We start from the raw sequence: 72,089 nt of genomic DNA, 5'->3' as shown, positions 1-72,089 counted from the left end.
TCTGCTTCCTCCTCTCGGGCTGGACTTTGCACTTGGGTTTCTTCCAGTCTTTCCTCCGGCCGCTTCTCTGTCTGCCGGAGCTTAAATTCCAGCCTCACAAATGTTCCAGCTGGGAAGGGCGTGTCCAGGGCGCTGTCCACACTGGTCTCCCGGAAGGCCCGCTGCACGGGCGGGTGCTTGAAGATTCCTCCAGGGCCACCTGCAGGCCCCGGCGCTGGCCCGGTGAGCTCGGCCCCTCCCGCGTCCCCCGCGCCCACCCACTGGGCCAGCGAGATCCGCAGCCATCTCAGGCTTCCCCTGTCACCCCGGCCCTGAGAAGCGGGTGTGCGCCCCTTAGTTCTCCGAGCCTGCCGGGAGCCACCTCCTCCCCTGCCCCTGGGGGGGTGGGCCATGCCCGCAGAACCCTGGGCAGAGGCGAAGGAACCGGGAAATGTCCCTTTCTCCACACTGACCTTGGGGTGTGCTGGGTCCTCTCTACTCCCTCCCACCCTGCCCGCGCTGTTCCCTGGGGCCCGCAGTTTCAGCAAAGTTCCCTGCCGCGCCGGGAAGCCGTCCTGTTGCCCACTCTCACCCTTCCTCCTTTTCTAGCCCATTCTCTCTCCCCACCTCCGACACGACCCTCTCTCCTCCCGGCTGTCCCCGGAGCCCCTCTCTGCTTCCCCAGCTCAGCCCCCTCTCTGACGGCTTCTCCCTCCCACCCCCAAGCGAATCTCCGGGTTCCCACGGGGTGCTCCGGATCCCTGGGGCTAGGTCAACCAGACAAAATTATTTTAAATGGGAAGATTTGAATTCCATTGAATTCATGAAAGCAGGAATCCATCTGGTCATATTTTAAATAATTTTGAAATGATAATAGCAACTATCAATTTAAAGTTTAACCAGAATTCAGAATACCCACCATTTTACCAGAAAAAAAAAACCTGTTATAACTAACCAACTAAGTCAGTAAATTTTCAGGATACAATATTAACATATGAACATCAGTTGCATTTTTTTACGGTAACAACAAAATATCTGAAACAGGAATAAAGATAGTTCCATTTACAATATTATCAAATAGAATGAAATACTTAGGAATGAGTTAACAAAGAATATGAAAGATCTGCATACTGAAAACTATAAAATGTTGAGGAAAGAAAATGAAAAATACAAAATGGGAAATATGTGTTCATGGATTCTAAAAATTAATATTATTAAAATATCCATACTACACAAAGTGATCTACAGAGTTAAATTTCTTTCAAAATTTTAATGCCATTTTATTAAAAATGTAGAACAACAATTTTAAAATTAGTAGGGAATCACAAAAGACCTCAAATAGCCAAATACTGAGAAGAACAAAAAGGCTGAAAGCCTTACACTTCCTGATTTCAAACTATATTTCAAAGCTGTAGTCATTAATATAGTATAGTACCTACATAAAAACCAATAAAACAGAATAGAGGACCCAGAAATAAACTCACAGATATACAGTCAACCAATCCCACAGAATGGAGAAAGGATAAACACATCAAGGAGTGGTGTAGGAAAAACTAGATATGCGCAGAAAAAAGTGAACCTTTCTCTCATGTCATCACAAAATGAATTTGAAATGAAATAAAGACTTAAACATAAGAACTGAAATCATGAATCCTCTAAAAAAAAAGGGGGGGAACCTCCTTGACACTGGTCATGGCAATGATGTTTTGGATTTGACACCAAGAACACAGTCAACAAAAGCAAAAATGAACAAGTGGAACTATGTCAAAGTAAAAAGTTTCTGCACAATAAAGGAAACAATCAGCAAAATATAAAGGCATTATATGGAATGGGAGAAAATATTTGTAAACCATATGTAGGATAATATGTTACTATCCAAAATATATATCATACTAATCAATACAAAAAACCCACAGCAGAATTAAAAGCAATTTCTTGATTAATAATTGGGCAAAATATATAAATAGCAATTTTTCCAAAGATATACAAATGGCCAGCAGGTATATAAAAAATGCTCAACATCACTAATTATCAGAGTAATTAAAGTCAAAATCACAATGAGGTATCACCTTATCGTGGTGTTTGGATGCCTATTATCAAACAGTCAAAAGATAAAAAGTGTTAGGGTGTAGAAAAAGAGAACACTTGTACACTGTTGCTGAGGATGTCAATTGGTGCAGCTATTATGAAAAACAGTATGGAGGTTCCTTAAAATTTTTAAACTAGAGCTACCATTAATCCCAATTCGGAGTATATAGCCAAAGGACATAAAATCAGGATCATCAAGGTTATCTGCACTCCTCTGATACAGATAAATAAACTGAGGGATACCTAATTTCGGCTTTAATAAAAATGAAACTCTTTCATCTACAACAATATTGATAAATCTTGAAGACATTATGCTGAGTGAAATAAGCCGAATACAGAAGGACAACTACTGCATGATCTCGTTTGTATGTAAAATCTAAAAAAGTAAATAAAAATAAAAAATAAAAAGCCATGGAAACAGTAGAACAGTGGTTCCCATGGGCTAGGAAGTGGGGAAAGTGGGGAGATTTCCATGGAAGGGGCGCACCTTCAGTTACAAGGTGAGTAACCGCTGGGACCTAATGTACAGAATAGTGACTATAGTTAACAATACTGTGTACTTGAAATTTGCTACAAGACTAGATCTCAGGTGCTCTCACCACACACAGAAACGTATTCACTATGTGAGGGGATAGATATGCTAACTAGCGTAACTGAGGTAATTTAAAGACTACTGACATCTCAAAACACTCTATTGTACACCCTAAAAATACACACTTTTCAATTTGTCAATCATAGCTCAACGAATGGAGAAAAAAAATAAGAGTAACCAGCAGATAATATCTAGCCACACGGAAACTCGATTTAAAACACGCTTGGCCACTGTTTCCAGCTCAACTAGGGAACAGCGGGAGCGCTTCTGGCCCCTGGACTTCGACGCTCCTCTCGCGGCCCCCGTGGCTGGGGAAGGTACAGTCGTTCCCAGGATTCCAGGCCGCACAGATCAGGCAGGGCCATCGCTGTCCCCTTGCTCTTGCGGCAGCCCCGTTAGGCTCCGCGTTTCGGGGCCTCCTGGCCGGGGAGGCTGCCTGTGGCTGCCCGCGCGCCCCCGTGGCTGTGGCTCCGCCGGCCCCCGCTTCGGCCCCGCGCAGCCCCTCCGAGGCCGCAGCCCTCTGGCCCCGAACTCACGGCCTCGGGCCCGTACCCGCCACCAGCGCCTTCTCTGTGGCCCCTCCTCCCCCTCCCCCAGCCCGAGCTGGCCCAGCAGAGAAGGAGGGCGGAGAAGCTGGAACCCGAACGCGGAGCTGCAGGCGGCAGGTGCGGGAACGGGAGAAGCTATGGCCTCGCACAGGACGGCTGCTCAGAGCGACAGGAGCAACCGCCAGGAGCTCCGCACGCAGCTGGAAGAACTCAGTAATGTACTCCGCTGTGGGAAAAATGGAGATAATAAAAGTCTGATGTAGAAGTACTCGCAGAGAACCATGCTCCTTGGTCAATCTCAGATTATTATCAGATCTACTGTAATGATGTTAGTCTTCCAAATACAGTGAGTGACTGAACTGTCAAATCAGCAAGATCAGGATATTGAAACTCCTGCTTTCAATTCTAACGACCAGTTATAAATAGAAAATGATGTTCACCCTGGTACTGATAGGACACCAAATGTTAAATGTAGACAAGAGGGTCATTTGCCTCAGATTCACAGGAGCCAGCATCTGCATTAGCAGCAAGATACGTCCTTAGAAGGTTCGTCATTAGCTGGAAGTTTGAGAGCTGCAACAGAAGCGGCTTTATCACAGACTGGATTTAGTTATGATGAAAATACTGGACTGTATTTTGACCACAGCACTGGTTTCTATTAAGATTCTGAGAATCGAATATATTATGATTTCATTTATTACTAATGTGATGTGGAAAGTGGTCGCTATCGGTTTCATTCTCGAGTAGATTTGCAACCTTATCAGACTTATAGCACAAAACAAAAATAAAAAATTCAGAAAAGAAAGGATCCAGATTCTTCTACAAAAAAAAAAAAAAATGAGGAAAAGGATTTGAATTCAGAGGATCAAGAAGCCTTCAGTGTTGAACATACAAGCGGCAATGGGAAAGACAATTTCACAAATGTGAAAAAAAAAAAGCCAAAATAGGTATTCAACACAAAAATAATCCCCCAAAATTCACTGTTCCAGTTAGTGGAAATACTATGGAATCTCCTCTTAATGAAAACATCTCAATTCATTTTTAAGGATGAGAAAATCACAGAGACTGATAGTGAACCAGAAGAAGGTGAAATTACAGACTCTCAGACCGAGGGTAGTTATGATGAAGGCATTACCAGTAAAGGCAATGCAACTGCAAAAGATACTGAGGAGGCAGATGAGGAAAAAGTGTGGCCCTCATATATGAGAGTAATTGTCATTAGATCACCTGTGTTACAGACAGGATCATTCTTCATCATTACTGCTGTAAAATCTGCTACAATTGGAAGAGAAAATGACATGGAGCATACTCTTCGAATCCCTGAAGTTAGTATAAGTTTCATGAAGAAATTTATTTTGACCATGACTTACAAAGTTATGTCCTTTTGGATCAGGCAGTCAAAATGGAACAATTGTTAATGTAAAATGGATTGTTCAGCTGAAAACTAAATGTGACCCTTATGAACCTGAGCATGGAGATAAAGTGAAAATTGGAGACACTGTGTTATCTTATTACATTCACCCTGGCAGTAATAGCTGTGTTGGATGTGAACCAGGGCATGTTAGAGCTCACCTTTTCCTTGATAAAAAAGATGAATCATTGGTTGGTCCATCACTAACTAAGAAGGAAACTAGTTGGAAAGAAGAAAAGGATTTTAAAAATATATGAGTAAAATATGGTTTACAGAATACAGACTACAAAGATGATAAGATACTGGAGAATCCAAAATGTAAAGATAGAGCTGGAAAACATAGGGAGCAGATTGGAAATGAAGGAAATTTCCAAAGAGATGATGCTCCTGCATCTGTTCATTCTGAAATTACTGATGGCGACAAAGGTCAGAAGATGTTGAAAAAGATGTGTTGAAAACAGGAGAAGGTCTGGGGAAGGATGGTGGGAGAATAAAAACTCCAATACAGCTTCAGCTCCGGCAAACACATGCAGGATTGGAGACAGACAAACCGTCTTCAATTAAAGAGACTCACCTTCTCCAAAACAAGAACAACAACAACAAGAACAACAACTGGGACAAAGCACAGGAGAGGTTTGCTGAAAACTTTCAACAACAACAACAACAACAACAACTGGGACAAAGCACAGGAGAGGTTTGCTGAAAACTTTCCAGAAACTAAACTTCAAAAAGATGACCTAGGAACCATTCCTTGGGTAAAAGGGACTGAGGAGTGAAGGTTAATCACAAAAGAAAACTCAAGCTTTTTTATAAATAGAGTTTGGAAACTCTTATTGCAGAATGTCTCTCCCCAAAAAAGTCAGTGGCACAAGAAAGCTGTGTCACAGTTTACCCCTTCCTGATTCAGAAATGTGTAATAAAGTGTGGTTTGCAGCTTTTAAAAAACACTTCTTAAACTAATTATTAGTGACTGAATTAAGTTATACAGTAAGTGAACTAAAGTTCACAGGGCACAGATAAGTTTATCAAACTTTACTATTTTATCTTGTCATTTACAACATCCATATAAGCAATTAGCCATATAAGCAAAATTCATGTAACCACTTAAATGCTCATTTGTCCTTGTCTCCATATATTCATAGTAGTATGCACAGAAAATACAGCAAAAGAAACATCTAAAGTCTATAAAAATAAATCTGACAATATACATTCTTGTTTATGCCCTTCAGGACCTAGATAAAAAATATTGAGACAACATGAATAGTGATGCATACATTTTCTTATATTTGGAATAGTCTAAATCATATTAAAGAACTAATGAACAGGTGACATGTCACAGAAAATTTGTCTTTTATTGTTTTCTTCGGTGAAGAATCTGAATTTGTTGATATATACTATACATTCAGCATTTGTATTTGGTTTGTTTCATAGCTAATCAAATGTTTATACATGAACAAATGAGTACAGTATTGAAATAGTCCATGTGCTGGCATTCATACTTTTTATAAATACCATTGCAGGCAATGAAGTTGTGCCAGAAAAATCTGATTTCGAGTACAAAAGGAATACTTAGCCAGGGCCTCAAGCTCAATATATTTATTGAAAATGTCCTAAATTGCCATAAAACTTTATAATGTTAAATTATTCATTTCAATAAATTATGAATTAAACAAAAAATACAAATGATGTCTTTTATGGATCAGAGAAGTGCTAATGAGGCAGAATGGCCGTTGAAGCCAAAAGATCTGAATCCAGGTAAATAATTTTACTCATATTAGTTTTATGTTAGAGAAAACAATACTTCTGACCATATACTATTTATTGCAGTGGAGTATTTCAAAAATATGTACATAATATATAATTAATTTTCTAATGATATAAAAGTAATCACATTCTACAAATTATTACAATATGGTCTATTGATGAGAGGGGTGTTTCAAATGAAAAAACTTGGAATTTCTCATGGTGATAGATGCCATAGAAAATCTATGCAAAATATTTCACTCATATATGCAACTATGGATATTTCTGCTTTTCAGAAAAATCATATACTTTAAACACTTAATGCAGACAATTAAAATCACCAAGAAGTTACAAGAATTCACAGAATGCATAATATAGTTGAAAGGAAATTACGAAAACTTCCCAGGACTGGAAGTAAATAAAGGTAATGATCCAGAGAAGTAATCAACCTAAGAGGCCAGGGCTCCACTCAGATGCATCTGATTACAAGAATGTCAGGTCCATGTGGGTTGTTCCCTTCTGACAAGGCAAATGGAATAAACAAAGAGAAACTGCCTGCAGGCATTGGAATGCGGTGTCTCCCATATGTGAGGATTAAATTATAAATTATGTTGCACACAAGGAGATGAGCTACTGGGGTGAAGCATCAGAAGAAATTATATGGCACATAAATCTCAGATATTGAATTTATATTTAAATGTTTAAGTCAATATAATGGAAAAACAAGAAACCAAAATAATGTGGAAAGAAACTAAGAGCTTGTCAAGCTATCTTTGGAAAAGAGGCAAATGCAAAGTAAAGTATTGAAAGTGTTGTAAAACAATTTAATGTACAACATACAAATAACATATTAAAATAGGCTGAGCCAAAAAGAGGGCTAGTAAAGTGAAATGCTGATCACAATTAATGTAGTCGTATATATTATAGAAGGCAAATTAATAGAAAATATAAATGTATTTTTATATGAAGATTAGATTGAGAAGAAATAAAAAGCATTTAATTGTTTTACCAGACTCTCTAAATAGGAAGGCGACAAAGAATCAGTGACTCATAAGTTTCAGAAATTGGAAACCAGACATGAATCCTTTAAAAGTTTAGGGTGTAATATATGAAAAAAAGGTAAATTAAGAAATACTTAGAAGAAATAATGGTTTGGGTTATGGTGAATACTGCTTAATAAACATGAGAATGCAGTTATCTTTTTTGACATGCTTATTTTGTTTCCCTTTGATATAAACCCAGCAATGAGATTGCTGGATCATATGGTAGTTCTATTTATAATTTATTGAAAAACCTCCATACTGTTCTCCCTATAGAAATGGGAAATGATTGTACTAATTTACATTCCTACCAACAGTGTATAAGTGCCCATCTACAGAATGAACAAAGAAAATGTTATACACACACACACACACACACACACACACAGACAGAATAATGTTCAGTCATAAAACAGAATGAAGTTCTGTCATTTGTGTCAACATGGATGAGCCTAGAGGACATTATGTTAAGTGGAATAAGCCAGGCACAGAAAGAAAAAGACCACTTGCTCTCTCATGTGAAATCTGAAGAAGTCCGTCTCATAGAAGTAGACAGTAGGATGGTGGTTACCAGAGGTTAGTGATGGCAGAAGGATGAAGGAGTGGGGAGAGCTTTGTCACTGGGTTACAAAGTTACAGTTAGGAAGAATAAATCCTGGTGTTCTATTACACAGCACGATGACTATAGCTAATAATAATGTACCGTTTATTCTATAATAGCTTGAAGCGAGGATTTTGAACTTTATTAGCACAAGGAAATAAATGTTTAAAGTGTTAAATATGCTAATTACTCTGGTTGGATCACTGTACAGTGTATATGGTACAATGTGATGCAGTGACACATCATATAATTAACATAATTTTACATGTTTGTGGAGTACAGTGTGATGTTTCACTGCATCACACTGTACCGTGTAGTATGATGCAGTGAAACATCACACCGTACGCCAGAAATATTACTGGTTCAGCAGGGAACTGTGGGACACAGAGCAGCTCCACGTTAGCCATGACCAGCAGCTTCACCTGTGTAGGGTAGCGAGAGGGGAAGGGGCCTGTGCTTGGCTGAGAGTTGACCCCTGACCCCATCCACTTTGACTGCTGGGTGCCAGCAGAGGTCAGGGATGCCTAACTTCAGGCAGAGGCAGGAAGCAAGGTCGTTGCCTGTTTTTTTTTTTTTTTTTCTTTTTTGAGAGAGTCTCACTCTGTCGCCCAGGCTGGAGTGCGGTGGTGCGATCTCGGCTCACTGCAACATACATAGAGGTGTACGTCTGAATCACACCTGCAGGAAGGTCCCCGGGTGAGATTAACAATCCCATATAAGTGCCGGTTCTGGGTATGAGAGTCAACCCCTCCTGTATGTTGTGTCTATGTACATAAGTCACATTCTCAATGGTGGAATGGATTTTTCCATGAGAGCCTTAATACCTTTTGAAAATTGAGTTATCTTAGTGGAGTCACAGCCTCACAAGTGTTTTGGATCTTGGTCAGGGAGTCATAAACCCACTTGTGGACAACATCCACTTATGAGAGCCAACTTTCCAACTTTTGACTGCCTCTGGGTGTGAGATTCAGAACCTCAATTATGGGCTGTGTCCATGTGGGAGAATGACAATTTTTACTGATGGCTGGGCTCAGGCAGGAGCCTTTCATCCTGCAGGTTTTGAGATAAATGATACATCACAATACCCAAAATATGCTGGGTGCAGGCAAAAGAGGAGAGCCATATTAGCTGGTTGCTAGGTCCAGTTATATGTCACCACCTCCGTTTTTGGCAGGGCTAAGGCAGAAGAGGAGAGTCAGAGCTAAAGAAATGTCACCGTGTCCCTGTGGGTAGGGCCTATGCATAAGAATTGCATCACCTAGTCATTGAACCCAGCCATATATTACAATACACAACATATACAGGGCCCAGGCAAGAAAGGAGAGTATATCACATAGGTACTGGGTCCAGCAATGTGTCACAATACCCCCTGAGGGGAGGCTCCAGGCAACAGGGTAACATTACCTAAGTGAAGTGCCCAGAGAGATGTTTCAATGCCCCTGGTGAGTAGGATTTTGAAAAAGAAGTTACATAACCTAGGGGCCAGGCCTAGCTGTGTGTCACATTCATCTCCAAGACGGAGCCCAGACATGAGAGAAAAGTCACATCATGTAGGTACTGGGCAGAGTAATATGTCACAATCCTTATGTGAGCAGGCCCTAGGAAGAAGTAGAGAGTCACATAGTCTAGATGATGGGCCCAGAGGTATTTGACAATGACTCCTGTAGGTATGGACCAGGCAGAAGAATCACTTCACCTGTGTGCTGTGCCCAGTTATAAGTCACACTTCCCTCTGTGGGCATGACCGAGGCAGGGAGAAGAGTCACATCATCCTGGTGCTTGGCCCAAAGATATGTCACAATCTCTCTTATGGGCAATGTTCAGGTAAGAGAGGAGAGTCACATCAAATAGGTAATGGACACAGAGGTATGTCACAAGGCCTTCTGTGAACTTGATCCAGGCAGAAGATTCACATCAACTTGGTGCTAAGCCCAACAACATGTCACAATCCCTTCTGTGTAAAGGGACCAGACAGGAAAAGAGAATCACATTACCTGGCCAATGAGCACAGAGATCTGTCACAATGCCCCTTGTAGGCAGGGCCCAGGCAGAGGAGTTACATCACCTGGGTAGTGGACCCAGCAATATACCACAGTGTCCCATATGGGCACAAGCCGGAGAGTCACAAAACCTGGGTGCCAGTCCAAGCTATATAGAACAACGCTTCCTGTGGGCAGCATCGAGGCAGAAGAGGAGACTCACATCGCCTGGGTGCAAAGTCTAGCGATATGTCAAAATGCTCACTGTGGGCAGTGCCAAGGAAGGAGAATAGAGTTACACCCTCAAGGTGCTGGATCCAGCAATATGTTAATATCCCATCTGTGGGCTGGGTCCATGGAAGATCTTCAAGTCACTCAGGTGCTAGGCACTGGGAAATTTCATCATGAAACCTGCAGAATGGTCCAGGAATGAGATTAACAACCCCACAACTGTCACAGTTGTAGGCATGACATTCAACACCTCCTGTATGTTGGGTCTAAGCCCACGAGTAACCATCTCAACACCAGACTGGATTTGTGCATGAGAGCCTCAATTCCTCTGCAGATCGTGTCACCTTAGTGAAGTCACAGCCTCACAGTTGTGCTGAATCTTGGTCTGAGAGTCACCAACCCATGAGTATCCATATATGTCAATTTTTCCCACCTTTGACTGACTACAGGTGTGAGATTCAGAACCTCAACAGTGACCTGTGTTCATGTGAGAGGATGAGAATATTTACTGTTGGCTGGGTGTGCATATGAGTGCCACAGTCTCACCTGTGTGCTCGGCGCAGTTAGCAATCTCTGTGTACTACCCAATGGCACTGTACAGTATGAATGACAGTTGCAATCAACTTTGAGACCTTCCTGCTGGTAGGGACCCATGATCATACCTGTGGCATTAAGCCCGGGTATGAGAGTCAACGTCATTACAGTTAACTAGGTCAGGATAGGAGAGTCCTCCCTTGCCTATCAGCTGGGTTTAGAAATGAGCCACCATTTCAACTCTGCTTGAATGTTTATATATGAACACGGGCCTAGCACCAAGAAGATGTGAGTCTTTGGCCTAGACGCTTCAAGCAGGAGGCAATGTGACATATCTCTGGGCCTAACAACTATTTGATGCGAACTGCTTTTTCACCTGAGCTTTTCCCATAAAAGAGATGTGACATATGTCTAGACCCAGCACCTAGGTGATGTGGTTCTCCTTTTTTGACTAAGCCCTGTGTATTTTGGGTATTCTGACATATCCCTGCACCTAACATCTGGAAGATAAGAAGATCCAGCATGGGCCCTGCCTAAAAAGTTTCTTGTGACATATTTCTACGTTAATACCTTGGAGATGTGACTCTCCTCTCTTACCTGGGCTTTGCCCATAAGAGAGATTGTTACGTACCTCTGCAGCAAGCACCTAAATGCAGTGACTCTTCTTTCTTGCCTGGGTCATGCCCACAGATGAAAGGGTGGCTTATCGCTGTGTCCAGCACACCGGTTATGTGATTATTCTGCTTGATCTCTGCTCACAGGAGCCATTGTGACATATCCCTGGGCCCAGAAACTGTTTAATATGACTCTCCTCTATTACCTTAACTTTGTGCACAGGATAAATTGTGACGTATCTCTGGGTCCAGCACTTAGGTGATGTGACTCCTTTTGTGCATGGACTATGCCCACAGGAAGGAGGCTGATTTATGGCTGTGTTGAGAGCTGATGTGATACCTTGGTCCTTGTCTTCTTAGTTTATAATAATTTAAACAAGAGACACACAGAAAAGAAGTACAGCATAATTTATTGGAAAAGGAAAAAAAAATTTTTGAAAGTTAAGTGCAGAATACAGTACACCGTGAGAGAGATATTCCAGGGCGGGCTGCTCATAAGAGTGAGACAGCGTGGATTGTCGCTGGAGAAACCCCCTTATGGGAGTTTTACATTATTATTAGTAAGGAGGGGGGAAGAGGAGCTGCTAGTAAGCCTGTTCTGAGTGGTCTTCTGGGTGCACATGTGCAGTAGCTGTACATGCTTATTCATATTTTGCATGTCTCATTAGCATCTTAGACCTCTAGCCAGGAGTGTATTTTTGTTTGTTTGCTTGAGACAGAGTCTCGCTCTGTTGCCCAGGCTGGAGTGTGGTGGTGCAATCTCTGCTCACTGCAACCTCTCCCTCCCAAGTTCAAGCCATTCTCGTGCTCAGCCTCCTGAGTAGCTGGGATTACAGGCATGCACCACCATACCTGGCTAATTTTTGTATTTTTAGTTGAAATGGGGTTTCACTATGTTGACCAGTCTAGTCTTGAGCTTCTGGTTTCAAGTGATCCATTCTTCTCAGCCTCCCAAAGTGCTGGGAGTACAGGTGTGAGCCACCGTGCCCAGCTGGGGGGTGTATCTTTTGCTATTAAAATAAGCAAAAGTTAAGTTTGAGGACAGGTAAAATCAAAATGCACATGCTCTCTGGAACAGAAAGTCCTTAATGAAGATAGCTTTGCTTGAATGAGCCGAATTACAATGTGAATGCTAAGGCTCATTGTCTTGGCTGTACAGTTACCACAGTTTCAATGAAGGGGTGGCCTGCCCCTCCACACCTGTGGGTGTTTCTCATCAGGTGGAATGAGAGACTGAGAAAAGAAAGAGACACAGAGACAAAGTATAGAGAAAGAAAAGTGAGCCCAGGGGACTGGCGCTCAGCATACAGAGGACCAACGCTGGCGCTGGTCTGAGTTCCCTCAGTATTTATTGATCACTATTTCTACCATCTTTGAGAGGGGGATGTGGCAGGACAATAGGGTAATAGTGGGGAGAGGGTCAGCAGGAAAACATGTGAACAAATGTCTCTGTGTCATAAACAAGGTTAGAAAAGTTGCTGTGCCTTGATGTGCATGTATACAAACATCTCCATCCATTAAAAACAGTATTGCCACCAGCATGTCTCAACTCCAGCCCTAAGGCAGTTTTCTCCTATCTCAGTAAATAGAACATACAATCGGGTTTTACAGCGAGATATTCCATTGCCCAAGGATGAGCAGGAGACAGATGCCTTCCTCTTATCTCAACTGCAAATAGGCCTTCCTCTTTTACTAATCCTCCTCAGCACATACCCTTTATGGGTGTCGGGCTGGGGGATGGTCAAGTCTTTACCTTCCCAGGAGGCCGTATTTCAGACTATCACATGGGGAGAAACCTTGGACAATACCTGGCTTTCCTAGGCACAGGTCCCTGTGGCCTTCCACAGTGTATTGTGTCCCTGGGTACTTGAGATTAGAGAGTGGTGATGAATTTTAACAAGCATACTGCCTTCAAGCACCTTTTTAACAAAGCACATTCTGCATAGCCCTAAATCCATTAAACCTTGAGTTGACACAGCACAAGTCTCTGTGAGCACAGGGTTGGGGCTAGGGTTACAGATTAACAGCATCTCAAGGCAGAAGAATTTTTCTTAGTACAGAGCAAAATGGAGTCTCTTATGTCTACTTCTTTCTACATAGACACAGTAACAGTCTGATCTCTCTTTCTTTTCCCCACATTTCTGTATCCCGAGATCATGGTCATTTTCTTGACTATCTATTCTGATCTATTCTGCCTCAGTTTCCCCCTAAGAGATCTTAGGGTCATAATCATATTGGAGGTTGAGGGGCTAGGTCACTTTTTCTGGAGCTGTTTCCTGCTGAGTGGGTGTTATTTCTGCCTAGTCTGGGCCCTAAAGTTTCTTCCTGTGTGATCTAACCGGGTGTAAACCATGTAATTCGTGGAACCAGTGGGCAAGATGTTGACAGCCAAATGTTGAAAGCCTTGCAAAACCTTCATGCAAACATGGAGTTGCCGTAAGCAAGAGAGCAAGAAATCAGTTAACATTTTAAACAAAATTGGAACAAAAGTAAAAGCTGAAAGTATAGTAATGGCTGTTACTATTAAAGAGAGTAAGGCAGGTAATAGACATTGCTTTCATGGTCCCATGGAAGTTCCTAGAGATTCAATTTTGTCTGCCTGGGTGATGATATTATTAATATTTTCTTGGACTAAACCGGGCTGATTGATCTCAAAAACAGCATTCTTCTTTTAGATATAAACATGTTCCTCTTTGCCCGGCTGGGAGAAGATCCCAGGCTCTTTGCTTTTGTCGGACTACAGTGTCCATGGAGTCCAGACATTGTTGAAGTCTATTGAGGCCCTCTGCTGCTTGTTGCGGACCCATTGAGGTTTTCTGAGATAGTTTATACTGGATTCCCAAGGCTCCACCTTATGGTGACATTTATGCTGCAAAAGTATTTTGCATTAAAATGGTGAAAGCAACAAACGTTTTAAGTATTTTCTATTTTTTGCTAATAAGCAAAATTTTGTGCAGCTAAGTTGGCAGCAGTCATTCGGTCCATTTGTGGATGGTACAGTTGAATGGTGGTCAAAGTTAGAGCCTGGAAGCCTTCAGTAAATACGCTGAAGTTGTCTGAGGGCCATCAGAGTTGTTGCTTATATTGGATTAGATCATTTATTGAGAGTAGAACAAGCACTCTGATGGTCCTCTCTCCATTTGGGACTTTCTGTAAGGGGAGCAATTTCTCTGGCCCTGGATGGTGTGAAGTCCCACTGTGAGTAACTGCAGCTGTGCTGGTCTCTATTGTACCTGGCAAAGGCCGATGGAAAGGAGCATAAGGAGGAGGTGAAACAAGCTTAGATTCTACAGAAGACTCTGATAGTGTGGGGATGCTGGGGATTCTAAAAGAGGTGTGGACCCTTGAGGGCCCCTGTCTGGAGCTGGTGTTGGGCTGTGGGGTCTGGGGTCCCTTCCCCTTAATAAGAGATGATCTTCCCATTGTTCTGAGGGGCTTTCTGGCTTACTAGGCTTTAGCCCACAGGTGCTGCATAGAGCTGGATTTTGTTGTCAGGCCAGAAAGGCTTGCACATAGGATACTTCAGACCATTTTCCCTGATTACTACAGAAAAGATCTAGCTGTAGGATGGAGTTAAAGTTCACAGTCTCATTCTCCAGCCATGTTTTGTCAGCTAATCTGTAGGCAGGCTAAATAGTGTTACAAAAGAAGATAAGGTTTTCTTTTTTCTAAGTTCATTTAGCCAAAAGCTGTTCTAATTTTTAGATATACATCCCAGGGGTGTTTCAGTGACAGTAGAGGAAGCGGCTCCCACGGTGCCGAGAGAATCCTGCAATGACAGAACATTTACTGAAGTCCAGGAGGTTGTGGGCATCCTCATGAGCCAAGTGAAAACATCAAGGGGTCCAGCGCATCCCCTCGAAACCCCATTAACTGAAGCTCTAGGAGGTCATAGGCATTTGCCATACACCGTCCTAGCTCCCCCCAGCGGTGGACATCTCCAGCCCTACCGAGATGACCCCCACTGCGGGCTGGGGGGCAGATGTCTGGCTGACAAGCCTTGCCCTAATTCACTGGTTTGCCATTTGTGACGCCCAATTACAACACCTGGAATGCTCAGATGCAATCCCTACGACTGGGCATCTATATGACTGTGCATCTTTTGTTCAGCAAAGAAAGCCTGCTGAAGAACAATTTCAAGGAGCTGGGAAATGCATAAAGCCTGAAGGGACAGGGTTCTCTTAATGTGCTGCTCAAAACAAAACAAAAATTTTGTAAACAGAAAACCTGACCAGAAAATAAATTACAATAGCCACTAGGTGGCGATCGAGTATTGCTGAACGGACAGCAAACGATAAGCTGAGTCCAAACTGTGGCCAGAAAGATGTGAAACTAAGCGGCAAATAGCCCAAATATGAAATGTTGAGGGCAACCCATGTGGTTAGCGTATTTATCGATGCTACAGAAGCAGCAGCGAAAAGGAGAGCGGACATATATTCTCTCTCTAAAGAATGCAGGTGACTTAACAACGTTTCCCCCAGAACTTTACTGAAACAGCGCTGGAACAAGCAGCGATAGTTAACCAGGTAGTCTGGAACTGCCATAGTATTCACTGCAAGTAAAGGGAAACTGAAATTAATGAAGCAGACAAACCTCTCCCCAGGTCATGGCACCAGAAATGTTGATGGCTGATGTAATACCTTGGTTCTTATCTTCTTAGTTTAAAAGAATTTAAACAAGAGACACACAGCAAAAGAAGTACAGCATAATTTATTGCAAAAAAAAAAGAGAATATTTTGAAAATTAAGTGCAGAATAGACGGTACAGTCTGAGAAAGAGATTCCAGGGCAGCCTGCTCATAAAAGTGAGACAGCATTAATTATTGCTGGAGAAACCCTCTTTATGGGAGTTTTGCATGATTATTTCATAAGAAGGTGGAAAGAAGTGTTATAGTAAGCATGTTCTGACTGGTCTTCTGGGTACACATGTGCAGTAGCTGTACATATTTGTGCATACATTGCATGCCTCACTAGCATCTTAAATCTCCACCCAGGAATGTGTTTTTTACTATTAAAATGAACAAAGGTCAGCTTGAGGACAGATAAAATCAAAATGCACATGCTCTGTAGAAGTAAAAGTCCCTACTGAAGATAGCGGGTTTCAAATGACCCCAAGTGCTCCACATCTTAAAAGTTGCTCCCGTAAAGCTGGAACACTATCTGTTCCTGAGGTATCAGGTCCCATTTGTGGCTCTGAGCCACTGGCAAGCCAGGCCTGACTTGAGATGAGACCAATGATTTCAAGTGTAAAATGCCTAAATAGTAGCTTCAGGTTGCATTTTGGAGCTGGTCCACTTAAATGGGTTGATGAAAATGGCTCACAAGACTCACGCCTCGGAAATGGGGTTTTTCCTTTGCTCTTAGCAGATTTTATGCAACCCAATAATTAACCTTTCTGATGCCTAGACTTTCACATTCGTGAAAAAGGCGCCATTGAAAGTGACCTTTCCAGGAAGCCACAGCCCTTGTCACCCCTGCAGAGCTCTGAAGCTGCTCACAAGCAGGCCAGGTGGAAGATTTCTCTCAAAAACGATTGAGTGCGTGCTCTGGCTAGAGAAAAAAGAGGGCTGCGGCACTATGGACAGTGTCTTGGACATCAGGAAATTTTTCACGCAGTTTGGGAAAGAAGGCAGCGCCCTGGGCTGCAAAAGATGTACTGCTCTGGAAAGAACCCTGGGTGCAACTGAAAGAGGAACCTGAGAAGGATAGGGCCAAGCAGGTGAGGACAACCCGCCCGATTTGGGAAAAGGTAAGGTATCTTCGTAGGGTAATACCCTCCTCAATGCTCAGCCCAGACCTGCCCTCCAGGTGCACCTCTGTACTCACTCTCCTTGCAAAGAGTCGGCAGAGCATCAGAACTCAGCAGCGCTTCGGACACCGGGAAGTCCACACCGCTCTGCCCCTCCCTCCAGGGCTATGGACCCCGGATCCTGGTACATGCTGGGATTATAGCTCTGAAGCTTACCGACAAACAGGCTGAGAGTAGTTAACGGACTACAGCTCCCAGCATATTAGGTGGGGCGGGTACCACTCTGCCCCTTCTTCCAGGGTTGCCCCTCGCCCTGGAGCCTGGTGCATGCTGGGATTGTAGTCCTGTAGCCCTTTGACCCAAGGGTTGGGAGTGTTTATGAGAGTGCATCTTCCAACAATCCTAGGGAGGCGCGCACAGCCCTGCCTCGTCCTCCAGTGACGCGCACTTTCCCGGAGCCCGGTGCATTCTAGGATTGTAGTGCTGCAGCCCTGTGACCAAAGGGCTGGGAGTGTTTATGAGACTGCATCTCCCAGCAAGACCAGCGAGATGCGCGGAACCTCGTCCCTTCCTCCAGTGATTAGCGCACTCTCCCTGAGCCTGGTGCATGCTGGGATTGCAGTGCTGCAGCCCTGTGACCAAAGAGGTTTGTTATAGTTATCTGTGAAGTATTCAACAAATTACTTTACTTCATTATTACTGGAAGCCAGAAGCTCAGTTGTGTTCACTTTTTGGATTTTATATAAGTGAGATTGTGTAATATGTATACTTTTACATCTACTTTCTTCTATGCAACATTATATTTATGATATTAATTCATGATATTGCAGATAGCTATAGTTTATTTAAAATTATTTTTTACATTGTGGTAAAGTATACATAAAATTAACCATTTTAGCTATTTTAAGTGTGCAGCTCAGAAAAATTAACTACTTTCACATTGTTTTGCAACTGTCATTACCACTCATAGGGACCTTCTTTCAACTTGCAGAAACAAAACTCTATACCCGTTAAATAAGCTCCTTGTTACTCTCCCTCTAGCTCCTAGGAACCACTCTTCTATTTGGGTTTCTAGAATTTAACTACTCTAAGTATCTCATAAGTGGAATGATTCAGTATTTGTCCTTTTATGACTGGCTCATGTCACTTTGCACAATGTCCTTAAGGTTCATGCATGACGTACCATGTGTCAGAATTTCCTTATTTTACATAGCTGAATAACATTCCACTGTATGTATAAATCACATTTTATCTATTTATTCATTGATGGTAATTCAAACAACACTTGAGTAATTCAAACACCTTTTTGGTGATGTGAGTAATGCTGCTATGAACCTAGGTGTATGTGTATTATTTTGTGTCTTTGCTTTCATATCTTTTGCTGCATACCCAGATATGAAATTGCTGGATCGTATGGTGATTTTATGTGTAAATTTTTTAGTTATTGTGTTGTTATTTTATAGCAGCTGCAGCATTTTACATTTCCACCAACAGTGTACAAGGATTCTAATTGCTCCACGTCCTCACCAACACTTCTGATTTTCTGTTTTGTTTTTTGTCTTTTGGTAGTAGCTATGCTGATGGGTATTAAGTGATATGTCATTTGGGGTTAGATTTGCATTTCACTCATGATGAGTTTTGTTGAGCGTCTTTTCATGTGCTTATTAGCCACTTTACATAATTTTTAGAGAAATGTCTGCTTAAGTTTTTGCCAATATTTTAAACAAGTAGTTTGTTTTATTGTTGCTGAATTGTTCTTTGCATATTCTGGATAGATTCCTATTCGTCAATTTTTCTTTTGTTTCTTGTGTTTTGGGTGTCCTGTTTAAAAAAAAAACTGCCAAATCCAGTGTTATGACGTGTTTCCCCTATATTTTATTCTAAGAATTTTGTAGTTTTAGCTCTTACATTTAGGTATTTGATCCAGTTAGTTAATTTTTTCTTACAGTATAAGTGAAGGGCCCAGGTTCATTCTTTTACATGTGGGTGCTTAATTTCCCCAGCACCAATTTTTGTGAAGACAGTTCTTGGCTGGGCGCGATGGCTCACACCTGTAATCCCAGCACTTTGGGAGGCCGAAGCGGGCGGATCACGATGTCAGGAGATCAAGACCATCCTGGCTAGCAAGGTGTCCGCTGTGCTCCTGATCCAGCGAAGCACCCATTGTCACTCCCAATAGGGCTAAAGGCTTGCCATTGTTCCTGCACAGCTAAGTGCCTGGGTTCATCCTAATCAAGCTGAACACTAGTCACTGGGTTCCACGGTTCTCTTCCGTGACCCACAGCTTCTAATAGAGCTATAACACTCACCGCATGGCTCAAGATTCCATTCCTTGGAATCCGTGAGGCCAAGAGCCCCAGGTCAGAGAACAGGAGGCTTGCCACCATCTTGGAAATGGTCTGCCAAAATTAAGGAAGTGGCCTGCCACCATCTTGGGAGCTCTGGGAGCAAGGACCGCCCCATGGTAACAGCACCTTAACTATGCGTCCCCAAGGACCTACAGATCACAGGGCAACAGGGGCTGTGAGGGAGTTGTCTGGATTTCCCAAGGTGGAGGAGGTAAAAAAGGAGATGGATCTCAAGCTCCTGCACCAGCACCAGCGAGAGACAAAGGCCCCACCAAACGCCGGAAGCCACACCCTCCTCTCTTCTCAAACTGTGTGCCTGATTGGGTGGTTCCCACACCAGCGCCACTGATTGAATAAAACACCAGGACCCACCCACCCGCGCCCCACCCCGGCCCCTACCCCACTCACCCTGAGCGTTAGTGCATTTTTGTTTGTTTCTTTGTTTTACTTTAAGTTTTGGGATACATGTGCAGAACGTGCAGGTTTGTTACATAGGTTTACATGTACCATGGTGGTTTTCTGCACCTATCAACCTGCCATCTAGGTTTTAAGCCCCACATGCATTAGATATTTGTCCTAATGCTCTCCCTCCCCTTGACCCCAACCCCCTAACAGGCCCCGGTGTGTGATGTTTCCTTCCGGTGTACATGTGTTCTCATTGTTCAACTCCCACATATGAGTGAGAACATATGGTGTTTGGTTTCCTGTTCCTGTGTTAGTTTGCTGAGGATAATGGTTTCCAGCTTCACTCAGGTCCCTGCAAAGGACATGAACTCATTCTTTTTTATGGCTGCATAGTATTCCATGGTGTATATGTGCCACATTTTCTTTTTCCAGTCTATCATTGATGGGCATTTGGGTTGGTTCCAAGTCTTTGCTATTGTAAACAGTGCTGCAATAAACGTAAATGTGCATGTGTCTTTATAGTAGAATGATTTATATTCCTTTGGATATATACCCAGTAATGGGATTGCTGGGTCAAATGGTATTTCTGCTTGTAGATCCTTGAGGAATCACCACACTGTCTTCCACAATGGTTGAACTAATTTACACTCCCTCCAGCAGTGTAAAAACGTTTCTGTTTCTCCACAGCCTCACCAGCATCTGTTGTTTCCTGACTTTTTAATAATTGCCATTCCAACTGGCGTGAGATGGTATCTCATTGTGGTTTTGATTTGCCTTTCTCTAATAACCAGTGATGATGAGATTTTTTTTAATATTTGTTGGCCACATAAATGTCTTCTTCTCCTTCTTCTTCTTCTTCTTCTTCTCCATTTTCTTGTTCTTTGAGACAAAGTCTTGCTCTGTCACCCAGGCTGGAATGCAGTGGCAGGATCTTGGCTCACTGCAACATCTGCTTCCCGGGTTCAAGTGATTCTCCTGCTTCAGCCTCCTGAGAAGCTGGGACTACAGGCACCTGCCAATATACCTGGCTAATTTTTTGTGTTTTCAGTAGAGACGGGATTTTACCATGTTGGCCAGGCTGGTCTCAAACTCCTGACCTCATGATCCACCTGCCTCCACGTTCCAAAGTGCTGGGATTACAGGCGTGAGCCACCACACTCAGTCAAATATCTTCTTTTGAGAAGAGTCTGTTCATATCCTCTGCCCACTTTTTAATGGATTTTTTTTCTTGTGAATTCATTTAAGTTCCTTGTAGATTCCGGATGTTAGACCTTTGTCAGATGGATAGATTGCAAAAATTTTCTCATTCTGTAGGTTGCCTTTCACTCTGATGATAGCTCCTTTTGCTGTGCAGAAGCTCTTTAATTAGATCTCATTTGTCAATTTTGGCTTTTGTTGCAATTGCTTTTGGTATTTTGGTCATGAAGTCTTTGCTCATGCCTATGTCCTGAATGGTATTGCCTAGGTTTTCTTCTAGGGTTTTTATGGTTTGGGGTTTTACATTTAAGACTTTAATCCATCTTGAGATAATGTTTGTGGAAGGTGTAAGGAAGGGGTGCAGTTTCTGTTTTCTGCATATGGCTAGCCAGTTTTTTCAGCACCATTTATTAAATAGAAGATCTTTCCCCATTGCTTGTTTTTGTCAGGTTTGTCAAAGATCAGATGGTTGTAGATGTGTGGTGTTATTTCTGAGGTCTTTGTTCTGTTCCATTGGTCTATATATCTGTTTTGGTACCAGTACCGTGGTGTTTTGGTTACTGTAGCCTTGAAGTATAGTTTGAAGTCTGGTAGCATGATGCCTCCAGCTTTGTTGTTTTTGCTTAGGATTGTCTTGGGTGGACAGGCAAACAGGCTCGAATAGTTGGGGTCACATGCCCAGAGTATCACAGCTAATTAAGAAGTGAGCTGAGACTTGAAATGCGCATGCTCTTTCCCTTACCAGGATCTGTTGTGTCATGCATCTTAGCAGCTATTTAAGGGTAGGAAGTAGAACATTTGGACATCTTTTTAACAACTTATTAGGCATTTTCATAATGCGGGAAAGACCCTCATCCCATCCCTGAGCCCCTCTCTCACCACGCTGCACCTCACTGCTGACCACATCGTGGGGTGGCCATTATCAGGCGGGCCAGAATCAGGCCAGAATCAGGCAGGCAGCGGGGGCTGGGAATAAATAAGCAAGAATAATGTTGCCCATATTTGCTCATCTTAGAAAGGCTCCACAACCATTCTGTGTGAAGTGATTATTCCAGGGTAATTGTGCCCTGACTGTGCTGCATCTCAGTCTGACTTGTCTTTTTGAAAATCACTGGATTACTCTCATTAATAGGGGTATTTCTGTTTCTATTTGAAAATGGCCAACTGTCCTCTGCAGGTGTCCTGATTTGGTTTGCTAGTTTAGACCCTGAAGGTAGCAGTGAGAAAATGTTTTGGCCACATCAGAATACCTATTCTCAGCTGGAGTAGATATAGAAATTTCTTAATAATATCTAACCGTTTTCTCTATAACCATTATATTTAACAGTGATAACTGGAGGGCAGAGAGGGACACAGATGACACAATCTTTGAAGTTTAATTTGGTTATAAGGTTTTTTGTTCTTGTTTTGTTTTGCTTTGTTTTTGGATACAAGGTCTTGCTCTGGTGCCCAGGCTGGAGGGCAGTGGCACAATCATAACTCATAATTTGGTTGTAACTGTTCTTTAAAAAATATTTTTGGCTGAGTTTGGTAGCTCACACCTGTAATGTAAACAATTTGGGAGGCCAAGGTGGGATGATCGCTGGATCCTATGAGTTCAAGACCAGTTTGGGCAATATAAGTAGGCTCAGCCTCTACAAAAAAAATTTTAAAATTGGCTGGGTGTAGCATTGCATGCCTGTAGTGTAGTCCTAGCTATTTGAGAAGCTGATGTGAAAGGATCACTCGAGCCTAAGAGTTTGAGGCTGCACTGACCCATGATTCAGCCACTTCACTGACAGATGTGTGTGTGTGTGCGTGTGTATGTATAATCAATATGGATGTGAAAAAAATTCAAGCCCGGGAGAAAAGTGAAAGCCCATAGTGGGGGATGTGGAGAAAGGTGAGTGCGGCTCCAGCAACTCAGTGAAACTTGGTTTTCCATCTTGAAGAATTGCCCATACACACTGAAACCATAGCCTAGAACATGCCAGTTATCACACTACACCTGCTGGGATACCACTATGTACCCTTTTTTAAAAAAATAAAATCTTTCACCTAAGAGAAGCAGAAGAGAAAAGGAGGGTTTCACATCTAAAGCCTTCATTTTCTTTATGAAACAACAGCCACTTGTCATTTGAGTTGTCCAAAGGCGACTGACAGCACTAATACACTTAATGAATCAACCAGGAAAAATGGGCCTCTCGGGTGAGGAGGAGGCACAATAGTAACTAAACCCAATCCATTCTCAGCTTTACATGGTGCCCGTATCTTAAGAAGTGGTGTTAGCCATGTGAACCGTTTTCACTGGACAAGGCCAGAAGAAAGAACATTTAGTACAACACAATCATGAGGCTGCAAATCAAACTGGTAGTGGGAGCATGCACAAGGCTTCAGTGGCTGAGACACTGGTGGCTACCCTTGGGTGTCACTTAAAACTTCGAGGTGAAGGACATTTTTTTTCCAATTGGCTCAGGGAAACTAATAAACATTAGAATTGAAATTTGTTTTTCTTTTCAAAATCTCTAAGACATAGAGGATTCTCTAAACACTCCAAAAGACATTCAGATATACATGCAGCTGAGGACCTGCCTGCTCTGCAGAGGGATGGCTGAGCAGCAGCCACCAGCTGTAATAGCTTTAAACTTCTCCTCTCACAGGGACAGGCCACTCCCACACACACCGGTTACTTCATAGGCTGTGGCCCTCAGATGCACCTGGGGGACTCCTTTCCTCCCATCTCATTAGCTCTCCAAGACAGTCCATCTCACTCTAAAAGCTACACTAGGATGGTGAGTTGTAGACTCTCCTCCATTCTCCCAGCGCAGTGTGACTTCCAGAGAGTGCTCCCCCATCCTCTTACCTCAACTGATGTGAAAAGGGCCAGTGCCTGGGCAGTTAGATGTTCAGTGACCTCACAGGTCCAGCATGCCCAGGGCCTGGCCCCACAGCCTGGCACCTCTCCCCTACCTGGCCTTCATGCCGGCCTTTTCTCTTCTGTCACCAATGTCAGGTGACATTCACCTGTGCCACACTCTCATGAGCGTGGTAAGTGATGGGTGGGTAAACCCCAGCTGAGTGCCTGTGACTCTACCCTCTTACCTTTCACTCAAGTGACATTATAAGCATAATTTTACATTTGATTTCATTTATGCATAATCTTTTCTTATAACATTTCTGACAACAGCCCTCACAACCAAAGGAGACTGGGTTACAGAACACACGGGCAAGGCTGGGGTAGCAGGTTTCACTTACTTTATTCCAATGTGAAATGAAGATGTGATGGTTTAAAACCAAGACAAAGTTGTTTATCAGCTGTGGGGTTGCTACACTTGCTAGCTCATGCTCACTTCCTTTGAAACAAGGAATCTGGAGAGACTATATTCATAAGTAGCTCTTTGCAAAACCCCAGGCAGAAGCCCCAGTCAGACACAGCTCCCTCAGGCTCTCAGGGCGGCAACTTCCTCCTCCATGTTGGGCTCTGCCAGCAGGCAAGGGAAGAGCTCCCTCAGGCTCCCAGGGCGGCAACCTCCTCCTCCACGTTGGGCTCTGCCAGCAGGCAAGGGAAGAGCTCCCTCAGGCTCCCAGGACGGCAACCTCCTCCTCCATGTTGGGCTCTGACAGCAGGCAAGGGAAGCAGCATAGGCAGCGGGGGACAGGAAGCCACCCGGGGCCATAGGGATCCCCAAACGCCCCAGAGCTATTCTCTGTAGAAAGGGCTGTGTGGCAAGGACCAGGTATGGAGCTGGGTTCCACAGAGAGGTGACAACCACTTTGCATCTCTAAATTTCCCCCGGGATCCATGATCCAGCCCTGCTTTTCCCCAGGCCCTTCACCCACCCTGCCCCCACTGTGTGTTAGGCAGCTCGGGTTAAAATGGGAGAAAAATATATTCAGATTGTAGCCTCCAAGTTTTCCCATCTGGGCTGCAGAGAGTAGGGAAGGAAGTCGGGGCCTGTGGCGGTGCCTTTTGCTGTGCCTGAGGGCAGGAAGGCCAGGGCTGGGCGGGTGGATGTCTCCGGGACCACCACTGCTGACTCCCTCCCCCTCACCTGGAGCTACAACCAGGCCAGGCTATCACGATTAATAAAACCACTGCAGCTCTCATCCTGTCACAAAACTAATGTGCACCCAACCCCAGCCCTACACAGATCCCTAGCTTCCTATCCCAGAACACAGAAAATCCTCTTATCTTTTTTACTTAAAACCTGGACTTTAAGCTAGATTGGGCCTGGGGATAGTGGCAGCAAAAGCAACAGCCAGATGTATACAATCCAGATGTATACACTCAAGGGCACAGGCATATTCCACACTTGCTGAAGAATGAGAGGCCTGAGAGGCACCTGTTTCCCAGCTGCTAACTGATGTCCCCATTCATGTGTCTTCATTTAGGCCTCTGTATCATGTACTTGTTCAGCCAGTGCAAACACATCTTCTGGGGGGCATCATTAATTGCAGCACCAGCCCCACTTGTTTTGGGAGGGAGTCAGGAGGAATCTGGTCAGCTCCTAATCCCCCAGGACAAAGGTGCTGCCCCCTTTTCAGCACTCACATCCAGCAGCATCATGTTGGGATGGTTTTTCAAACACAAGTAGCATGAGGTAGCACGCATGCTGTTAAAGGCTCAGGGCCACAGGCAGCCAGCTGCTGGAGAAACAGCACAGGGCAGGCACATCTGTGGGTGGCACCATGATAAGCCAAGGCAGCCACAGCCCCTACCCACAACAGCCCCAGCCCAGATGGCATTCAAATCTTCCCGGATAGTATTGGGGTTCCCGATGCCCATCACTCCCCTGCTCATTAGCACTGCCTTGTGTTGGTTACTCAGGGACTAAGGAGAGAGGGTGGGGGTGTAGGTTCAGGGTGGGCACTGCCTCGCAGCCAGAGTCCACCTGACTGCAGGCCAGCAAGCAAGCCCAAGCAGCTCAGCTCTAGACACTTAGCCTCACCACCTCTGGCTACATTTTCTATGTATACTTTATGCAAAGGTAGAAAAAGAGGTCAGTATTAGCTGTTGTGACATAAAAGTCTATGCCCCATTAAGACCTTCTTAAAATGCTGTTGTCTTAAGCCCTCTTTCTTCTAATAAAATTTATACAAATACACACATACAAGCTGAAACTACTATAAATGAAATATTAGGATTTTTTAAACCCATAAGCAAACACTAAAACAGTCACTGTTTGAATGCAGAGAAAGTGGGAGTCTAAAGCAGCTGACCCCAAAACAGCCTTACCAAGCCCAAGGCCAGGCCAGGCAGTCTGAACACTACGAGGTCACGTGATGGTCACAGAGGATGACAGCTCCCATGAGTATTCTCAGGCACTGTGTTAGCTTCTCACTCACAGAGTCTCAGAATGCCTCCTCACCAATACCCTGTGAGGGAAGGCCCCACCTCACTAGAGCACAAGAGGTTCCTGAGCTCTTCCCAGAAAATGGTTATCAAAGGGTGGAGCTGGGGGAAGCCCAGACAGAACAAGTGAGTCCCCAGGGTCTCCTTAACCTCCCTCAGCTCCTCCACATGCGGCCCTGAGGGAAAGTGAGCGGCCTCCTAACCCCTTTGATAGGGTTCCAGTACTGCAGGTCTGGACTTCCTTATTTTCTGGAATCATAGGAGGTGACAATGCAAACCCAGGCCCCTTATTTGCCATCCCTCAATGCCAGGCCAGGCCCAGAGCCCTGTGCTGACACAGCCCAGGGGATGCTCGAAACCCACCTCAGCACAGTCACCAATAGCATAGTGAGATGAGCAAGGAGGTGCAAGTAGGCACAAATCCCCATGGACATGGCCTCAGGCATGTTCCACAGGCTCAGGGTCTCCCTGATGAGCTCCCAGCCCTCCTTCAGGGAGCCTGCAGAGCACACCCCCAGGGAGCAGTGCTCAGATGAGCAGGCAGACCCCAGATCCCCCACCCCAGGATGCTCTGTTCCACTTTGCAGGGCTGCTGCATTCGCCAGTCCCCACTGCTTTCTGGTGGGATGTTTGAGTTGAAGTGAATGTTGAAGGGCATACAGCTGACGGAGCTGACTGCCTTGCAGAAGTTGTAAATCACCTCCTGGCTCCACGGGTCAGCTGTGGAGACACAGCTTGATTGGAGGTAGCCCCCCTCTACCATCAGTGGTGCTGGGCTGCCCTGATCTGCACCTTCCAGCTCCTTGCTGAGATGTCTTCATGCTTCTCTAAGGGACTGGGTCACGAGACACCCCTGGGAAGGCCCAGCTGGCAGAATAGGCTGGACACTCTCCCTCAGCCTCCCCAGCAGCCCGGCCTGTGCTGTCACCTGTGCTGATGATCTCACTTCTCTATCTTAATAACAGCACTGATAACTTTTAAGCCCTAGCAAGCTGAAACTGCAAGACAAATGATCTTCTGCCTTAGAAGGGCTATGGTTGGGCAGTGTGTGCCCAGGTGAGAGCCCTGTGGTTGTTAGTAGAAATAGGGAGCTGGATGGGCCTGGCCCCATAGCCTAGTGGAAAGTAGGGCCCTCTCCTTCCAGAGCATCAAAGTCTTAGAGGCTAGAAAAAGGTGCTTGGGTGGGCTGCCAAGAAGCAGAAGGCTAGAAGGCTTTGCAAGGAACCCCAACAGACTTCAAGGTGCCTGAGAGGGCTGGGCTTATTCCAGCTTTCTTTGCTTTCATCCTGTTAGCAAGAAAACCTGCTCACAGATGGCAGGTGGGCCTGAGGCTGCCAGTCACTCACCAGGGGCTATAGGTGCCTTGATTGTGGCTGTTTCTTGAAGCAGCTGCTCAGGCCGGTTATTGCAGAGCAGTTCCCTCATTATCCACAGGTCCTTGTTCCAGCCCTGGCTCTGCAAAGGGACTAGGGAGGGACTAGGCAAGGGCTCAGCCTGTGCCCCACAACCTGCTCTGAGATATCTCTTTTGTTACTTCCTCATGGACAGCCTCAAACTTCCAAATGAACAGACCAGCATGGAGCCTCCAGGAAAGTGCATAGAATTCTGTCTGGTACCCAGAGGGAAGGGGGTTCCCAGTGAGGGCAGGACCAGGCTTCATGCACCTCTTCAGGAATGTTCTCCTCATAGTCCAGCCTCAAGGTGTGCATCCTCTGTGTGCATGGAGTCCATGGCAGGCTCTGCCTGGGGAGCCGTCCAGCTGCACACCTGCAATGTGGTGGTGACCCTCTTGAATGGGTGGTTCTGGGCCCCATGGCTGGCAGCAGAGAGGGAGATGTTCAGCCACCAAGCCCAGAGCCCTGCCACAGGCTTCTGTGAGGCCTCCATCTGCTCTGGGTTCTTGCCCTGAGAGGCTGCCCTGAAGTCAGACAGAAGCAGGTGGGCCTCTCTTCCAGGGCTGCTCTCTCCCCCACTGACAGCTCCCTAGAGGGCGACTCAGACAGTGGGGACAGATTCTTCAGGCAGAAGCACTGGAGTTTAGGCTGGCCGGTTCATTCCATACCCCCACATGACATGACACAAGGCAGAGGCTGTGGGACAAAGGCATTGCCTTTTCTTCTGGCATGAGGAACGGCTTAGGAAGCAGGGGATGGTGGGGCTGGGGTTGAGTGATGGGCTGTGGGCCACAAGGAGTGGGTGGGCACTGAGCAAGTGTCCTGGTTGTCTGTCCACAGACCCAGAACGAGTGGCATCCCAGGAGCCTGTGAGGGGCTGGCAGAGACTTACTGGTTCCAGTAAAAGCCCCATGTGGATGCAGTAATGCTGCCTGCTGGTCCTTGGCTGTAATTACAAACAGGTACAAGAGGTACCCATGCTTCTTGAAGCTCTCAGGGAGTGGGTTCCAGCTGCTCATGGTAGGCACTTTTAGTCACTGAACGTGCTTCAGGTATGTCCAAGTTTGATTAAGCCAGGCATCTTGCTGTGAGGCCCTCCACTTCACTAAGGACACTCTTCCTTTCTCCCCCTGGAAGTTGGACCTTCCAGTTCTGGTTCTGGAGACACGATGGCCCCCCCTGGACCTATATTATCCTGGCTCCTATATTTACTGTCCCAGTTCTAGTATCAGACATTTCTTCAAAGAGCCTGATTCCTTTCAGAATGGTAGGAAAACTTGCATCTGGCTGCTGAATGAGCACATTGTATCTTGTCCCTCATTGGCAATGCTAGGAAGTATATGTGTGTGTCTAACCTACCTATACACACCTAATTATAAAGTTTTCTATGTAGAACTGTGTGTATCTATATTAAACTAAACATAAGTTTACATTGATGTCTCCACCTCTGATCTACTATCACATGAATCATTCTAGCCTTCTCGCCTTGCTAATTTGTAACCTCCCACTTCAACAGTGAGAAACCTGGTTCCCACCATCTGTGACTTATGTAAGTCATTGTTTTATTCCAGATACAGACACCGTGGTTTTACAATTGTTCACAATTGCTTCTGTTGGAAAGAACTTTATAAAATGGAATCCAATGATGAAGTATAGTTCATTTGCCATCAGCCTACAGATTCTATTCATTTTCAAAGTTACTTAGGTCAACACCATTTTCCCTACACCTTCAGTGAGTTTTTACCTACATTTGTGTCTTAGTCCATTTTGTGCTTCTGTAACAGAATACCTGAGGCTGCATAATTTATAAGTAAAAAAGGTTCATTTGGCTCACAATACTGGTGGCTGGGATGTCTGAGATTGGGCAGTTGCATCTGGTGGGGCCTCAGTCTTTTTCACCTCATGGTGGAAAGTGGAAGGGGAGCAAGGGGTGCACCAGAGATCACATAGCAAAAGTGAAAGCAAGAGGGAAGCCAAGGAAGCCAGACTCTTTTTAATTACCTAGTCCTGCAGGAATTATCTATTCCTGTGAGAACAGAACTCACTCACCCCCATGGAGGACATTAATCTATTCATGAAGGATCCGTCCCCACGACCCAAACACTGTCCACTAGGCCCCACCACCCCACACTGACACAGTGGGGGTTAAATTTCAACATGAGCTTTTGCGGGGACAAACCACATCCAAACCATAGTAATTTGTAGCATAAATTCTTTTTCACATGATGTATTCTGTCCTGGGATACTCCACATCCTGAGTAATTTTATTTAATTTGAATAGAGTTTGCTTTAACCATTTGCCTGTAAAATTCTGCATATTTTGAAAAATGCATTGTGGCAGATATCCCACTATTAAAGTATCATATGGAATGCTTCAAACCCCCACCCCATGGAGCCAATGGCTTCCCATCTGTGTAGTTTGCCTTCTCCAGTGTCTCATTAAATGAGGTCACACTGTGTGTATCCTCCTCAGACTGTCTTCTTCCACTTAGCAATGTGCATGTAAGATTCACTCATGTCTTTGTGTGAGTTGATAGCTTGTTCCTTTGTATGGCTAAATAGTATTCCATTACATGAATGTACCACAATTTGGTTATGCATTTTGGGGAGCAGAACCTTCCTTTTCTAACTTTGTTCCAGGGTTGGAGACCTTAAAATTAACTGACAATAGATGCATTAGTAGGAGAGACAATACTTGGCTTCTTGTTCCCCAAGTATCATTGTGGGACAAAATTCATCAGATGGCAGGATCCAGTTCGCAAAGAGGTAAAAATAGTCAAGAAACAAGAAACAAGACTAGAATCTGATAACCCACAATGGCTATAGTTTTCCTTTAAAAAAATTTTTTTTGAGACAGGGTCTGGCTCTTTCACCCAGACTGGAGTGCAAAGGTGCAATCTCAGCTCACTGCAACCTCTACCTCCTGGGTGCAAATGATCCTCCCTCCTCAGCCTCCTGATTACCTGGGACTACAGGCACACGCCATCATGCCCATCTAATTTTTGTATTTTTGGTAGAGACAAGATTTCACCATGTTGCCCAGGCTGATGTTGAACTCCTGGCCTCCCAAAGTGCTGTAATTATAGGCATGTGCCACCATGCCCGGCCATGTTATACTTTTCCATTGAAACATTAAATTTCTCTCTGTAGTAACCATCATTTTTGATCACAATCAAAGTAAGACTATTCTTGTTTTAAAAATAAGTCTAGTTTTGTTAGATTTTGCTTGATTATTTACGTAAGTGCAGCAAGAACAGGAGATGACCACGTAGGTGCTTTCAGGTTTCTTTGCTGGAAGTTTTCATACAGAATCTCAGATTTGACTTTTAAAGCCCTTATTCAGGCTAAAAGCCAAGCCAAGAACATACTATCAAATTTCAGCTGTAGTCCTTATAGTTTTGTGTGAATTCCTCTCTTCTTGAGGCCCCAAAATATCCCTAAATTCCTGGGCCTACCATGAAATGACCTTCCTTACTAACCTATAAGGCTGTGAACCCTGTAATCTAGGTATCAGGCTGGCTTTTCTCAGAGTGCTGTTGGGAATGAAGTTTTTGATGTTCCAAAAAAAAAAAAAAGAATTAACATGGGAACAAATGATCTCTTAGCAAGGTGAACTTTACTTTTCTGCAGAAAGGGTGCTACTCAATAGCTGTCCAGCCACAAGAACACATCAAACAAAGGAGACAGAGTTACTTATAACCTGATGTATCTACCCTACTGCTGTGTCCAGTTTCCATTGGCTGGAATAGGACCTCACAATTTACACTTTACCCGATTGGCTGTTAGTTTAAAACTTTCTTAATTAGGTAAGGGGAATAGAAGAAAGAAAGAAAAGGAAGTTGCCCAAGGATAGTTAAGGAAGCATCTCCAAATAAGGAATTGCATGTACTATGGGCTGGGGCTTGTCTAGTTCTGTCCAGGCATGCTGGAGCAAGCTAGGACAAGTGATTTGGAATACATACACACACACACACACACACACACACATAAAAATAGTGGATAGTTGTGACTTTATAATCTTTGAGGAAGAACTTTCCTCAAAGTTTTCCACAGTGCTTTGTAAGCATTGTCTCCATAAAAGTCAACCTTACTTCCTTAAAATTGCTTGTCATAACTGATCTTAGGTACACTTCCTAAATATGATATTCCAGTAAAAATCTTGATAATATAACCAAAATTTCCAATTATGTCCTGTTATAAGGTGAATAGATTCTTATTGGACTTTTGCTAACAACTATATCATCATGGAAATGAGAGTATTCAGTAAGGATTTCAAAATTCTGGAAAAATCAGGCAGGGAAAAAAAGATAAATGCTTCATTTCTGTTTACAAAAGTATAATCTACTAAATTGTTGCAAGTTACAGTTAGAGTAAGAGAAAGAGATTTCTTAAATCCAGAAACTAGAATATTAAAGAACCAGCAATGCTCCAAAAAGCTATAAAATTATAATCAATTTTCATCAGTTCATTCAGTGCCATGTAATCAATTCCAGTCTTGTGGATCTTGGGTTAGCAGTGTCAGGAACCCATCAATTTCCCAACCAGACTTCTGGAGACCTTAACTGAGTCAAGCGTATGGTCTTAAAGTTATTTAAGCAATATCATCAGAAGCCTATAACCAGAGTACCTGTCATAGTCTTTTCTGTGAGTCTCAGAGGGAGTCCTGTCTTGGAGACGAATATTCTGACCTGTAGCTGATTGCAGGAGCTTTCAGGAAAGCATCAGGGGGAAATAATATCTAAATGACCAAAAGTATGAAATGGCTGTGATGAAAGATCTGAGGAGAGTTCATTATACCACAACTGACAAGGATATTCGATTTTTTCTGTGGCATACAACATATATTTATTTATTTATTTAGAGACAGAGTCTCACTCTGTCGCCCAGGCTGGAGTGCAGTGGTGCGATCTCGGCTTACTGCAAGCTCTGTCTCCCAGGTTCACGCCATTCTCCTGCCTCAGCCTCCCAAGTAGCTGGGACTACAGGTGCCTGCCATCACGCCCGGCTAATTTTTTGTATTTTTAATAGAGACAGAGATTCACCGGGTTAGCCAGGATGGTCTGGACCTCCTGACCTTGTGATCCACCTGCCTCAGCCTCCTAAAGTGCTGGGATTACAGGCATGAGCCACTGCGCCTGGCACAACATTTAAAATAATAATTGGAATTATGACTCATTACTCTATGGTGGCACATAGCATGGATAAGGAGGACATTGACAAATTTCCAGGAATTTTATATAATTTCTGAAAACATAACATTTTACCCATACAAATATAACACAGGGAAGGTTAGGTATCTCTTTTTATTTGTATCTTATGTATGGTTTTCCTTATAAAAAATACAACCTACTTTACTTGTGAAACATGCCCCACTTTTCTTGCATGCTTAGCATAGAGTTGTTTCTAGTTATTCTATTATTTCTAGTAGTTTTATTTACATATATTGATTATAATTTTAATACTTAGTAATCTTTTATTTTCCAGAGAAAACTGGGAAGTAGACAGTTATAAGCTGTAATATATTAGCATTCTATAGTAGGTTAGAAAATGTATGAATATACCATCTCCCAACATCTAGAGGGAAGTGTTTCCTCATAATACAATTCCTCAGTGTGGCAGAAAAAAACATGTTTATTAACGGGCCAAAATATCTTTAGTCTCTCTGTAAAAATAGGAAGCCAAAAGTATATAAACTTGAATTACTTGTGTTCAGTAATTAATGTTTTAGTATTGTATCTTATTTATAAATGGTCTAGATATTTAATGCAAATCTTTTACTTAGCTTAACTTTAAGGTTAAAAATTACCAAAAGTACTTTGGAGACTATTCTTAGGCAGATTTACTGTAAACAAATTATATTTGAAATAATGTTTTTTGCTTTTCACAAGATGGCACCAAAAGCGAAGGAAGCTCCTGCTCCTCCTAAAGCCAAAGCCAAAGCGAAGGCTTTAAAGGCCAATAAGGCAGTGTTGAAAGGTGTCCACAGCCACATGCAAAAAGAAGATCCACATGTCACCCACCTTCAGGTGGCCCAAGACACTGTGACTCCAGAGGCAGCCCAGATATCCTCGGAAGAACACCCCCAGGAGAAACAAGCTTGACCACTATGCTATCATCAAGTTTCCGCTGACCACTGAGTCGGCCGTGAAGAAGACAGAAGAAAACTACACACTTGTGTTCATTGTGGATGTTAAAGCCAACAAGCACCAGATCAAACTGGCTGTGAAGAAGCTCTATGACAGTGATGTGGCCAAGGTCACCACCCTGATTTGTCCTGATAAAGAGAAAAAGGCATATGTTCGACTCGCTCCTGATTATGATGCTTTGGATGTTGCAACAAAATTGGGATCATCTAAACTGAGTCCAGCTGGCTAACTCTAAATATATGTGTATCTTTTCACCATAAAAAAATGTTTTTCATAAGAGTGACAACTTAATTAGAATCAAATCTATAAGCTTTAAGATTTTATGTTTCTAGTAATTATAATATTAGCTTATTTGACTAGAACTCAAGCAGAATGGGAATTTATGCTTGTTTTATATTCAATAGTGATAACTTTGAAGATATAGTTGTTTTATTATACCAAAAATATTATATTAATCTTATTTAACTAAGTTTTATCCAAATCGTGTTAACTTAAAAAACATTTGATCAGTTCCTATATTTCTAGGAGTTTGCTGAATATTTATTTATAAATGCTTATTTTTTTCCAAGCCAAGTTAGAATAGAGCACTTTTAGAGGACTTTATAAATGAATTTTGCAATGCTCTCCGGAGTTAAGAATATATCACATATACATAACATACTTTAACAGATATACAAACACAAATAGAGATTTCATAGCTTTCATCCTGAAATTTCAGACATGAATCAGGCATAAATATTCTGATGGTTAATTTTAGGCATCTACTTGATCGGATTAAGAGACACACATAGCAGGGGGGTGAGGCGCCCCCCGCGATGCGGGGTGTAAGAGCCAGCCCCTCTTCCCCCCTGGCTCTTAGGACCCCCATCGCAGGGGGGTGAGGAACCCCCCATGATGCGGGGAGTAAGAGCCAACCCCTCTTCCCCCCCTGGCTCTTAGGACCCCCATCGCAGGGGGGTGAGGCACTCCCCGCGCTGCGGGGAGGGCTCTGAGACTGGGGTCTGGGCTGTTCCGGACTTCAACACTCACCCCTTGTCCCCCCGCAGGGCTATGGTGTGTGCTCGGTGGGGCTGGAGTGGCTGGCTTACCTCCTCGTGCCTTACAGCCTGGGCGCCTCAGCCACCTCACTCCTGGGCCTGCTGGGCCTGTGGCTGCCACGCCCTGTGCCCCTGGTGGCTGGAGCAGGGGTGCACCTGCTGCTCACCTTCATCCTCTTTTTCTGGGCCCCTGTGCCTCGGGTCCTGCAACACAGCTGGATCCTCTATGTGGCAGCCGCCCTTTGGGTTGTGGGCAGCTCCCTGAACAAGACTGGACTCAGCAGTGAGTATAGCTGTGTGCACTGGGGGGGGGGGGGAGCGGGGGGGGCGGGGCAGGGGGCTTTATGGCTATCTGTGGGTGGTTGGCTAGACATAGACATCCCAGGGACAGATATGGGGTCCCATGGTCACATAGGGTCCTGTGGACATGGCAGAGGCAGGTGGGGCTTCCTGTGGACACTCTGGGGGTGGAAGGGAAGTCTCATGGACACATTGGGGACAGATGGGTAAGGCATGGACACCCTGGAGAGAGGTATGGGGTTTCCACGCCATGGACATTCCATTAATACCCCAGGGCGGGCACAGGGCCCCATCAACACTGGAGTGTCAGTGTGAAATCTCGTGGCTACACGGGGCAGGTGTGGGGCTCTGTGGACACCCCTTAGGGACAGTTTGAAAAACACATCAGGGATTCTCCCTTTTCATACCAGGGGACAGGGCTTACCCTGGCATAATTGTCATGACACTTGGAGCAGATGTTTTGGTCTCTGCCTCATGGAGCATGTGGTAGGAGCAAGTGGCCCGTTGTACATCCATGGCATAGATACAGACATGGGCCTTTGTATAGAGAGGAGCAGGCCTGCAGCCCCAACCCATTCTGCTCAGTACCAGAGTCCAGGCCCCAGGTCTGGGCTGCTGGGGAACAGGGCCCTGTTTGCAGAAGGCAGCGGGTGGGCCCATGTTCAGCTCCAGGATGCTCCCTGCCCACAGATGGGCACATGCAGTGACACACAGCTAGCACACATGGGCACAGTCCTGCGAGGCACCCATGTCAGTGTCTGTTCTGATGGGCCAAAGCTGTGAACAGTTTTGAACATCATCCTTGGGGGTGTGGAGTGGCAGAGGTCATGCCTGCTGCTGGCAGGGCATAGGCTGGCTCGGTGTCTCTGTCTGTAGCAGGGGCTGGAGCCTCATACTGCACCAGAGTCTCTTGGCCGTTTTTCCCAAAGATAGCCAATTCTGGGCAGAGTCCAACCTGGGTATCTTGGACCCATGTTGTGCCCTGTCTGGTCCTGGCATCCCCTCTGCCCAGCTCCATATCCCATCTCCTCCGGTCAACCCCAGGGGATCCTTGTCTCTTCATAGCAGCACTGTGGGGGTAAAGTCACCCTGCAGGGCCCCAAGACAGGAGTGTTCATGTCCTGAGTGCCTGGTGAAGGTGTTAACAGTGGTCCCTATGATTTGGCAGGTGCCATGCCCACTTTCTCACTTTAGAACTTCAGAAGACAGCACAGAATAGGCATAAGCTCATCTCACCATTGGGAAAAACAGCTCTGGGGAGTTAAGTACCCAAATCACCCACAGAGCCAACATTACAGTCCTGAGAACGAGTGTGCATCTTCTGACTCCCAATCCATTACTCTTGTTGCCCACCCTGGGAGGACTCACTGGAAAGGAAGCCCCACTCTCCATGCTTAGCTTCAGGTTTGGTTTGCAGAGTTGGCAGCTGCAAACAGTTCGATCTCTCTAGTCCCGGCTGAAGAGGAGAAACAGTGCCTGCAAGCTTGGCATTGCACACCTGGGGTTGTGGACAGGATATGACTAAGCACAGAGCTTTCTTCTTTTGAGGCCACGCATGTGGTGCGGAGCGGGACCACCTGCATCCACAAAGCCCGACGCACCTGCTCCTACTTCTGCTTAGCGTGTGAGCAGTGTGGTGACCAGGGTTTCCACCAGGGAGCAGGCCAGGACCAGCTCACAGCACTTTCTAGGTGCTCTCTGGTCCGGGGCTGGGACCCATACAGGGCTTAGTAAAGTTCATAGATGGTAGCTCGGCAGCCCCAGGCCCCAGGTGACACCTCTCCCCTGCCTGCCTTGTACTGCCTGCCTGCAGCACTCCTGGGAATCTTGTATGAAGACAAGGAGAGACAGGACTTCATCTTCACCATCTACCACTGGTGGCAGGCTGTGGCCATCTTCACCGTGTACCTGGGCTCGAGCCTGCACATGAAGGTGAGACTGGGCAGGGTTGGGGGCCCCATGCCCAATGACAGGTACTTCCTTAGCCCCTGCCCTGGCTTCACAGCTTCCTAAACGCCACCCCTTCCCAAGCCAGTCTCTGGGCCAAGCCTCATTCCTGCAGCCCACTGGGTGGCCCTCAACTCAGCAACCCACTTACTGGCCCACCTCCAGCCAGTCTCAGTTTGCCCATCTCTGAGGGGATTTGTGGGTGCATCACAGCCATCCTGTGGGCTGTTTGGTACCCTGTTCTCCAGATGATGGGTCTGTCTCCCTTTATGGCCTGAAGGGGAGCAGGCTCCTCAGGCGCTGCTCCCAAAAGATGGTGGCTCAGTCTAGCAAGTCCCAGTTGCTAAACATTTTTGAAAAATAGAACTAAAGGCCGGGCGCGGTGGCTCCCGCCTGTAATCCCAGCACTTTGGGAGGCCGAGGCGAGTGGATTGTCTGAGGTAGGGAGTTTGAGACCAGCCTGACCTACATGGTGAAACCTCATCTCTACTAAAAATACAAAAATTAGCCGGGCGTGGTGGCAGGCGCCTGTAATCACAGCTACTCGGGAGGCTGAGGCAGGAGAATTGCTTGAACTGGGAGGCGGAGGTTGCAGTTAGCCGAGACGGGGCCTTGGCACTCCATCCAGCCTAAGCAACAAGAGTGAAACTCCGTCTCAAATAAAAATAAAAATAAAAATAAAAATAGAACTAAAAATAGCAGGGAGTGGGCCGGGAACAGTGGCTCATTCCTGTAATCCCAGCATTTTGAGACACTGAGGTGGGGGTATCACCTGAGGTCTGGAGTTCGAGACCAGCCTGGGTAACAGGCTGTGAAACCCTGTCTCTACTAAAAACACAAAAATTAGCTGGGCATGGTGGCGCGTCCCTGTGATCCCAGCTACTCTGGAGGCTGAGGCACGAGAATGGCTTGAACCTGAGAGATGGAGGTTGCAGTGAGCCAAGATCGCGCCACTGCACTTCAGCCTGGAGGACAGAGCGAGACCCTGTCTCCCAAAAAAAAGAAAAAAAGAAAAAAGAAAAGCAGTGAGTGGGCAGGGCATGGTGGCTCATGCCTGTAATCCCAACACTTTGGGAGGCTGACGCAGGAGGATTGCTTGAGGCCAGGAGTTCAAGACCAGCCTGGGCAACATAAGAGACCCTGCCTCTACAAAAAATTTAAAAATTAGCTGGGAGTGGTGGCGCGTGCCTGTAGTTCCAGCTACTTGGGAGACTGAGGTGGGAGGATGGCTTGAGCCTCAAAGATTGAGGCTGAAGTGAGCATGCCACTGCGCTCCAGCAGTGGGTGGGGGGAGGGAGGGAGGGGGAGCGGTGGGGAAACGGAGCGACCGTGTCTCGAAAAAAGAAAATAGCCGGAAGTATGCATACAGATATGTGTGTATGTACTGAGCTATGTTGTAAAATCATTCCTGACTGCGGGTTATAGTCAAAACCCCATGAAAAGCATCACTACAGCCCACGGGTGTGTCAGGGACTCAGTGTTGTGAGCCCTGGGAAGGCAGGGCCTGTGGCCAGCACTTTATCAACACTGGCACATGCACCCTATGAGGCAAAGGGATTTGCATTGTCTCCTTACAGCGTGGGACACTGAGGTCGCCAGGGGCATGGTGACTGTAAGGGACAGTGCTGGATGTGAGCCTCGCCTGCAGGAGGCGGTCCAGGAAGAGTGGGTGGAGGGGCTGGAGAAGTTGAGGGCCGCGTGGCCCGGGAGGCTCCCGGAGGAGGGAAGGGCCTATCTCAGCGAGGGGCATAGGCGGGAAAGGTGTGGGGCGAGGCGGCCGCGGGTCCCTGGCATCCCTCTCCTTACGCCCAGGCTAAGCTGGCGTTGCTGCTGGTGACGCTGGTGGCGGCCACGGTCTCCTACCTGCGGATGGAGCAGAAGCTGCGGCGGGGCGTGGCCCCGCGGCAGCCCCGCATCCCGCGGCCCCAGCACAAGGTGCGCGGTTACCGCTACTTGGAGGAGGACAACTCGGACGAGAGCGACGCGGAGGGCGATCTTGGGGACGGCGAGGAGGCGGAGGCGGAGGCTCCGCCCGCAGGGCCCAGGCCTGGCCCCGAGCCCGCTGGACTCGGCCGCCGGCCCTGCCCGTACGAACAGGCGCAGGGGGCGATGGGCCGGAGGAGCAGTGAGGGGCCGCCTGGTCCCCGGACTCAGCCTCCCTCCTCGCCGGCCTCAGTTTACCACGTCTTAGGTCGGGGGGACCCCCTCCGAGTCCCGCGCTGTCTTCAAAGGCCCCTGTCTCCCCTCCCCCACGTTGGGGACGCCCCTCCCAGAGCCTGGGTCACCTCTGGGCTTCCGCAGCCCCCTCCAAGGCGGAGTGGAGCCTTGGGAACCCCTCGGCCAAGCACAGGGGTTCGAAAATACAGCTGAAACCCCGCGGGCCCCTAGCACGCGCCCCAGCCCCAGAGCAGGGTCAGGGTCTTCTTGCTACCTGGCCCCGCTCCAGATCCCCCCAGCTCTCGGCCGCGGACCTGGGCTGCGTGTGAGCGCGCTTTGCACCTCCTATTCCCAGGGTCCGCCGAGAGCCACGATTTTTTACAGAAAATGAGCAATAAAGAGATTTTGTACTGTCCTGACTGGGGAGTCCCAGGCCGCGGGGGACGGAGCGCCCCTGGGGTGCACGCCTGGCTGGCCCGGCCTCTGGGCGCGGTGGTGGGAGGCCCTGACCTAGGGGGGCCGCGGGGTGTGGGGAGTGCGGAGCACCACTGGGGGCGGGGCGAGGTGTCCGTAGGCCCCGTCCACCAGCCTGTCCTCCCTCCTGAGGCCCCGCCCCCCATAGCTGCCTGCCTTTGCCAATCCCAGCCAGGAGAAGGAAGCGACGGAGCGGCTGGCAGAGACAGAGGAGGGTGTGACCGCGTTGCTGGTCCCCCATGGGTCCTGAGGGCGCGACAGACTCCGGAGGCACACCCTCCAGGGGCCTGTGTAGGCATCCTCGGCCCTCCAGCGACCACCCCCGCGTCGGACAGGGTCCACTTCCGAGCCACGGTGGGGTCACCCTGTGCCCAGTAGGGGCCTTGGAAGTGGTGGCTGGAGGCCAGTTATGCTCGGTTACTACCCTTTCCCGGCTACAGCCTCAGCTGCGATGCCCACGAGAAACAGGCTGGTGGAGGGGCAGACCCCCTACAAGGCCTGAAGGTGCCGTTCCTCCACCCGCTCCTCTTGTGGCCAGAGGAGAGGGACACCCCCGCCATGAAGAGCTCTGAACGATTGGGTGAGGACAAGTGGGGGCCGTGGGAGGGCCATGGAGCCCCCAGCTGCACCCCAGCACGCCCGGGGCTGGCCCACACCATTCCTCACTCCCCACAGCCTCTCTACCCCTGACTTTGGAGAGGCCCTCGTCTGTACCTCCAGGCTCCATGCCTGCCTCAGCATCGCTCTATGGATTCTCCCAGCCCTAAACTGACCCCATCTCTCCTCTCTGCCCTCATGTGAGTTTGGTTCTTGAAGCCTCTAGTGGGCCCTGGGGCCAGACTCTGTGGCCTTGGACAGGGAGTCTCCCATCTGAGCCACAGGTTCCTTCTCTGTTGAGTGTGTGAGGTAACATGTTGGAGCCCTTAGTGTGGCGGCTGCAAGCTCCCCAGGGCCTGTAAGAAACACAAAAGGGTGCGGCGGGAGACTTGACATTTTCTAAATCTGGGAGGGAACGCTGCCTGCCTCACGCTGACCTTCAATGACAAGCAGACTCAGAAGCGGTCCCGAGGTGCCACCATAAGCTGGGTGAAGGCCAGCGCTGTGTGCTTCCAGTTCCCCTTCCGCATCTGTAGACTGAGTGTTCTCTGGAGGTGGCTGGCGACATCCTCCAGGCAGGCTCCAGCAAAACCAGTCGGAGCTGGGCAACCTGACGCTCGGATGATTCACCTCTGAATGGAGGGCAAGGTGATATTTGGAAGGGTGTGGGCCCCTGGGATGCTGGGCGAACGGGGAGCGGGTGCCTGGATTGTGGGCCTACAGCTCTTCCCAGTTCCGAGTCAATTCTAATGTCCATGGTGCCAAGGAACAGAGGCTCTGGTGTTGAGCAGACTTGAAGGTGATCCAGGCACAGGGAGTGGCCACTCAGGGGCTTGGCTCCTGGCTGTGCTCTTCCTATCTGGGCATTTCCCATGAGAAGGCCTCACAGGCCACCTGGCTGCTCCTGGCACACGGAGGATGCCCAGATGCTGACACGTGCCAGACAACACATATGTACACCTGATAGGCCACACACATGTAACATGCAAACACACGTGATGGGTAACACCTGTGACAGACACTACATGACAACACTCGTGCACACATGATGGGAAACACATATCACAGGCTGTGCGACGGGAAACACACATCACAGGCTGTGCAACGGGAAACACAGAGCAGGCAGTGCGACGGGAAACAGCGCAGGCAGTGCGACGGGCCCTGGCAGCAAGCTCAGCAGGCTGGCTCTTTTCGAGCAGGAGAAGAGCTCATTGTAAGGGATGACAGTGGCGTATGTGGCACCTCCCCTGTCCCCATCACCCCCGGATAAGGTGACTGGGTGGAGGTTCTGGACCCCTGAGTGGACGAACAGGTTGTGTCATGGCCTCCGTGTCTGATTGCCACCCTCGCTCCCAAAGCAACTCTGTGATTTTGTCGATCCGCACTGTGGGGATTTTTCTTTTTCTTTTCTTTTTTCTTTTTTTTTGCAACGGAGTTTCACTCTTGTTGCCCAAGCTGGAGTGCAATGGCGTGATCTCAGCTCACTGCAACCTCCATCTCCTGGGTTCAAGTGATTCTCCTACCTCAGCCTCCCGAGTAGCGGGGAATACAGGCGCCCACCACCATGCCAGGCTAATTTTTTTGTATTTTTATTAGAGACAAAGTTTCACCATATTGGCCAAGCTGGTCTCAAACTCCTGACCTCAGGTGATCCCCCTGCCTTGGCCTCCCAAAGTGCTGGGATTACAGACGTGAGCCATCATGCCCAGCTGGGATTTTTCAATTATGTGATTACAAGAATCTCCAGTCCAAGATTTTCCCTATCTTTAAGTTCTCAGTAGCAGGTTAGATAACCTGAGAAATCTCCCTCTTCAAAACACCTAGAAATGCTGGGTAAGAAACAAATGTCATTTTAACTATAGAGCTGAGGCCGGGCAAGGTGGCTCACACCTATAATTCCAGCACTTTGGGAGGCTGAGGCGGGTGGATCACCTGAGGCCAGGAGTTTGAGACCAGCCTGGCCAATGGTGAAACCCCATCTCTACGAAAAATACAAAAATCAGCCAGGAGTGGTGGCAGGCGCTTGTAATCTCAGCTGCTTAGGAGGCTGAAGCAGGAGAATCGCTTGAACCCAGAAGGCAGAAGTTGCAGTGAGCCAAGATCACGCCATTGCACTCCAGCCTGGGCAAAAGAGTGAAACTCCATCTCAAAAAATATATAAATAAAATAAAATAAAATAAAATAAAATAAAATAAATATATAGCTGAGTTCTTCAGAAAATAAGTTAAGTCCCCTAAAGCCAGAAGTGAAGAGGGAAGTGAGAACCAAGGTGGGGACAGAGGAGCTGGTGCTGCAACTGCCTGAGGGCAGGGCTGGGTTGAGCCTTGGAAGCCCTTAGAAGGCAGGGGGTCAGGGTTACAGTCAAGCATGATGAAGTTGGGGCCACAGAAATGCAACACCTTTAGAGAAAGGGACAGAAAAATTTCCACCCAGGGGAACAGAGAAAGGTGAGAAAATTTGAGCTTTAGGTGTTGAACAAGTTTCCCATGAGATCGTTGCGTTTTCAGGCCTCTCTTATATAAATGTGGAACTCCTACAATGAAGTCATGCTACCTGTGTGGTCTAGGAATGCCAGAGTTGAGATATTAGCACTAAAAAGTTGCTTTGGGCCAGGGGTGGTGGCTCACGCCTGTAATCCCGGCACTTCGGGAGGCTGAGGCAGGTGAATCACCTGAGGTCAGGAGTTCGAGACCAGCCTGGCCAACATGGTGAAACCCCCCTCTCTACTAAAAATACAAAAAATTAGCCATACCTTGTGTGCCTGTAATCCCAGGTACTCAGGAGGCTGAGGCAGGAGAATAGCTTGAACCTGGGAGGCAGAGGTTGCAGTGAGCTGAGATTGTGCCACTGCACTCCAGCCTGGGCAACAAGAGTGAAACTCCGTCTCAAACAAAAAGTTGCCTTGGCTTAGTGGTACCCTGGGGCCCCTGGAAAAGCCAAAGAGAAAACCTCTCTAGGTGGCTCCCTCAAACCTGGCCACCCAGGATTCCCCACATAAAGCCCCTCTGAAGCTCAGCTCACGATCCAAAATTACAGAACACACAGGAAACACATCACCGCGAGAAAAGGCAACAGACATAAAAAAGAGCAGGATTCGACACCCGCTTCAAATACCCGCAGCTAGGAGAGAGAAGCTGTCCAACAGGTATGTGAGATAGGCAGCTTCTATAAGGGGCTGCCAGCGATCTCCCACCCTTGACTCTTCACAATTTTGTGTAATTTCCATACCTTGATTGTGGGCTGGACCTAGTGAGTTTCTTTTAACCAACTGAATTCTTATTTTACTTATTTTATTTTATTTTATTTTATTTTATTTTATTTTATTTTATTTTATTTTATTTTATTTTATTTTATTTTATTTTACTTAGAGATAGAGTTGCACTGTGTTGTCCATGCTAGGCTGAAACTCCTGGCCTTAAGCAGTCTTCCTGCCTCGGCCTCCTAAAATGACAGGATTATAAGCATGAGTCACTGCGCTCAGCAGCCTTTGCATTTATTTATTTTTGAGACTTGCTGTATGGCCCAGGCTGGAGTGCAATGGCACGATCTCGGTTCACTGCAACCTCCACCTCCCAGGTTCAAGCGATTCTCCTGCCTCAGGCTTCCAAGTAGCTGAGATTACAGGCACCTACCATCACGCCTGGCTAATTTTTGTATTTTTAGTAGAGACGGTTTCACCATGTTGGCCAGGCTGGTCTCGAACTCCTGGCCTCAGGTGATCTGCCCACCTTGGACTCCCAAAGTGCTGGGATTACAGGCGTGAGCCACCGATCCTGGCTGACCAACTTAATACTAAACTGGCCTGAGAGATTCTCACTGCCTGGTGTCCACACTCCGCTAATGCCCTCCTGTGAGTGAATGTGATGGGCTACAGTACTTTTGAGCTAATAACATGGGATGCTACCTAAGTGGACCTGAACCAGTCAGGCAAGTCTTTTAAAAGAAAGGGACATGGCAGAGAGGTGCTCTTCTGCAGGCTTGGAGTAGGGCAAGTGGACATGGGGCCACATACAAGGGGGCCTGTGGATGCCGAGAGTGGTCCCCGATGGCAGCTTAAAAGAAAACAGGGACCTCAGTGCCCCAACGTAGGGAACAGCCCCTCTCCCCCACTGGCTCTAAGGACCCCCATCACAGGGGCATGAGGCACCCCCCTCAATGAGGGGAGTAAGAGCCAGCCCCTCTCCCCCGCTGGTTTTTAGGATCCGAGGTGGACTCACAGCCTGTTTACCATATTGTGAGTAATATCATCTCCCCTCTGGAAATTATGAACTATTTCACAGATGGGTGTACACCCGTCTGTATTGGGAGTAATATCATCCTCTTCCTCCCTGAATATTAAGAACAGTACCACACGGGTGTTTCTACTCCCTGCGATATTGGGTGTCATATCCTCCTCTCCCACGTGGCAATTAGAGACAGTATCAGTGGGGGCGTGTCCACCTTCTGTGATATTTAAAGTAATATCATCCTCTTCCCTCCAGGATCATGGGAACAATATGCCTGGGGGGTGTACACTTTCTGCGATATATGTAGTCATATCACCCCCTCCGCCTTGGAATATTATGAAGGACCATCTCACAAGGGGGTGTACACTGCCTGCGATATTGGGAGTAATATCAACCTCTCGGCCTCTGAATATTAGGAAGAATATCACAGGGTGGGTGTACAACTCCTGCTCTATTATGGGGAGTAATATCATCCCCTCCCTTTCAGGATATTAATAACAATATCACAGGGTGGGTGAACACAGCCTGTGATGCTGGAATTATTATCATCCTCTCCCCGTAGGGTTATTAGGAACAATATCACAGAAGAGGTGTGCACTCCCTCCGATATTGGGAGTAATATCATATGCTTCTTCCGTGAATATTAGGAGCAATATCACCGAGTGGCTGTACATTCATTGCTATGTTGGCAGTCATGTCATACTCCACCCGCTGGATATTAGGATCAGTGTCACAGGGTGAGTGTGCACCTGCTGAGATATTAAAACTAATATCATGCTCTCCATCCCTGGATATTAGGAACAATATCACAGGTAGGTGTACACCCCCTGCGGTATTAGGAGTAATAACATTATGAATTATTAAACATCAGTCTCATTAATGATTATCAATGGTAATATTAATTAATAGTATAACGTTATTAGTCATTAATGATTATTTTAAATATATGGTTACGCATGATTAAAATTAATTCTTACTATTCATGTCATTTTTAATAATATTTGTTATTAATATTAATGTTAATCATTGTCTTATTACCAACATCACTTACAATGGATTAAATAACACTAATTACTGATATCGTTATTTTATTATTAATAGTGATATTGCTATTAATTATTAATTGTAATCATTAATATTTTTAATCCGCATTAAGTTTTACTGTCTCCACTGTAGTTATTAATATCGATGATTACTATTAATTGTTATTCTATTTATTAATATTAATAATTAATAAAACTGTTCCCGATATCCGTAGGGGAGAGGATATGACTCCCAATATCGCAGAAAATGTACACCCCTCTATGATGTTACTCCTAATAGCCAGGGGGTAGAGGATGACATTATGGAAAATATCGCAGTGGGTGTACATCCCTTCGGTCATCTTGTTCCTAATATCCTGGGTGGGAGCGGATGTTACGACTCCCAAAATCGCAGTGGGCGGAGACCTCCCCCGTGATACTGTCCCTAAAATCCAAAGGTGGAGAGGATGATATTTCTTCCAGTTTCGCCGGGGGTGCACAACACCCCTGTGATATTGATCCTCAAATCCAGGGGGTGTGAGGATGATGTTAGTCTGAATATTGAAGGAGATGTACACTCCCTAGGGATATAGTTCCTAATATCCAGGGACGGAGAGGATGATGTCACTCCCAATATAGCAGGGGGTGTACACCCTTCTGTGACATTGTTCTTAATAGGCAGCGGGGGAGAGGAAGATATCACCCCCAATATCGCAGGGGGTGTACACCCTCTTGTGACATTGTTCCTTCTATCCTGGGAGGGAGAGGAAGATACTAGCGGCAATGTCTCAGGGGCTGTACACACCCACTGTGATATTGTTCCGAAAATCCGGAGGGGGAGAAAATGATGTTACTTCCAACATCGCAGGGGGTGTACAAGCTCCTGTGATATTGTTTCTTATGTTCAGGGAGAGAGGATGATATTACTCCCAATATCGCAGGGGTTGTACACACCCCCCGCGATGCGGGGAGTGAGAGCCAGCCCCTCTACCCCCCACCCCGGCTCTTAGGACCCCCATCGCAGGGGGGTGAGGCACCCCCCGCGATGCAGGGAGTGAAAGCCAGCCCCCCTCCCCCCCCGTCTCTCATGATCCCCATCGCAGGGGGGTGAGGCTCACCCCGCTATGCGGGGAGTAAGAGCCAGCCCCTCTTCCCCCCCTGGTTTTTAGGATCCGCGGTGGACTCACAGCCTGTTTACCATATTGTGAGTAATATCATCTTCCCTCTGGAAATTATGAACTACTTCACAGACGGGTGTACACCCATCTGTATTGGGAGTAATATCATCCTCTTCCTCCCTGAATATTAAGAACAGTATCACACGGGTGTGTCTACTCCCTGCGATATTGCGTGTCATATCCTCCTCTACCATGTTGCAATTAGAGACAATATCAGTGGGGGCGTGTCCACCTTCTGTGATATTTAAAGTAATATCATCCTCTTCCCTCCAGGATCATGGGAACAATATCCCTGGGGGGTGTACACTTTCTGCGATACAAGTAGTCACATCACCACCTCCGCCTTGGAATATTATGAAGGGACCATCTCACAAGGGGGTGTACAATGCCTGCGATATTGGGAGTAATATCAACCTCTCAGCCTCTGAATATTAGGAAGAATATCACAGGGTGGGTGTACAACTCCTGCTCTATTATGAGGAGTAATATCTATCTATTATTGGGAGTAATATCCCCTCCCTTTCAGGGTATTAATAACAATATCACAGGGTGGGTAAACACAGCCTGCCATGCTGGAATTATTATCATCCTCTCCCCGTCGGGTTATTAGGAACAATATCACAGAAGAGGTGTACACTCCCTGCGATATTGGGAGTAATATCATACGCTTCTTCCGTGAATATTAGGAGCAATATCACCGGGTGGCTGTACATTCATTGCTGTGTTGGCAGTCATGTCATACTCCACCCGCTGGATATTGGGATCAGTGTCACAGGGTGAGTGTACACCTACTGTGATATTAAAACTAATATCATGCTCTCCATCCCTGGATATTAGGAACAATATCACAGGTAGGTGTACAACCCCTGCGGTATTAGGAGTAAGAACATTCTGAATTATTAAACATCAGTCTCATTAATGATTATCAATGGTAATATTAATTAATAGTGTAACGTTATTAGTCATTAATCATTATTTTAAAAACATGGTTATGCATGATTAAAATTAATTCTTACTATTAATGTCATTTCAAATAATATTAGTTATTAGTATTAATATTAATCATTGTTTTATTACCAACATCACTTATGATGGATTTAAGTAAGACTAATTACTGATATCATTATTTTGTTATTAATAGTGATATGGTTATTAATTATTAATCATAATCATTAATATTTTTAATCAGCATTAAATTTTACTGTCTCCACTGTAGTTATTAATATCGATGATTACTATTAATTATTATATTTATTAATATTAATAATTAATAAAACTGTTCCCGATATCCGTAGGTGAGAGGATATGACTCCCAATACCACAGAAAGTGTACACCCCTCTATGATGTTACTCCTAATAGCCAGGGGGTAGAGGATGACATTATGGAAGATATCGCAGTGGGTGTACATCCCTTCGGTCATCTTGTTCCTAATATCCTGGGTGGGAGCGGATGATATGACTCCCAATATCGCAGGGGGCGGAGACCTCCCCCGTGATACTGTCCCTAAAATCCAAAGGTGAAGAGGATGATATTTCTTCCAATTTCGGCGGGGGTGCAAACCACCCCTGTGATATTGATCCTAACATCCAGGCGGCAAGAGGATGATATTAGTCTGAATATTGCAGGAGGTGTCCACTCCCTAGGGATATTTTTCCTAATATCCAGGGACGGAGAGGATGATATCACTCCCAATATAGCAGGGGATGTACACCCCTTGTGTGACATTGCTCCTAAAGGGCAGCGGGGGAGAGGAAGATATTACAGCCAATATCGCACGGGGTATACAACCCCTTGTGACAGTCTTCCTTCTATCCTGGGAGGGAGAGGGAGATACTAGCGGCAATGTCGCAGGGGCTGTACACACCCACTGTGATATTGTTCCGAATATCCCTAGGGGGAGAAAATGATGTTACTTCCAATATCGCAGGGGGTGTACATGCTCCTGTGATATTGTTTCTTATATTCAGGGGGAGAGGATGATATTACTCCCAATATCGCAGGGGTTGTACACACCTCCTGCGATACCGGGAGTAAGAGCCAGCCCCTCCCCCTCCCTGGCTCTAAGGAGCCCCGTCGCAGGGCGGTGAGGCCCCCCCCCCCGGCGGTACGGGGAGTAAGAGCCAGCCCCTATCTCCCCCTGGCTCTTAGGACCCCCATCGCAATGGGGTGAGGCCCCCGCGATGCGGGGAGTCATATCACCCCCCTCTGGATATGACGATTCACGTCGCAGGGGGGCGGGCGCCCACCGCGATGAGGGGAGTCATATCACCCCCCTCTCCCCCCCTGGATATGATGATCCACATCGCAGGGGGGCGGGCGCCCCCCGCGATGCGGGGAGTCATATCACCCCCATCTCCCCCCCTGGATATGACGATCCACGGTGGTCACACAGCGTGTTCACCTTATTGTCAATAATATCTTCTCCGCCTCTGGAAATTACCAACTATGTCACAGACGGGTGCACATTCTCTGCATTCTTTGGAGTAATAGCATCGTCTTTCCCCTTGATATTAAGAACAATATCACAGGAGTGTTTTTACCCCCAGGGGCATTCCGTGTAGTATCATCCCTCCCACGTTGAAATTAGGAACAATATCACTGGGGGTGTGTCCACCTCGTGCGATATTGAAAGTAACATCATCCTCTTCTCTCTTGGATCATGGGAACCATATCACTGGGGTTGTGTACACTTTCTGCGGTATTGGGAGTAAGATCATCCTCTCCGCCTTGGAATATTAAGGACCATATCACAGTGGGGCTGTACACACCCTGTGCTATTAAGAAGAATATTATCCTCCCCTGCCCTGCACATTGGAAAAAATATCACAGAGTGAGTGTACACCTCCTGCGATGGGCGGGTGATATCATCTTCTCTTCTTCTGGATAATAGCAACAATAGTACACGGGTTTGTACACTTTCTGTGATATTGGGAGTAATAGCAACCTCTCCACCTTTGAATATTAAGAACAATATCACAGACTGGATGTACGACCCCTGCGATTTTGGGAGTCATATCAGCTTCTTCTCTCCATGGATATTAGGAATAATATCCCAGGATGGGTGTACACCTCCTGCTGTATGGGGAGTCATATCGTCCTCTCCCTTCCTGGCTGCTAGGAACAATATCAGAGGATGGGTGTACACAGCCTGCGATATTGCGAGTAATATCACCCTCTCCCCCTCCGGATATTAGGAACAATGTCACAGAAGGGGTGTATACTTCCTGAGATATTGGGAGTAATAGCATTCTCTTCTTCCGGGAATATTAGGAGGAATATCACCGGGTGGATGCACACCCACTGCTATCTTGGGAGTAACGTCATATGCCATCCCCTGGAGATGATATTCGGATCAATATCACCGGGTGGGTGTACACCTACTGCGATATTCAATGTCATATCATGCTCTCTCCCTCCCTGGACATTAGGAACAATATCACAGGTGGGGGTACACCCACTGAGGTATTAGAGATAATATTCATATTAATTCTTCCTCATTTATTATTTACATGAATATGTATTACCAATATAAATATTAATATAATAAATCATTGCTAATAGTGTTCTGATTATTAATATTAATATTAATTATTAGGAGCTAATATGACAGTTTTCTAATGAATAAGATCAATATCACTCTTTAATACCAGGCGTCATTAATCATTAATATTAATCATTTATTGTTATTGTGAGTATAACACTGTAATAGGAATTTTCATTATTATCGGTATTGATTTTAAGAATTATATGATCAGTTATTAATATTGATAATTATTAGTATCAATTAATAATTGAGATTATTAATTGCGGTAAGTCACATTGCGCCATTCCACCCCTCCCTCGGCAGCTCGTTTATGACCCAAAACGGGGATCCAAATGCCCCTGAGAGAGCAGCGGTATACTGTGATAGAGGAGGATGGTCACGTGGTGGAGAAGCATGTTTTTATGTACCAGCCCTTCACCTCGGCCGACCTTCTCAACTGGGAAAACAATACCCAGTCCTAGAGAGAAAAGCCGCAAGCCCTAATTGATTTGCTCCAAACTGTTTTCCAGACCCACAACCCCACCTGGGCTGATCGCCACCGGTTGCTCATATTCCTCTTTAAGAGAGATGAAAGGTGAAAGGCGGAGAGGGCTCCACGTAGCAACTAAGTGGTTAGAGGAACATGCACCAGCTGATTATCAAAACCCCCAAGAGTGTGGAAGGACCCAGTCACCAGGAACCCACTTCCAGTTGGACCCACATGAAAGAGAGGATATGCAAAGGCTAAACCGAGACAGGGAAGCTCTCTTGGAAGGATTCAAGAGGGGAGCTCGGAAGGCCACAAACGTTAACAAGGTCTCTGAGGTCATTCAGGGAAAAGAAGAAAGTCCAGCACAATTCTACCAGAGACTGTGTGAGGCTTATGGTATGTATACTCCCCATTGATCCCGATAACCCTGAAAATCAGCGCATGATTCACATGGCTTTAGTCCGTCAAAGCGCGGAAGAGGTTAGAAGAAAACTGCAGAAGCAGGCTGGACTTGCAGGGATGAATACATCACATTGATGAGAAATAGCTAAGCAGGTGTTTGTAAACAGGGATGCAGTAAGCCCTAAGGAAAATGGCAAAGAGAATGGAGGTCAGGCCCAGCGAAACACCGACCTGTTTGTTAGCTGCAGCAATCAGAGGGGCCCCCCCAAAGAGGCAAGGGAAGGGGGGCCCTGGGAAAGAAACTCAGCTTGGCTGTCAGAGTTTGCAGCATAACCAGTGTGCTCATGGTAAAGAAATAGGACAGTAGAAGAACAAATGCCCTGAGCTCAAAAGAAAACAAGGTGACTCAGAGCTGGAGGCTCCGGACAAGGAGGAAGGGGCCCTGCTCAACCTGGCAGAAGGGTTCTTGGACTGAGGGAGACCGGGCTCAAGCGTCCCCAAAGAGCCTCTGGTCAGAATGACAGTCGGAGGTAGAGACATTGACTTTCTTGTAGATAGCGGTGCTGAACATTTGCTAGTAACCGCCCCGGTCACCCCCTTATCCAAAAAGACTATTGACGTCATCGGAGGCACGGGGGGTTCAGCAAAGCAAGCTTTCTGCTTTCCTCGGACTTGTACTGTAGGAGGACTTAAAGTCATTCATCAGTTTTGGTACATGCCTGACTGTCCCTTGACCTTTTTGGGAAGGGACTTGCTCAGCAAGCTGAGAGCCACTATCTCTTTGACAGAGCATGGCTCTTTGCTGCTAAAGTTACCCAGAACGGCAGTCATTATGACACTTATGGTCCCCTGAGAGGAGGAATGAAGACTTTTCTTAACTGAGCCGGGCCAAGAGAGAAGACCAGCTCTGGCTGAGTGGTGGCCCAGAGTACAGGCAGAAGACAACCCTCTGGGATTGGCCAATTAAGACTGGGGCCCAGCCGCTTAGGCAAAAACAGGACCCGGTCCCCAGAGAAGCTCTTCAAGGTATCCAGGCCCCTCTCAAACACCTAAGAACTTTTGGAATTATTGTTCCTTGTCAGTCTCCATGGAACACTCCCCTCCTGCCTGTTCCCAAGCCACGGACCAAGGACTACAGTCCAGGACAGGATTTGCGCTTGCTTAATCAAGCTACACTGACTTTACTTCCAATAGTACCTAACCCGTCCACATTGTTGGGGTTGCTGCCAGCTGAGGACAGCTGGTTCACCTGCTTGGACCTGAAAGACGCTTTCTTTCCTATCAGATTAGCCCCTGAGAGGCAGAAGCTGTTTGCCTTTCAGTGGGAAGATCCAGAGTCAGGTGTCACTACTCAGTACACTTGGACCGGGCTTCCCCAAGGGTTCAAGAACTCTCCCACCATCTTTGGGGAGGCGTTGGCTCGAGACCTCCAGAAGTTTCCCACCAGAGACCTAGGCTGCATGTTGCTTCAGTAGGTTGATGACCTTCTGCTGGGACACCCCACGGCAGTCAGGTGTGCCAAGGGAACAGATGCCCTACACTGGCACCTGGAGGGCTGTGGGTAGAAGGTGTCCAAGAAGAAAGCTCAGATCTGCCGACAGCAGGTACGTTACTTGCGATTTACTATCCAACAGGGGTCGGAACGGAGCCCGGGATCAGAAAGAAAGCAGGTAATTTGCAATCTAGCGGAGCCTAAGAGTAGAAGGCAGGTTAGAGAATTCTTAGGAGCTGTGGGGTTTTGTAGACTGTGGATCCCAAACTTTGCAGTATTAGCCAAGCCTTTGTATGAGATCACAAAGGGGGCGGGGACTGGGAACCTTTTGAATTGGGATCCCAACAACAGCAAGCCTTTCATGAGTTAAAGGAAAAACGTCTGGCAGCCCCAGCCCTAGGGCTACCCGATCTGACAAAGCCTTTTACAACCTATGTGTCAGAGAGAGAGAAAAGATGGCAGCCGGACTTTGAACCCAAACTGTGGGGCCCTGGCAGAGGCCGGTGGCCTACCTCTCTAAACAACTAGACGGGGTCTCTAAAGGATGGCCCCTGTGTTTGAGGGCCTTGGCAGCAACTGCCCTGCTAGTACAAGAAGTAAATAAGCTGACTCTTGGGCAAAACCTGAACATAAAGGCCTCCCATGCTGTGGTGACTTTAATGAATACTAAAGGACATCATTGGCTAACGAATGCTAGACTCACCAAGTACCAAACTTTGCTCTGTGAAAATCCCCGTATAACCATTGAAGTTTGTAACACCCTACACCCCGCCACCTTGCTCCCGGTATCAGAGAGCCCTGTCCAGGCTGATTGTGTAGAAGTGTTGGACTCAATTGACTCTAGCAGACCTGACCTCCAGGACCAGCCTTGGGCATCAGTAGACTGGGAACTATACGTGGATGGGAGCAGCTTCTTCAACGCCCAAGGAAAGAGAGGTGCAGGGTATGCAGTGGTAACCTGGACACTGTTGTTGAAGCCAGATCATTGCCCCAGGCCACTTCAGCCCAGAAAGCTGAACTCATTGCTTTAATTCGGGCCTTAGAACTCAATAAGGGTGAGACTGTAAACATTTACACTGATTCTCCGTATGCCTTTTTAACCCTTCAAGTGCATGGAGCATGATAGAAAGAAAAGGGCCTATTGAACTCTGGGGGAAAAGACAGAAAATATCAACAAGTAATCTTGCAATGATTAGAAGCAGTATGGAAACCCCACAAGGTGGCAGTTATGCATTGCAGAGGACACCAGCAAGCTTCCACCTTGCTGGGTTTGGGGAATTCCTGCGCTGACTCAGAGGCTCCAAAAGCAGCATCTGCCCCCTTCTGGACATCAGTGTTCCCTCAAGCACCTGATCTTGGATGTACTTATTCTAAAGAAGAAAAGGACTTTCTCCAGGTAGAGGGAAGGACAAGTGATGGAGGAAGATGGATTCGGTTACCAGATGGGAGAGTAGCTGTGCCACAGCTGCCAGGAGCCGCAGTTGTACTGGCTGTGCAAGAAACCACCCATGTAGGTCAGGAGTCACTGGAAAAGTTGTTAGCCCGGTATTTCTACATCTTGCGTTTCCCAGCCCTTGCCAAAACGGTGAGGCAGCCGTGTGTTACCTGCCGACAGCATGATGCTAGGCAAGGTCCAGCCGTTCCGCCCGGCATACGAGCTTACGGAGAAGCCCCCTTTGAAGATCTCCAGGTAGACTTCACAGAGATGCCAAAGTGTGGAGGTAACAAGTATTTACTAGTTCTTGGGCGTACCTACTCTGGGTGGGTGGAGGCCTATCCAACATGAACTGAGAAAGCTAGTGAAGTAACCCCTGTGCTTCTTTGAGGTATGATTCCTAGATTTTGACTGCCCTTAAGGATGGGCTCAGATAACGGGCCTGCGTTTTTGGCTGCCTGGGTACAGAAGACGGCAAAGGTATTGGGGATCACATGGAAACTGCATGCCGCCTCCCGGCCTCAGAGTTCTGGAAAAGTGGAGCGGATGAATCGGACTATCAAAAATAGTACTATTGTCTTCACCTGTGGATATTTAAAACAACACCACAAGGGGCATCAAACCACCTGCTAAATTGGAGGGTATGTTATCCTCTCCCCCACGCCCTCAGCGCCCCCGGATATTAGAGACAGTAACACAGGGGTATGTACACCCACTGCTTTATTGGGAGTAATATCATCCTCTCCCTTCTTGGATATTAGGAACAGTATCACACTGTGCGTGTACACCTGTCGCGAAATTCAATGGAATGTCATCCTGCGCCTCCCTGGGTATGATGAACAATATCACGGGGGATGTACAACTTCTGAGATATTGGGAGTGATATCATCCTCTGCCCTCTGGAAGTTAGGGACAATATCACAGGGGTAGTGTACCCCCTATGGGATGTTGGGAATAATATCATCCTCCCGCCCACTGGATATTAAAAACCATATCACAAGGGGCGTGTACCCACACTTTGATATTGGTATTAATACCATCATCTCCCTCTTTGGATATTTGGTGCAATATTTCAGGTGGGGTATACACCACCTGCAATACTGGAAGTAATATGATTTTCTCCCCCCCTGGATATCAGAAACAATATAACAGGGGGTTGTGAACAACCCCTGCGATATTTGGAGTAATATCACCGTCTCCATTCACGATTATTAAGAACAATATCGTAGGGGTGGGGGTGTACATCCCCTTTCATACTTGATATCATCCTCTTCCCCCCTGGATATTAGGAACAATATCAGGAAGGGATGCACAGACCCCATGACCTTTGCTGTCATATAATTGTCTCTCCACTAGATATTAGGAAAAATGTCACTGGGGATGTGAATAGCCCTGCGGTATTGAGAGTAGTATCATCCTCTCCCCCCTTGCATATTGGGAACAACATCACAGGTGGGGTGTACTGCCTCTGCGATATTGGGAATAAAATTTTCCTCTCTTCCCCTGGACATTAGGAAGAGTATCAGAGGGGGAGGGTGTACATTCCCTGCGATATTCAATGTAACCTTATCCTCTCCCTCCCAGGGTATTCAGAACAATAGGACAGGAGGGGTGTACACCCTCTGCGATATTGAGAGTCATGTCATCCTCTTTCGCTCTGGATATTAGGAACAATATCACAGGGGTGTGTACATCTCCTGCGATATTGGGAGCAATATCATCCTCTCTCCCTGTGGATATTAGGAAGAGTATCACAGGGCTGTGTAAACCCCCTGCGGTACTGGGAGTAATATCATCCTCTCTCCCTCTGAATATAGGAAGATTTTCACAGGGGTTTGTACACCTCCTGCGATATTGGGAGTAATATCATCCTCTCCACCCAGGAAATGACTAACAAGGTCACGGGGGGGATGTTCTCCCCCTGCGATATTGGGAGTAATGTCATCCTCCCCAAACCTGGATGTTAGCAATGAGATCACAGAGGGGGTGTACACACCCTGCGACATTGGAAGTAATATGATCCTCTCCCCACCTGGATACTGGGAAAGATACCACAGCGCGGGTATACGTTTCCTTCGCTGTTGGGAGTAATATCATTCTTTTCCTTTCTGGATATTAGGAAGAGTATTACAGGGGTTTTGTACAATTACTTCAATATTGGGAGTACTATCATCCTCTATTTTCCTGGATATTGGGCACAAAAACACAAAAGGATGTACAACCCCTGCGATATTGGGAGTAATAGCATACTCTCCTTCCTTGGATGTCAGAAAACAATATCATCAGGGCTGAACACCCCCCGCGATAATGGGAGTCATATTTACTCTTTTACAGGCCATTTGGAACAATATCACAGGGGTTGTTTACAAACAGGGGTGGTGTACACTCCTTGTGATATTGGGAGTAACATCATTCTCTCCACCTCCGGATATTAAGAACAATATCCCAGCGGGAGGTGGTACACCCCCAGTGATATTGCTAGTAATGTCATCCTCTCCTTCCCTGGATATTAGGAACAATATCACAGGGAGGTGTACACCTTCTGTGATATTGGAAGCAATATCATCCTCTCCCCCGCTGGATGTTAGAAAAAAATATCACGGTGTACACCCACTGTGATATTAGGAAGAATATTACAGGGTGTACACCCACTCTGACTTTAAGAGAAATAGCTCCCTCAAATGTCCCAAACAATATCACAGGGTATACAATGATATTTCCCTAGGATATTACAAATAGTATCACAGGGTGTACACCCACTGTGATAACAGGGGTAATACATCCCAAGGATACTACCAAGAATATCACAAGGCTGTACACCCACTATGACATCAGGAGTGATATCTCCCTAGGATATTACGAATACCATCACAGAATGTACACACATGGTGTGCGCCCACGGTGATATTAGGAGTACTATCAACCCAGGACATAACCAGTAAGACCACAGGGAGTACATACATGATGTACACCCACGGTGATGTTATGAGAACTATCTCCCTAGGATAATACGAATAACATCACAGAGTGGACACACATGGTATACACCCACTGTGGCACTAGGACTAATAACTTTCTAAGATATTACCAATAGCATCACAGAATAGAAACACATGGTGTACACCCACTGTAACACAAGGTGTAATTTCTCCCTAGGATATTACGAGGAACATCTCAGTGCATACACACATGGTGTACACCCACTGTGACATTAAGGGTAATATCGCGCTAGCATATTACCAATAACATCACAGGGTGTCCACCCATGGTGTACACGCACTGTGATGTTAGGGATAATATTTCGCTGGGATATGATGAATAATACCACAGGGTGTACAGAAACTGTGATATTAGAGGTAATATGTCTCTAGGATATTATGAATAATATCACAGGGTGTACACCCACGGTGATACTGGGAGCAATATCTCTCTAGGATAGTACAAATAATATCACAGAGTGTACACCCACTGTGATATTAGAAATATCTCTCTGGGATATCACGAAGTATATCACAGAGTGTACACACATGGTGTACATCCACTTTGATATTAGGAGTAATATCTTCGTAGGACATTACAAATAACATCGCAGAGTGTACACCCACTGTAATATTAGGAATCGTATCTCCCTAGGTGATTACAAATAATATCACAGGGTGTACACCCACTGTGATATTAGGAGTAATATCTTCCTAGGGTATTACGAATAATTTCACAGTCTGTACGCACATGGTGTACACTCACTGTGATATTAGGAGTAATATCTACCTAGTAGATAACAAATAACCTCGAAAGGTGTACACCCACTTTGATATTAGCTGTAATATTTTTCTAAGTTGTTACGAATAAGATCACAGGGTGTACAAACATGGTGTACACTCACTGTGATATCAGGAGTCATATCTCTGTAATATATTATGAATAATATCACAAGGTGTACACCCACTGTATTATTAGGAGTACTATCTCTGTAGGATATTACAATTAATATGACAGGGTGTAGAGCCACCGTGATATTAGGAGCAATATCTTTCTAGGATATTACAAATAATATCACAGGGTGTACACCCACTCTGCTGTCAGGAGCAGTATCTCCCTAGGACGTGAAAAATCCTATCACAGGGTGCCCAATCTCTGTCTTCCAGGTTCTAAGGGATTCTCCCGCTTCAGCCTCCCAAGTAGCTAGGTTTACCCGCCACCACGCCCGGCTAATTTTTTTTTGTTTTCACTGGAGACGGGGTTTCACCACGTTGGCCACGTTGGTCTGGATCTCCTGACCTCAGGTGATCCATCAGCCTCGGCTGCCCAAATTGCTGGGATTACAGGTGTGAGCCATGGTGCTGGGCCAAGAGTTATATATTCAATTCATTTGGAAACACATCTCCCATATTTGAGTGTGCATGTACTTTTATGAAGAAATGATGTCAGAAAACCTAAGGATGATAATAAATATGAAAAGTAACAGGCATGTGAAAAGGTCTTCCGATTGAGAACTATAAGGTTCGATTTCGTTTTTAGATAATGGCGTCCTAGCTATTGTGTCGTCCTTTTACATATTCTACATCAAAGGAATTTGTAGCATGGTGTCAGAATAAAATAGAGTGTATTTCATGGCTTCTTAATTTCTTTCAATTAGACTGAGATCTTTTTCTTAAAGAGAGAAGGACATTTTCATTGCATTGTATTTTTTTCTGAAAAGAGTAGGCCGTATTTTACTGAGATCACGTATTTGTTATATATGACGTTTTGGTCTTGTAATATTCTTCAGTGGATTTTCTCTAAAGTAGTATATACACAAAGACTTTTATAGCAAAAAAGTAAATCACGTAATAACTCTGATATTTTTGGAATTGTCACATCTGAGAAACATTGCTGGCGGTGTATGGTCCACAAGTGTGAAAATGTTCCTTGTGAATTGCTTGCATCCAGCATTAAGGGCTGGTTTTTATCTTTTATTTTTCCAATCCTCTTTACTTCTCAAGGTGTCCAAGTCACACAGAGCCACGGAATCTCACAGGTGTCTGAGAATTCCTCCTCCTGGGACTCTCAGAGGATCCAGAACTGCAGCCGGTCCTCGCTTTGCTGTCCCTGTCCCTGTCCATGTATATGGTCACGGTGCTGAGGAACCTGCTCAGCATCCTGGCTGTCAGCTCTGACTCCCCGCTCCACACCCCCATGTGCTTCTTCCTCTCCAAACTGTGCTGAGCTGACATCGGTTTCACCTTGGCCATGGTTCCCAAGATGATTGTGAACATGCAGTCGCATAGCAGAGTCATCTCTTATGAGGGCTGCCTGACACGGATGTCTTTCTTTGTCCTTTTTGCATGTATGGAAGACATGCTCCTGACTGTGATGGCCTATGACTGCTTTGTAGCCATCTGTCGCCCTCTGCACTACCCAGTCATCGTGAATCCTCACCTCTGTGTCTTCTTCGTCTTGGTGTCCTTTTTCCTTAGCCCGTTGGATTCCCAGCTGCACAGTTGGATTGTGTTACTATTCACCATCATCAAGAATGTGGAAATCACTAATTTTGTCTGTGAACCCTCTCAACTTCTCAACCTTGCTTGTTCTGACAGCGTCATCAATAACATATTCATATATTTCGATAGTACTATGTTTGGTTTTCTTCCCATTTCAGGGATCCTTTTGTCTTACTATAAAATTGTCCCCTCCATTCTAAGGATGTCATCGTCAGATGGGAAGTATAAAGGCTTCTCCACCTGTGGCTCTTACCTGGCAGTTGTTTGCTGATTTGATGGAACAGGCATTGGCATGTACCTGACTTCAGCTGTGTCACCACCCCCCAGGAATGGTGTGGTGGCGTCAGTGATGTATGCTGTGGTCACCCCCATGCTGAACCTTTTCATCTACAGCCTAGGAAAGAGGGATATACAAAGTGTCCTGCGGAGGCTGTGCAGCAGAACAGTCGAATCTCATGATATGTTCCATCCTTTTTCTTGTGTGGGTGAGAAAGGGCAACCACATTAAATCTCTACATCTGTAAATCCTGCCCTTTAGTCACATTATTTTTGTGGCTTGATGGCTTTTATTCCTTTCCGCATTTGCTTTGTGAATATTGCTTTCTTCGTTATGCCTTTAACTGCAATGGGTGAGGATTCTGGGATCCTTTGTTTAGCAGAAATCTCATGACAGAATCCTCTATACCTAGGCGGCCACTTTTAGCTTCTGAGCAATAACCCGGTCATCCAGGTGGAATCACAACCATCTTTTTATATACACGAAGTCCTCACTTCATTTTGGAATTCCCTGAAAACTGACTTTATGGAAACAATGTACAGGAGGTTCTCCAACACCATTGGTTGTTCAAAGTTGTGTAGTTATACTGTTGATGAAAAATAAGTGGTTTCACTATACATAATTTTGCTTCAAGGTGAAGTTTCCAAGAGACTTTCAAAGATGTTAAGTGAGGACATACTGTACATCAAATTCATATCCTCTTCCACAGTTCATGTGGAATTTCTTTATAAACTGCTTCTAGAGAATCTATTTAGGCAGGTTATGTGAAAAGATCCATGTCGCCCTTCCTCAATCTTGGCCCTTAATCAAATCACCTGGGGAGCTTACAAATGATGAGGCCTGGGTCTCAATACCTGAGATTCTGATTTCCTTGCACCTGTGTGAGTATGTGGATTTTTTTTTTTTTCTTTTAAAGCACCAGAGGTGGTTCCAATGATGAAGTTTTTAGAGGCATCAAGCTCCAATGAGTAAGAACAGAAATTAATTGCAATATGATTTCTTCAAATATTATCTTCAAATGCATTGCCCATCAACACCATACAAATGTTTATTATGCTGTTGTTTCTTACCATTTTGCATTTTCTATTTCTTTCTTTTCCTTTTTTTTTTTTTGAGTCAGAGTTTCACTCTTGTTGCCCAGGCTGGAGTTCCATGGCATGGTCTCGGCTCACTGCAACCTCTGCCTCCCGTATACAAGCAATTCTCCTGTCCCAGCCTTCCAAGTAGCTGGGATTACAGGCATGCGCTACCATGTCCGGCTAATTTTTTTTGTGTGTGTGTGTTGTTAGTAGAGACAGAGTTTCTCCATTTTGGTCAGGCTGGTCTTGAACTCCCGACCTCAGGTGATCCTTCCACTTCCGCCTCCCAAAGTGCTGGGATTACAGGCATGAGCGACCGCGCCCAGCCACCATTTAGCATTTACATTTTACATTTGTTGAAGTTATAGATTTATACACACATTGATTGCTGCTTTGTTATACACTTGCATATACATAAGATGGGAAATAGAAAAGAATAAAATAGGCACAGTATCCCTGAAGTTTCATATTCCGAGACTTTAAAAATATTTGCTCTTTAGAAATTTTTTCAATTAAGAAACTGTGGTATACACACCCAATGAAGTATTATTCAGCCTAAAAAGGAAGAAAATCCTCTCCGCTGCAGACAAAATGGATGAGATTGCAGGTCTGTATATTAAATGAAATAAGCCAGGCACAGAATGACAAATATTTCACGTCCTCACTTCTATGTAGGAAGAGAAAAGGAAACCTTGGCCGGGTGTGGTGGCTGAGGCCTGTAATCCCAGCACTGTGGGAGGCCGAGTCGCTCGGATCACTTGAGGCCAGGAGTTTGAGACCCGCCTGGCCAACATGGTGAAACCCCGTCTCTACTGAAAACACAAACAATTAGCCGGGTGTGGTGAAGCGTGCCTGTAGTCACAGCTACTCAGAGGGCTGAGGCCCAAGAAGCGCTTGAACTCGGGAGGCGGAGCTTGCAGTGAGCCCGGATTGTGGCTGTGTACTCCAATCTGGGCAACAGAAAGAGACTCCATCACACACCTACACACAAAAGGAATCTCAGGAAGGTGGAAAGTATAAAGGTGGTTAGCAGACGCTAGGAAGAAAAGGGGTGGGATGGGGAATGAAGAGAAGTGGATAATTGGGTCCCAACATACAGAAAGATAGAATAAGTGAGTTCTAGTGTTTGATAGTACAGTATGAAAATTTTAGTTCACAAGAATTTCTTGCATATTTCCTGATGCTTTGGTAAGAAGCTTCCTAACTTTCTCATTATGCTGGTTTTTCAGCTCTTCTCTTTTTGCTCTTGAAATCATGCTGGTTTTTTGTTTTTTTGTTTTGAGATGGAGTTTCGCTCTTGTTGCCCAGGCTGGAGTGTCATGGTGCAATCTTGGCTCACTGCAACCTCTGCCTCCTGGGTTCAAGCGATTCTCCTGCCTCCACCTCCCGAGTAGCTGGGATAACAGGCATGCGCCAGCACGCCCAGCTAATGTTGTATTTCTATTAGAGATGGGGATTTCTCCCTTTCGGTCAGGCTGGTCTTCAACTCCTGACCTCAGGTGATCCGCCCACCTCGGCGTCCCAAAGTGCTGGGATTACAGGTGTGAACGACCGACCGCGCCCGGCCCAAGCTGTATCCTTATCTGTTGTCTGTTGTTGCTTGTTTGTTTTTGAGCCCAGAAATAACTTCTCACCTATATGTTGAAACGATTTTTAACATGAGTGCTAAGAAAGCTCATTGGTGGAAAAACAGCCTTTTCAAGAATTGGTGTTGGAGAAACTTGATTTCCACATGCAGAAGAATGAAGGTGGACGCTATGTCACACCAGGTGCAAAAATTAACACAAACTGGATCAAAGACCTAACCCCAAGCACTAAATGTATCATACGCCTAAAAGAAAACATTGGCCACACTTTCATGATATCAGATTGGGCAATGCTCTCTGGGATATGACACCAAAAGCATAGGCAACAAAAGAAAATTAGATTCCTTGGATTACATCTAAATGACAGACACTTTTGTGCAGCAAAAAACACTGCAAACAGAGTGAAAAGATAACCCATGGATTAGGAAAAGTATTTGCAAAGCATATATCTGAAAAGAGGCTGATATCCATCATATATAAAGAACAGCTAGAACTAAACAACAAGAAACCCAAAGCATCCCATCAACAATGGTCAGAAGACTCGAGTAGATGTGTTCCTAAAGAAGATATAGCAATGGCCAAGAAGCATCTAAAATGATATTCAAAATCACTAATCGTAGGGAAGTGCAAATCAAACCAAGAATGTCATACCACACATTAGGATGGATATGATAAATAAACAAGCATTGGTGAGACTAGAGGGAAGTAAGAATGCTCCAATGTGATTGGAGGGAATGTAAAACCGTGAAGGAATGAGGAAAATAGTATGGCGTGTACTGGAAAAATTAGAAACAGAATGATCAGATGTTCCCGCAGTTGCATTTGTGGGTACCTACCAAAAAGAATTAGCCAGGAGTGGAAGACAGATTTTTGTACACCCATATTCGTAGTAGCATTATTCACAACCGCCAAAATGTGGAAGTAACCCAAGGGTTCGTGGACAGATGAATGAAAAAGCACACTGCAGTTCCTTCACACAGTGGAAGACTATTCAGCCTTAAAAAGGCAGGCACCTCTGGCCGGTTTGGTGGCTGACACCTGTAATCGCAGCATCTTGGAAGACCTAGGTGGGCGGATCACCTGAGGTCAGGAATTCAAGATCAGCCTGGCCATCTTGGTGAAACCCTGTCTCTACTGAAAATGCAAAAAATGAGACGAGCGTGGTGGCGTGTGCCTATAGTCCCAGCTACTCCGGGGGCTGAGGCACAAGAATCGCTGGAACCTGGGAGGCGGAGGTTGCAGTGAGCCCAGATTGTGCTACTGCACTCCAGCCTGTGCGACAGAGTGAGACTCCATGGGAACACAAAACAAAACAAAGTCAAACGAGCAAACAAAAAACAAACAAAAAAACCAGACAGGCACTTCTGAAGCAGGCCGCAACATGGATGAACCTTGAAGACATTATCGTCAGTGAAATAAATAAATCCCAAAAGGATAAACATGCCCAGGCTCAGTGGCTCACACCTGTAACCCCAGCACTTTGGGAGGCTCAGCCAGGCAGATCACTTCAGATCAGGAGTTTGAGACCAGCCTGGCCAATATGGTGAAAGCTTGTCTCTATTAAAAATACAAAAATTATCTGGGCGTGGTGGTGCACGCCTGTAATCCCAGCTACTCGGGAGACTGAGACACAAGAATCTCTTGAACCCACGATGTGGAGGTTGCAGTGAGCAGAGATCATGCTACTGCCACTCCAGCCTGGGTGACAGAGAAAGACTCTGCCTCCAAAACAAAAAAATTAAACACGTTATGATTCCACTTATCTATCAAGTGTCTAGAGTAGTTAAACTCATAGAGTTGCAAACTAGAAAGGTGGCCCCCAGGGGTAGGCGAGAGAGAGGAATGGAGAGCTTGGTGAATGGGTGCAATTTCCATTTTGAAAGATAAAACTGTTCCGAAGACGATGGCGGTGATGGTTGCTAAACAATGTGAACGTACTTAATGTCATTAAACTGTAAACTGAAAAAGAGTGGAAATTGTAAATATTTATACTGGCCATTCTATATGAACTAATGTATATTTATAATTTTTAATATTTATACGTGGTATATTGTCCCATAACAGATGAAAATTAAAGCAGTTGGATCTTTAAAAAGAAAGAAGTGAAGAATACATACCAGCTTTCTCTTGATTAGAGGAAGAGCCCCAAAGCTTCTATGGACACTCACTTTTCTCTTCTTCTTGCATGATGATGAGGAAGTCCTTAGAGCTTGGGGAACTTGGGCGATTTTGGCTAATGAGGAACTCTGTGCCTTGAGCCCCCCAGGCCACAGAATAGTAAATACTCAGTCTGTGCCTTCAGCCCTGCAGTGGGAGGTTCCAGTCCTGTAGGCTCCACACCCGTTACCTGTATCAGGAGGCTCATATCTCACCCTGTCTTCTTGCCAGCCTTGAGGACAGAGTCTGAGCCTCCATCGTGCACCACGCAGGGAGGACAGTGGACCTGTTCTCCGTGGTCATGGCCCAGCAGAGGCGAAGGGCAGTTCAGTGAGTGTAGGGAAAAGAAAGAGAGATCAGACTCTTACTGTGTCTATGTAGAAAGGAAAGACATAAGAGACTCCATTTTGAAAAAGACCTGTACTTTCAACAATTGCTTTGCTGAGATGTTGTTCGTCTGTAGCTTTGCCCCAGCCACTTTGAACCAACCACTTTGACCCAACCTGAAGCTCACAAAAACATGTGTTGTATGAAATCAATGTTTAAGGGATGTAGGGCTGTGCAGGACGTGCCTTGTTAACAAAATGTTTACAAGGAGTATACTTGGTAAAAGTCATCGCCCTTCTCTAGTCTCAATAAACCAGGGGCACGATACACTGTGGAAAGCCGCAGGAACCTCTGCCCTTGAAAGCGGCGTATTGTCCAAGGTTTCTCCCCATGTGATAGTCTGAAATGTGGCCTCATGGGATGAAAAAGACCTGACCATCCCCCAGCCCGACCCCCGTAAAGGGTCTGTGCTGAGGTGGATTAGTCAAAGAGGAAAGCCCCTTGCAGTTGAGAGAGAGGAAGGCCACTGTCTCCTGCCTGCCCCTGGGAACTGAATGTCTCAGTGTAAAGCCCGATTGTACATTTGTTCAGTTCTGAGATGGGAGAAAAACAGCCCTATGGTGGGAGGTGAGACACGTTTGCAGCAATGCTGCCTTGTTATTCTTTACTCCACTGAGATGTTTGGGTAGAGAGAAACATAAATCTGGCTTATGTACATGTCCAGTCATAGTACCTTCCCTTGAACTTCATTATGACATAGATTCTATTGCTCACATGTTCGTTGCTGACCTTCTCCTTATTATCACCCTGCCCTCCTACTACATTCCTTTTTGCTAAAATAATAAAAATGATAATCAATAAAAACTGAGGGAACTCAGAGGTGGTGCCGGTGCAGGTCCTTGGTATGCTAAGCGCCAGTCCCATGGGCCCACTGTTGTTTCTCTATACTTTGTCTCTGTGTCTTATTTCTTTTCTCAGTCTCTCATCCCACCCGACTAGAAATACCCACAGGTGTGGAGGGGCAGGCCACCCCTTCAAGTGAGTGCTGAGGGACGGTTGGGAGCCTTGTTTGTTTCCTCATCTTCAGGACAAACAGGAGAGTGTGGTGTGCAGATGTGAGAGACCAATGTGCAAACTGTCCGCTCAGCAGACTGTGGAGTTTCTGTTCTTGGTTGTGGTGGGGGTCTCAGAAATCTTATTCAAAATTTTGCTTTCCTCCCCCACTGGTTCTCCTTTTCATAGACATCTCACCCATGATAGCAGGGAATCAGTCCCTCTCAACTATTCCCTAAGAACAACAAAAACATTATGAAGGTGATAATGAGGATAAAGAGGATGATGACAGACACCATGGCATCATGAACCCTTACTGAGGGCTTCCTGAAGGCCAGCCTCTGAGCTCTGTGCTCTATGCAGCTTGTTTCATTTCATCTGCGTAGTCTCCCAGTTATTAGTGCACATTTCATGATGATTTTACACACTAGAAAAGGAGCAACGCATTTTCATACAACTTCTACCAGATCATGAAGTCAAAAAGGTTGAAGTCAGGGGTGAACCAGGCAGTCTAAGTCCAGACACATGGCATTTGGCCAGTCCTCTCCGTGCATCCAACCTGCCCTCTCAAATCCTTGTCATTCAGGCTGATGCCCCTGCTCACTGTGCCCTTCCCTTTGGGGGTTCCTTGTAGACCACAGCTAGACCAGTGGGTGCCACAATCACTGTGTCAAGTATAGAAAGGGCAGCTGAGATCACATCAAGGATTCTAGAAAGAATTGGCACAGGATCATTCGGGACACATCTCTCCCTTGCCCCTGTTCCTGGCTTTCCATACAGCTCTCGACTTCCTCAAAGGAGTCATCAATTCGGATTTTGGCTTCCATTCCTATTGAGGAAGCTGGAAAGTGTTTCAAAAATGCTCCTCAGATGTGCCTGTGGTTAAGATCTCTGAGCTCTGCTTAAAACTTTTTGAATCTGAGCGCAGTGGCTCACGTCTGTAATCCCAGCCCTTTGGGAGGCTAAGGCAGGTGAATCACAAGGTCAGGAGTTCGAGACCAGCCTGGCCAACATGGTGAAACCCTGTCTCTACTAAAAATACAAAAAAAAAAAAATTAGCCAGGCATGGTGGCCTATGCCTGTAATCCCAGCTACTTGGGAGGCTGAGGCAGGAGACTCCTTTGAAACTGGGAGACAGAGGTTGCAGTGAACCAAGATCACGCCACTACGCTCCAGCCTGGGCGACAGAGCAAGACTCTCTCAAAAAAATAAATAAATAAAAATTACGAAAAAAAGTGCTTGGAAGGGCTTGGCAAACTTTAGCCATCAGCTCACGTACCACTTTGGAAGGGCATACCTTCAGTCACTTCACCCTTTAATCCCTTTGCTCAAGACTAAAGTTCTGAGAGGAAGTCTAATCAGCTGAGTTGTGTCCATGTGGGCAGTGCAGGAAAGGATGCAGCGGGAGGCGGCTCCAGGGACGTCTTTGGCTTCCATCATGGGGGAGCAGGCACCTGGATTATCCACCCTAACAAATCTAGACAAAGGAAAGCGAGGTTCTCTGAGGAAGGAGATATAGAGCCCAAGGAGCTAACCAGGAGACAAATAGTCATCCTGTCTTGTTATTTTCTTGTACACATGTGTGTACATTATCTTACATTTACCACTTTGTTTTCTTTCTCTCCTTTAATTGCACCCTGCTGCCAAAAGTTAAAATAAAATGAAATTATTGAGATATCTCAGTAACTGACTTTTGGTCAATTGCCTTTCATATAGAGAACAGCTGCCCAAACAATTGTCTCTGTCACTGTGCAAACTTGCAAGCGTTTGCATGATCACTCCCAATCCCCCAACACAGGGCTGTGTTACAGTACAATTTAGTTCAGTGTTTTGCTCTCTGCAACAGGGAGGTTCTCATCTATTACAGGTTGCAGTAAAAACAGGGGTACCATAAGCAACCACCTCTTTCCTCAATGATGTGATGAAAGCAAAAGCCAAGTAGCTCCATGTATCCAACTTAAAAATATAAAAATTACGCCCGTGGGCTGCAGTTGGAGCTATGGTGGTGGCAGCTGCCGCTGGGCCTAGCCCGGGGTGTGGACCTGGGAACTCCCCAGAAGGGCCCGAGGGGGAGCCTCACGGAGCGACGGCGGAAGGCGCACAGGCTGCTAAAGCTTTACTACGGCCTCTCTGAAGGGGAGGCGGTGGGACTCCCCATGGGGCCTAACCCCCTGGACCCCACTGATCTGAACGGGGCGCATTTCGACCCGGAAGTTTACCTAGACAAGCTGCATAGAGAGTGCCCTCTGGCCCAGCTGATGGACAGTGAGACAGACATGGTGCGGCAGATCCAGGCTCTAGACAGCGACATGCAGACCCTGGTCTATGAGAACTACGACAAGTTCATCCCAGCCACAGAAATTGACAAACAGCATAAAACTGTATGAGGAATTGTAGGAGACCCAGAATTTCCCAAATAACCTTGTAAAAGAAGAACAAAGTTGGAAGACTCACAAAAAATATCTATATATATATAAAGTTTTGTTTTCGTTCAGTTGTAAATATTTAGTAATTTCTATTGTGATTTTTCATTTAACTCATGAAAGGATAATTTAATTTTCCAAATGTATGCTTGTGTTTAGCTATCTTCTTGCTGTTCACTTCTAATTTTGTTGCATTATGGTCAGGGAAACGTGGTCTGGACAATGTCAATCCTATAGTGGATTTTGTTGAGACTTCTTTATGGCCTAATATGTGGCCAGTTTTTTTTATTTTATTTTATTTTATTTTTTTTTGCAAATGTGCCACATGTGGTTAAAACGAATGTGGATTATTTTTTTTAGGAGGTTCTCAGTGTAATTGAAATCTAGCTTCAATTAACAATACGCTAGATCTCTCAAACCTTAGGATGTTAATCAGTGTAACAATAGACTGCTTCTGAGACAAATAAACCATGAATTCTCAGTGGGTTGGCACCCATAGCATAGTCTGGTGCAGGGCAGGGGTTCTCCTTGGGGGCCCTTGTCCAACAGTGATTCAGAGATTCTGGAGGTTTCCATCTTTTAATTCTGCCATCTCAGAGTTTTTCACTTGTAGCCATATGGATAGGAAGAGAGGGAACATAGCTCAAACTTGCCTTTGATAACCTTGGCCCAGAAGTGATTTCTTACATTCGTATTGGTGGAAATGCAGTCACTTGGCTCCAAACTAACTGCAAGGGAGGCTCGGAAATGTAGCCTTTCTGCATGTCCAGGAAGAGGAATGGTGTGAACACAGCATTGTCTTTGACACACTAAGCATGTGCTAAAGAGTTCTTACTCTTATAGGAGGTTTGTCTGTCCTGTGTAACTTTCTCAGTTTTTGCTTAGATAGTTTCAGGCAATGTTGTTTGGTGCATTCAGCTTGATGATTATTATGTCCTCTTGGCAAAGTAGTCAAGATTCCCATCAGTTTGAATAAAAGTATTTTACAGATAGGTCAGGAAATGTTAATACTTTAAAAGGCCTCTCTATTCCTCCACTCTACAGATAAGAACAACAGAGTCCTAGAGAGAGGAGGTCATGGGTCTCACTCATCAGTGGCAGAATTGAAACCAATATGGCAGTAACTTTGCCTTTCCCCCATCATGTTGTTCTCCCTCTATCTTCACTCTGCTGATTTCTTCACTTGCTCCATACAGACCTCCCAGTGCCAAGTAAAATGTGTCCAGAAACGGTGGGTTCTTGGTCTCACTGACTTCAAGAAAGAAGCCGCAGAGCCTCACGGTGAGTTTAACAGTTCTTAAAGGTGGTGTGTCTGGAGTTTGTTCCTTCTGATGTTCGGATGTGTTTGGAGTTTCTTCCTTCTGGTGGGGTTCGTGGTCTCGCTGGCTCAGGAGTGAAGCTGTGGACCTTCGTGGTGAGTGTTACAGCTCTTAAGGCGGCCCGTCTGGAATTGTTCATTTCTCCCGGTGGGTTCGTGGTCTCACTGGCTTCAGGAGTGAAGATGCAGACCTTCTCAGTGAGTGTTGCAGCTCATAAAGGCAGTGTGGACCCAAAGACTGAGCCGCAGCAAGATTTATTGCAAAGAGCAAAACAACAAAGCTTCCACAGCGTGGAAGGGGACCCCAGTGGGTTGCCACTGCTGGCTCGGGCAGCCTGCTTTTATTCTTTTACCTGGTCCCACCCACATCCTGCTGATTGGTCCATTTTACAGAGAGCCTGAGTGGTCTGTTTTGACAGGGTGCTGACTGGTGCGTTTACAATCCCTGAGCTAGACACAAAGGTTCTCCACGTCCCCACTAGACTAGCTAGATACAGAGTGTCCACAGAAAGGTTCTCCAAGTCCCCACCAGAGTAGCTAGATACAGAGTGTTGATTGGTGCATTAACAAACCCTGAGCTAGACACAGGGTGCTGATTGGTGTGTTTACAAACCTTGAGCTAGATACAGAGTGCCAATTGGTGTATTTACAATCCCTTAGCTAGACATAAAAGTTCTACAAGTCCCCACCAGACTCAGGAGCCCCGCTGGCTTCACCCAGTGGATCCCACACAGGAGCCACAGGTGGAGCTGCCTGCCAGTCCCTCACCATGCGCCCGCACTCCTCAGCCCTTGGGTGGTCAATGGGACTGGGCGCCATGGAGCAGGGGGTGGTGCTCGTCGGGGAGGCTCGGGCCGCACAGGAGCCCACGGAGTGGGGGAGGCTCAGGAATGGAGGGCTGCAGGTCCCAAGCCCTGCCCTGTGGGGAGGCAGCTAAGGCCCAGTGAGAAGTTGAGCACAGCAGCTGCTGGCCCAGGTGCTAAGCCCCCTCACTGCCCGGGGCCGGCAGGGCCGGCCAGCCGCTCCTAGTGTGGGCCAGCCAAGCCCATGCCCACCTGGAACTCCAGCTGGCAGGGAAGCGCCGGGGTCAGCCCCGGTTCCGGCTCGCACCTCTCCCTCCACACCTCCCTGCAAGCTGAGGGAGCCAGCTCCAACCTTGGCCAGCCCAGAAAGGGGCTCCCATCATGCAGCCACGGGCTGAAGGGCTCCTCAAGTGCCACCAAAGTGGGAGCCCAGGCAGAGGAGGTGCCGAGAGCGAGTGAGGGCTGTGAGTTCTGCCAGCACGCTGTCACCTCTCATAAGGAGTGATTAATCTGAGCTTCTCCAGAAAGTCCATTCCTGGTAGGCACTGGGAATAAGAAATCTCAGAGTATAAAATAACATCAAGTGGTAGCACTTTTGTGAATGGCTCCCAAATTAGTTCCTTTACCTTTTTGTTTTTCATGAAGCGCAGTTGCACAAAACACGCTTAGCCTGAGATGAAGCACATATTAGAGAAATGTTCTCTCTATAGCATTATCTATTACTTGAATGAGCATGAAAAAGAGGAGATGGGACATACTCTCTCTAGCTATTATTACCTCCACTATAGAGTTGACATACACAAGCTCATTATTGCATTACATTTTATCCAACAAAATAACTTTAATGTTGCAGCTTAAATTGAATTCGCTAAAACATCTTTATCTCCAGCATAATGTGCCTCAAGTATCTTCTTGGTGCTTGAGTTTTCTCCAGAATTATAGTTCTGAAGCTATGGAAATGGTGAAATTATATGCAATATGCAAAACAATGTTGCTATAACGTGGTAATTGGCCTTCCATATAATTAAAGGAACATTTCCTCATCAGAGCTGTTCCATCAGAGACCCAAAGGCTATCTTTGTACAAATCACCCACTTAGGAAAGCCTTTATTCCCAGGAGCCTATAAAAATCTGGTTATGCAAACAGATTTGCTTATTCAGTAACATTAATGGCTCCTCATAGTTAAAAAGTCATCAAGGTGATTGACCTATAATCTGTTTCCTCTGTGACCAAGTGTCATTTTTATTTTGACAGTTGGGAGCCTTTTGACTCTTTCACAGCTGGCATGAAGGCACAGGGAGGGAAATCTGAAAAACCAACAACCTGTGTATTCTCAGCCTATTAATCAATAGAAAATCACGTCAATTGGATTAG

General features: G+C 45.9%; 1 non-coding gene and 7 pseudogenes across 1 annotated transcript, besides 1 other annotated feature; 5 read left to right on the top strand and 3 right to left on the bottom strand.

The window, feature by feature from the left end:
• RARRES2P1 (retinoic acid receptor responder 2 pseudogene 1) overlaps nucleotides 1-311 on the bottom strand; it is a 624-nt pseudogene extending 313 nt beyond the window's left edge.
• Nucleotides 3,088-5,574, top strand: AGGF1P3 (angiogenic factor with G-patch and FHA domains 1 pseudogene 3; annotated as a pseudogene).
• On the bottom strand, nucleotides 24,278-28,834 carry CLUHP10 (clustered mitochondria homolog pseudogene 10; annotated as a pseudogene).
• Nucleotides 27,968-28,063, bottom strand: MIR1324 (microRNA 1324). The gene has a single exon (NR_031714.1). It is a non-coding gene; the product is annotated as a microRNA 1324 (primary transcript).
• Nucleotides 33,662-34,189, top strand: RPL23AP49 (ribosomal protein L23a pseudogene 49; annotated as a pseudogene).
• Nucleotides 34,976-39,790, top strand: UNC93B3 (unc-93 homolog B3 (pseudogene); annotated as a pseudogene).
• Nucleotides 38,442-39,049: an enhancer, noted in NCBI's record as "H3K4me1 hESC enhancer chr3:75668928-75669535 (GRCh37/hg19 assembly coordinates)". NCBI's record gives its function as "activates a minimal SCP1, AML or CMV promoter by ChIP-STARR-seq in naive H9 embryonic stem cells {active_cell/tissue: H9 hESC(naive)}" and the evidence as "EXISTENCE:reporter gene assay evidence [ECO:0000049][PMID:30033119]".
• OR7E121P (olfactory receptor family 7 subfamily E member 121 pseudogene) lies at nucleotides 59,154-60,176 on the top strand (annotated as a pseudogene).
• VPS51P4 (VPS51 pseudogene 4) lies at nucleotides 68,177-68,528 on the top strand (annotated as a pseudogene).

Source organism: Homo sapiens, chromosome 3 (assembly GCF_000001405.40).
Source record: "Homo sapiens chromosome 3, GRCh38.p14 Primary Assembly".
NCBI lineage: Eukaryota > Metazoa > Chordata > Mammalia > Primates > Hominidae > Homo > Homo sapiens.
Note: the sequence above shows the minus strand (reverse complement) of the source record. Positions and strands in the feature narration are given on the sequence as shown.